This window comes from Amphibalanus amphitrite, unplaced genomic scaffold (genome assembly GCF_019059575.1).
Source record: "Amphibalanus amphitrite isolate SeventyFive unplaced genomic scaffold, NRLGWU_Aamphi_draft 000617F_arrow, whole genome shotgun sequence".
Classification (NCBI taxonomy): domain Eukaryota; kingdom Metazoa; phylum Arthropoda; class Thecostraca; order Balanomorpha; family Balanidae; genus Amphibalanus; species Amphibalanus amphitrite.
In genome coordinates this window covers 345,057-412,829 of record NW_024882111.1, presented here as the reverse complement: position 1 = coordinate 412,829, position 67,773 = coordinate 345,057, and the positions used below count along the sequence as shown (strand labels likewise).

At 49.2% G+C, this 67,773-nt stretch overlaps 5 protein-coding genes and 1 non-coding gene across 19 annotated transcripts; 3 read left to right on the top strand and 3 right to left on the bottom strand.

Annotated features, from left to right (window-relative positions):
* Window positions 1–8,847: 8,847 nt before the first annotated feature.
* Window positions 8,848–14,947, top strand: LOC122363361 (proteasome subunit beta type-7-like). Of its 3 annotated transcripts, none has more exons than XM_043332551.1 (4): window positions 8,848–9,119; window positions 12,585–13,080; window positions 13,384–13,535; window positions 14,618–14,947. In XM_043332551.1, the coding sequence occupies exons 1-4, from the start codon at window positions 9,052–9,054 to the stop codon at window positions 14,739–14,741; spliced, it is 840 nt and encodes a 279-aa protein (XP_043188486.1). In that variant the 5' UTR covers window positions 8,848–9,051; the 3' UTR covers window positions 14,742–14,947. The 3 variants fall into 3 exon arrangements, with proteins under 3 accessions (XP_043188486.1, XP_043188485.1, XP_043188487.1); XM_043332550.1 differs by lacking the exon at window positions 8,848–9,119 and adding an exon at window positions 9,272–9,414; XM_043332552.1 differs by lacking the exon at window positions 8,848–9,119 and adding an exon at window positions 9,333–9,539.
* A 415-nt stretch (window positions 14,948–15,362) lies between these two features.
* Window positions 15,363–25,316, bottom strand: LOC122363360 (protein O-mannosyltransferase 1-like). Its single transcript, XM_043332549.1, has 13 exons — window positions 25,041–25,316; window positions 22,819–22,949; window positions 22,465–22,589; window positions 22,033–22,209; window positions 21,525–21,699; window positions 21,004–21,256; window positions 20,450–20,670; window positions 19,998–20,136; window positions 18,902–19,015; window positions 18,052–18,208; window positions 17,356–17,706; window positions 17,018–17,192; window positions 15,363–16,352 (listed from the first exon to the last, which is right to left on the bottom strand). Exons 1-13 carry the CDS (start codon window positions 25,191–25,193, stop codon window positions 16,169–16,171), a joined length of 2,355 nt encoding a protein of 784 aa, XP_043188484.1. The 5' UTR covers window positions 25,194–25,316; the 3' UTR covers window positions 15,363–16,168.
* Trnah-gug lies at window positions 18,387–18,458 on the bottom strand. The gene has a single exon. It is a non-coding gene; the product is annotated as a tRNA-His (tRNA).
* Window positions 25,317–26,697: 1,381 nt separating the features above from the next.
* LOC122363357 (lon protease homolog, mitochondrial-like) lies at window positions 26,698–36,382 on the top strand. 3 transcript variants are annotated; one of them, XM_043332535.1, is made up of 17 exons: window positions 26,698–26,832; window positions 28,759–29,150; window positions 29,394–29,482; window positions 29,741–29,931; window positions 30,254–30,561; window positions 30,762–31,094; window positions 31,393–31,467; window positions 31,705–31,793; window positions 32,086–32,225; window positions 32,554–32,734; window positions 33,040–33,141; window positions 33,339–33,444; window positions 33,712–33,846; window positions 34,374–34,496; window positions 34,674–35,036; window positions 35,388–35,552; window positions 35,773–36,382. In XM_043332535.1, exons 2-17 carry the CDS (start codon window positions 28,767–28,769, stop codon window positions 35,917–35,919), a joined length of 2,931 nt encoding a protein of 976 aa, XP_043188470.1. In that variant the 5' UTR covers window positions 26,698–26,832; window positions 28,759–28,766; the 3' UTR covers window positions 35,920–36,382. The 3 variants fall into 3 exon arrangements, with proteins under 3 accessions (XP_043188470.1, XP_043188471.1, XP_043188469.1); XM_043332536.1 differs by having other exon boundaries at window positions 26,768–26,832; window positions 30,302–30,561; XM_043332534.1 differs by lacking the exon at window positions 26,698–26,832 and adding an exon at window positions 26,874–26,947.
* Window positions 36,383–36,522: 140 nt separating this feature from the next.
* On the bottom strand, window positions 36,523–43,595 carry LOC122363358 (cactin-like). 6 transcript variants are annotated; one of them, XM_043332537.1, is made up of 11 exons: window positions 43,312–43,595; window positions 41,316–41,696; window positions 40,775–41,180; window positions 40,391–40,565; window positions 39,831–40,082; window positions 39,288–39,464; window positions 38,707–38,860; window positions 38,189–38,396; window positions 37,736–37,890; window positions 37,275–37,419; window positions 36,523–37,004 (listed from the first exon to the last, which is right to left on the bottom strand). In XM_043332537.1, exons 2-11 carry the CDS (start codon window positions 41,684–41,686, stop codon window positions 36,816–36,818), a joined length of 2,232 nt encoding a protein of 743 aa, XP_043188472.1. In that variant the 5' UTR covers window positions 41,687–41,696; window positions 43,312–43,595; the 3' UTR covers window positions 36,523–36,815. The 6 variants fall into 6 exon arrangements, with proteins under 6 accessions (XP_043188472.1, XP_043188475.1, XP_043188474.1 ...); XM_043332540.1 differs by having other exon boundaries at window positions 43,212–43,495; XM_043332539.1 differs by lacking the exon at window positions 43,312–43,595 and adding an exon at window positions 43,104–43,168.
* On the top strand, window positions 42,140–62,507 carry LOC122363359 (2-(3-amino-3-carboxypropyl)histidine synthase subunit 1-like). 5 transcript variants are annotated; one of them, XM_043332544.1, is made up of 10 exons: window positions 43,542–43,729; window positions 55,226–55,456; window positions 55,900–56,131; window positions 57,323–57,472; window positions 57,741–57,853; window positions 58,272–58,376; window positions 58,757–58,896; window positions 60,348–60,513; window positions 61,316–61,442; window positions 62,101–62,507. In XM_043332544.1, exons 3-10 carry the CDS (start codon window positions 55,912–55,914, stop codon window positions 62,376–62,378), a joined length of 1,299 nt encoding a protein of 432 aa, XP_043188479.1. In that variant the 5' UTR covers window positions 43,542–43,729; window positions 55,226–55,456; window positions 55,900–55,911; the 3' UTR covers window positions 62,379–62,507. The 5 variants fall into 5 exon arrangements, with proteins under 5 accessions (XP_043188482.1, XP_043188481.1, XP_043188479.1 ...); XM_043332545.1 differs by having other exon boundaries at window positions 55,863–56,131; XM_043332547.1 differs by lacking the exons at window positions 43,542–43,729; window positions 55,226–55,456 and adding an exon at window positions 42,140–42,190.
* Window positions 62,508–67,773: the final 5,266 nt, after the last annotated feature.

The following is a 67,773-nucleotide window of genomic DNA, read 5'->3' as shown; positions in this document are numbered from 1 at the left end:
AGACGCGTGCTGGGAGAAGAATAGTCAAAAGTCAGCCCGTAAGCTCTCTATTCTAGTCAGGCCTCCACACCGGTCTCCACTTTTTAAAGTAAAACTAATGTAAACGCGAATAAGCACACCTTGCATTTCAGGTCCGGTCAGGTAGTAGGCATAGTAAAAATGTGGATGGGTACACTCGCATGGACCCAAGCCAAACTCATTGTTAGAACCGTGCTTTTGTTAATGGCATTGAATAAAACGTTCCTATGAATGTCAAATGTTATGTTATAATGCTATGAATGTTAAATGTTATGTTATTAATGTTTGCTTACACATAAAACTGAAAAGTTCACAAAACTTATTTCTATTTAGGTAGCCAAGCCTTGTTATTGGCCGCAATTTATGCATATCACACAAATTTGCCGTTCGATGCATGAGCTCGTGTTCATTTCGAGCTTCAGTCTCTTTGACGCTCTCCCGAAGTATGAGCTTGGTTAAACTAGTTGAAGTTTGTGGTTAATGGGCATAGTGACAGCCGGCTGTTTCAGCGAGGACTGAGTGAGACAGGTGGCGTTCTGCTACGTTCATAAACTGCAGACGGAACTCCCGTGTCTTATTATTATTTGGGCTTCTAAACAGCTCCTAAATGAACGGAAAGAAATCCGATTTCGTGCAATTAACTCTACTGTGTGTGCCGATTCTGGTTTCGCCTTTGCAACGTTTCAGTACGATTTGACTAAATTAAGAAATTAAGCGACTTTTTATACAAGAATAAATAGCACAAGGATTATTGCTTTTATAGATAACAGAGCCGTCCATTTTAGCAGAAGTATTAGTTTATACAACTAACAGGTCACATTATAGGTAGGTACCCGTATTACCACAGATGGATGATTTTCCAGCAGCAATGGAAGACAGAAGATACTGTATTTACATGCATAGTAGGTACTCTCGAACACGTCATTCAACATTTACGTATTTTTTAGGTTCTACGTAAGCTCTTGGAAGGTTCCACGAGGAACGTACCACAACATAAAAATAGAGCCGACCGAAATGCGTTTTTTTTTTTTGCATATCGTGCTCCTACGCCTGAATCGCTAGCTGACCCCTTCAAACGGTATGCAAGAATGCATTGGATACCTAATTGTGCCTTATTAAACAGCGAATGTTCACAAAACCTTTCAAAAATGTAGGATTGGCTGTTTGCATTTGTTTGTTTAGCGTTGACGTTTCGTTTATTTCGGCACAACAACAATTAATTAACGTTTAAAATGTAGCAAGGGCCATGTGTTTAATTTTTTCCATAGTATTGAATTTGTTAGCATTGGTTCATTTCATATCAAGTTATTTGCTTTTCCATGTAGCCATAGCTTAAAATGTTAAAAGTGACATTAACCCTTTTACAGCGTGCAGAATTCACGGAGTGTTTTGCTTAAAGGACGCACAACCAAAAACCACAGTTCTCTTCACGTGCACAACCAAAACAATTCGCTGATCGAATTAGAGTCTTCCTGTCAAGCTTCTCGACTTTCGACAGGCTACAAGCTGCATGGACAGTGCTTATTGGTCAAATAGTAGCTAGCTCTTGGTATGTTTTTATACCCTTTATCCGGGATACCATGGGGATACTGGCACTGGAAAGAAGATGATACTGTATTACAACTTTATCGCAAAGATGCACTGAGCTGCTCAGATTACGCAATGCCCGATTTGCGCCACAGTCCTGTTGTTCTTATGTAATGAAACGGTTGAGCAAAAAAAAAGAGCCAGCTTCCAGCTGTGGCCTGTGCAGGAAGTCTGTTTTAACTGTCATGTGAATGTGGTGATGTGGTCAGAGCAGTGTTAGTGACAAATGGATCATGGGCATGGAGCGGGAGGCAGATGCACTCGCACCATCTTGTACAATGCACATTCAACGAAACATACATGGAGACCCCACCACGGCTCGTGATCGACCTTTTACGTCTTAGGAGTCTATTGGTTACCGTTATATGTTATATGTTATATGTTACCGTTATATTTATAAAGGCTCTTGCACTGCAGCGTTAAAGGCCTTTCTCAGAATTGATCGCTACAAAATGTAGTTTGTGGCAGTTTTTGTATTATTTGCAAAAAAAAAAAATGTCATTTTTCACAAAGCGAGTAACACTTTCATGAAACTACTTATCGACATATTTCATGTATACGCGTGCTGATTCAGCAAAAATATTGCAAGGCCATTACCATTGAGGCACGGGATGAAGCAACAGTTACTCGATAATCACTGTGGAGAGAAGTTTCTTATGCACTCTAGCCCCGTCAGTGTTGGTGTGCTCACCTTTGAGCCTGGGAGCCGGCGCCGGCGCGGTGGCGACCTCGCCCGCGACCAGCAAGGTCAGCAACATCACTGTCAGCGCTGTGCACTCCATCGCTGCGGCGGCTCAACTGGCGCTGGCGGGCGCCGGTCGCCCACATGTACCCGGCGCCGCCGCCGCCCCCGCCGCCGCCCCCGCCCGCGCGCCGCGGCGTGCCGGCCGTGCGTTACCGCCGACAAGGTGACCGCGCGGCGCGGCGCGCCGACACACAGCTGCCGGGTCACGCCCGAGGTCAGCCGGCGGTCAGCCGGCCGTGCCGCCCCGCGCCGCTGCCGGCGCGACTGGTGCGTACAGCCGCTCACGGCAGCGAGTCGTATTCCAGCACTAAAGACGCTGCTGCAGCTATTCCATGAGCGGGAAATTTGAGCCCCCGCCGGGAAACGGATCTTCAAAGCCGCCTCTGTGTTGGTCGCCCTTTTATGGTGCTCGTGGGTGCGGCAGCCGTCCGGTCAACCGATGGCAGTAAATCACTCCGACGTACCGATACAACACATTTCAATTAGGGAAACAAATAGCGGCAACCGGCGGATTAGCACCCAGTTAATGAGCTCAGACACCCTTAGCGGTATGCTGCATTAGGTGTTTGACAAGTAGGCAATCCATTGCCTGCTGTACCTAGATTGTACAAATCACCAAGGTAATAATCCAAGATATTCGATATCATTCGATTTTCATTCGATCATCATTCGATATCAAGAAGATATTCGTATCGGTCAAATTTTTCGCAATAGGTGGGTATGTGCATATTCTCTGTCAGCATAGTTGAATAAAAGCCAACTGACGAAAGTTCAGTGTCATTAATATCAATCATAAGTGTTGTTGTCATTTTTACGCCTATAGTCACTACGTTTAGTTTACTTTGAAATGAAATGCATTTGTCTCTGGAATTGCATCATGATTTTTGCTTATTAGCAACTCGAGCAATAGCCCTGTTAGTTATATCTGAATAGGGAAAAACCGGTAGACACCACCCACCTGGCAAGACCGTCCACCCAATTATCTCGGTAAATGAGAACCGTCGATAATTCTCATTCTCTCTCATAATTCTCATTCTCACTTATTAAAAAAAAAAGATGATAGACGTAGACATAGACATAGACATATATTCAATCAAATGGAATTAGCGAGTAGCGAGTCGAGAAAGCCACCAATGGACTTGGAAAGACCTGTCAAATCGAATGATATGCTACATGACCTCCTCCGACCAACTTCGTGCCCTGAGGGACTCTGACCTGACCTTGACCCGAGGTCAATACCTTGGGTTAACCTCATCCAAACAAAAACAAAATGCACCACTGGACGCGCCTGAGCATGGAAAATTATTTGATCGTACCAAAATCGCGGTTCTGCGATCATTTTTGGCAAAATTATTTACAAAAACCGAGCCCGTGCGTGCATTGGGTCACTTGACCTGACCTCAGGAGTCAGGAGTCACCGCTTGATCTTATCCCTTAAAGTTGCGTGCCAATCGCTGCGACTTGTAACGGCGCACACGCTCGTTATTTCTGCGATACCGTAAAGTGGGGCTATTTGAAACGGATTTTACAGTTTTTGGCCTGTCCCTTTAAGACGGTTCATATTTCTTATAGCATGTAAATTGCAAAAATGTAGTTCTCCGTAAGCTCTTTCATAAAGGTGCATTTTGGTTCAGCTAGTAATAATGATTAAGGACATTTTTTTAGTTAAAGTCTGTCTCAAATAGCCCCATAGGGTGGGGCTATTTGAGACAGTTTTAGTTACGAAGAAATTGAAGAAAATCGGTCAGGCTAGAGATAATTTTTTAAATGCCATGCGATTGGAAATTAAATTTTGATCATTCTGGCAAAAATTGTTTTGCAAAGACAGTTATATTTCCTTCATATTCAATCTTTTCCTTTTTCGTAGGATGCTTCATTTCGGTAGGTTATAAAATTGCATCACTATATTCTAAGGCTATCATAATATGATGTGACCCTAAACTTTCAAATTTGCAGGATGACCATCAAGGACTATTTTAAAGTTAACAACAGTAAAATTTTGAAAGAAAGTTTTTGTATATAGCCCTGGTGGCGTGAAAACAGACATACTGAAAGTCGGTGGGGCTATTTGAGACAGGCTCGCTACCTAATGAAGCACACCGTAATGAATCAAACGAGCTAAAAGGTTTCCCAAAACATTTAAGTGAATGGTCTGCATAATTCCTTGTTCCATTGCACATCTTCATGCGAAGAAATAACAGAAAAATGTTAAGCGGTTTTGATTTTATGACGATTTTCCTCGATCGCTGCATGCTGTATCAATTGGCCGGTTACCCTACCACATCAAGCCTACTTGCATAGGCTCACCTAACAGTACGTTCATGTGTTAAGTAATCTTCAATGGTGTTTTTTGGTCAACTAAGGTAGACATGTGTTGATTGTCGACGAAGTCAGTGACTGATGAAGCACATTTAAGCACATATCCATCAGAATAACTAGTTTGGTCACCAGCTAAAGGGTCATTATGTTACACTACGAACATGTAAATATTGCTTGCTGCTAAAAGTACCTACCATGAACCCACTGCACGTTTATGATCACGACCGATTCATCGGTGTTGCTCATGTCGAACGTTCGATGCACTTCAAGTAGATGGTGGCAAGTCTTCTCGGGTGCAATCGCATCACCATTATCAGTAGCTATTTGGCATATCGGTTGAGGTTTGACCAGGTGGGCATCATCGGGATTCTGAGACAATGGGTTACGCAATCGGCAGTAACGTTAACAACGTATAATATTTTTATGAAAAATATGTTTAGCCTATAAGTAAAACGGCAGTAACGATAGATACAGTGCCGAAGCTGTTAAAATTTCAACTATGTCAAGCGGCAGGTAGGGGTCCTTTTCGAGCAACTTATATTGTGCGTTTTTCTGTATTTCGTATTTTACACTAAATTTCTTTCAAAACTTTTCGAAATTTTTCAAAAAGTTTATTCAGGTCATTCTCTGTTCAATTCCACATCAGCCTAAGCAAAAATGACGAAAAAATATCAAACGGTTTTCATTTTACAGCGATTTTACTAAACCACTACCTTACTGTCTCAAATAGCCCCACTGTCTCAAATAGCCCCACTTTACGGTACTTAAGCTCAATAGGGACGAAACGGCGAGGGGGTTTGCACCGTCTCCCCCACATCCCTTTCGGCCGGGCATATGTTGAAAACCAATATGTTCGAACCATATTTCTGTTTAGGTCAATGCTGATTTTTCAGCTTTTTTCGGTTGATCGAACATTCGAATAAAATCCAATGATATTGGTACTTTTTGTTCGGACCACTTATCTTTTCAGACAGCAGTTACCGGAAAGAGCTGCAAATGCGCCGCCGACCTAATGCTCTTCCATTCCCTCGTGCATCAACGATAACCAGGTAATACGTGGGGTCGGTGAAAGAGTTTGGAAAGTCCCGAGACTGCCTTCATCACTTTGATTAGACCTTTCCGGATGCTCGGTTTGTATTCAAAATATCCTGACGGCTCAACATAACAAGAAAGTTAACATAATAGCACACAACCACGCAATGCAGGGCCCAGTCTGGACCTAGCTAACAAAACGTGGTTTTTCCAAAATGTGGCGAGTGGCGACAAGATTATCGGTTTATTTGTGAAAAGCTGAACAACATTACAAGATTAGCGGCTTAGTATGCTCGGTGTGTATGTATCTTGAGCTTTATCAGTGGCCGGTAGTGTATTTGAATGGGACTAGTGGCGATAATGCTAATTTCGCTAGATCTAGGTATAAACGAGAACGTACCTACTCCTACTTCCTGCAGCACGGAATGGTGTAGCTTTGGAATCTGATGGATTATCACCTACTGCAATTGTTTGAAGTAAAAAATGCAATTAGAATAGAAATGTCGTAATTCATTGTTAGCCTTTTCATTCATCCCGTTGTAATAAAGGCTTATGACAATTTAAGAAAGATTCAATATAATTATCTGTGTTGGAGCTAGGAATGCTGCGATCAATGTGGTGAAATTATTTATATTACATGGTGTGTCGTTTTGCTGTGCTGAGCGTATTTACTCGTACCTACGTGTGGCATGCATGGGCATACATAGAGAGAGAGAGAGAGAGAGAGAGAGAGAGAGAGAGAGAGAGAGAGAGGGGGGGGGGGGGGAGAGAGAGAGAGAGAGAGGAGAGAGAGAGAGAGGGAGAGAGAGAGAGAGAGAGATAGAGAGAAAGAGAGAGAGAGAGAAAGAGAGAGAAGAGAGAGGGAGGGGGAGGGAGAGAGGGAGGGAGGGAGGGAGGGAGATGTTAATTCTCACAATCGAATCGCCCAAGTGAATTTGTTATTTCTTTTTATCACCGGTCAGTGGTCACGGCTCCGCATCGGCACGGCAATACGAGCGCATCAATCGGCAACTCAGAGTACCTAACTACATGACGGATTAATTCACGTCAGCCCTTAGCTTCAGGATATGAGCTCATTTGGACGCCAGATTATCACTCTGACGTAAAAGGTGAATTGGGGCTGGATCGACTGCAGCCTCATCCCGCCGACCGTGTCACTATCTGGGGCTGCGATCGGCCTATCCGCCGAACAAGGTCAATCCGCGCGCGGTGTGACGCCCGCTTTAGCAGCTCATACGTCACAGGACCTATGCGGACGTGATCAGAAGATCACTGAGGCGCGATCGGCGCCCTTCATTGAAGTCGTACTGACATCACCCGATTCAAACAAGCTGCGGCCGGCGAGAGCCGAGAGGTAACCGCTGATCAGGGTAGTCAGCATGTAGGGAAATTTGGTAACGTTATTTTCTATTAATAGGCTGCTCGAGATCTAGGTACAACATCTATCGCCGTATTTTACACCAAATATAGGATCAAACCCATTCTTTTGTTTCTGTTACTCTCCTATTTTCTATAAAAGTGAATGAATAAATAGTTGCATTTTATAGCTAAATATATAGGAAAAGGCGGGACAAGACGGCCACCGTAACATAATTAACCCTCGCCCCGAGTCGGGATAATCGAAAACTGTCAGAAATTCATAAAGCGAGGTTGTTATGAGGTTTTTCGGGGTGCTGATCACAAACTTCATGCTAGTTTTGATTACAGATGATGTTTTCATGCATTTAGGCCAGGTCGGGTCAAGTCAGGCTAGCTCAGGTCAACCAGAGCTCGTTCTGACGGGGATTTACAGTTAGGTATAGGTGCCAACCACCACTGACAGCTTTGTAACACGTTACGGAGGCACAAAAACTACTTCGTAAATGTTCAAATGGCTGCTAAATTCGAATTCAGGTAAAAAACTAGTTAAGAGTACCTAATGAAGAACACGAAAAAGTGAACAAAGGTCATCAAAGGTCAATGACCTGACCTGACCTTCACGTGACCTTGACACCCACATAATGCATGGGACCAGCATCATTTCACATGTTTGAACGTTTAAGATCACAAAAAGACTGCAACCGCGCGGATAATGTGAGCTGCCTCTGCCGAATCGCGATTCAGGTCAAACATGGTCTCGGGAATTTGGTCACTGGTCAAAGGTCTTTTGGGTCAGGGTCAGTACCTAAATTTTCAGGGTAGGTATGTGTGAAGTTGATGAACTCTATGGTAATGAAAGTTTCGTCGTGATCGGCTGCGTTTTACGCGAGTCATTCGCGAAAAACCGAGGGGGCCAGTCAAACCCCCCTTTCCTAATTCCATTTTTCAACTGCTTAGAAAAAGGTATCATCTTGCGTGAAACTGAGTGAAAACGTTCTTTGGACATTTTATTTTAAAGTTCCAGACGATAATACCTGCTTGGAGCTGATTTGGAAAACGCATTGTACATAGTTATTTTTCTCAAACAATTTCTAAAACCCTTTTTATCCCACCCCATGAGGTAAAACGGCCATGTAAACGGTTCCACCTTTTCTCGGCTGGGTCTACCTAAATGACATGCCCAAGGCTGGCGCCTGGCGGCATTGATATTTGATACGGTCACTCGGTAGTGTCAAGTGCTTCGGAAAGGGTTGTAGGTATACATACGAGGTAGAATAGGAGAATTGTGTTGTTCATACGTGACAAGAGAAGGGCTTTGGTCAAGATTCGTAAAGCAGAAAGCTTTGGTAGCGTCAACTACATAGGCGGCGGAACGGGGAGGGCACCGGGGCACCGTGCCCACCTTTGATTTTGGCATTTTAACATTAGCCCTATGGGCGTTGCATAGAAAGAATGGGATCAAAAGTCGGCAGTGCCCCCCCCCCCCTTGAAGGTGTTCCGTCACTGTTGGTCAACTAATAAGTAATAACTATACGCAAGACAGGCGTTTACCGTTGGGTCGTACCTAAATTGTTTTGTAGGCAACACCAGCCGCTGACGAATGTTACTTTTCGATTTTACATACAAGATATATGTCTTTACAAATATAAAGCCCAAAATTAAATTCTGAGCTGTAAAATCTGTATATTACTGTATTACTCAAACTCAAAAATCAATTCAACGGTGTGTCAAATACATAATCGACATTTTACAATATTTAGTAGCGGCATTCAGCAGCAAAGTAGGCGAATGGTGCTATTTTGCGTCGTATATGTATTCCAAATGACAAACATATTTTTGAGGGGACAGAGTTGTGTTGTATTGCCGGCGATAGTTGGGAATATTTTTGATGTTTTGTTATTCCTGGGTGTGAGAAATAACCGAAGGTCTAGGATATTCGTTGAGTGGCATTGGGTATCATAGCCGATCAAACAAGTTAGACTTAGATCAAAATGTCTGCCGCTACAGCCCTGGCACCTCAGCCTTCGACAACCGGCTTTTCGTTCGACAATTGTCAAAGGTAGGTTTTAAGTTGCATATTTTTTTATTAAATTTCTAGTGTACCCTTGCCCCGATTTTCAAGTCCACTTCGCGACTTATTTGAGTCGTGTGCTGTTGCTTTGTGAACGTCAGTTTGCCCATTCTGATAATAATACCATTCCAATTCATAACTAACATTGCAATAAAATGGCCAAGAATTGTAATTTCTTGGTAATTTTTCAGTGCAAACATCAGTCCATTGTTTTGCAGCTAGCACAGTATACCCTGAGAAAATCCCCTGTCCCGGACTGCAATCGTTGTAGTTGTTTCGTAAGGTAACATGCTTGATTTTGTTGTGACAACAAATCTGAAATCTTTTGAACTTCTTGTGTTTTTTCATTTTATGCCAATGACAGTTTCTTTCAAACTTGGATCCTTCAGCCAATAAAGTTTGTGCAAGGTAAGGTACTATTTGGTAACAAGTAGGTATAATGAAAGTGAATTTATTTATGACCTTATGCAAGCACAGTTCAGCACGGTCATGACCATGACCTGAGCTTTTTCAGGTAGGTCACTAGGCACCTATCTACATTTTCACAATTTGTTACAAATATAACAATCACATTTTTATAGAATTGTGAAGTTGGCAAGTTTCTTTTTAGCCTTAAAACACTTAAAGATACCAGAGGAAAAATAGGTAAATTGCTCTGAAAAGTCTGTCAATGACAGACAGTCAATTACCCCGTATACATGAGTCATTCAGCCTAAACGGAAATATCCGATTAGCCAGGGAATGGAAAAATGTGTTTCGGTGGCCCCGTTTACATGAGCCTTATCGGAAAAATCCGTTCCGGAACGGATAATTCCCTTTACGCCGGCAGCCCGAAAAATACGGATATTTTGCGCATTTTTACATGTCTGGCGCAGCTCCTATCAAGCATTATTTGTGCTTGTTTTAGGCTTAATTTACTTGATTCTTTAAAGTTTTGTATGTAGAATTGGAAATAATCATGGCACAAGCCATTATTTTACTTGTGTGCTGTAAAAGAAGTGTGATTAACTGTCAGAAAGCAAGAAAACAATTGAGGTCTTGGACAACATTGAAGAGCACATCTATATTGAAAGTCTTTTTGGTTTCAGAAAAAGGCTAAGACAGCTCATAATAGTCATAGCTCATCATGATGGACCTCCAGTAAGTTGACAAAATAAAAATGCATGACAGGATGTGCAGGATGGTGCCACACTTCAGAAAACATTGGTATGAAAGTGGGTGGTGCGGGATTGTGTATACATTTTTGGTTGACATTTTGATTTGAAGCACTTGAATATTCCAGCATTTTATTTTCATTTTTTGCTTTTAGCTGCTCAGTTCTTCAAAGACAGGGTTCAGATCAGTACTAGGAGAATTGTGTAGTAGATGTGACCTGTGGGTGCATTGCTTGACTGTCGGTTGCAACACAGTATCCATCATTTCCATGTGTTTTAGTCATAACATAAATTACATCTACTCACCACCAAACTTTAAGACACTATCAGTGCAATTTTCAAAATGCATAGAATAATCCACTCTCAATCACACCAGGTAAGATGTGAAGATGAAATCCGAGTGGTACCTATGTGGTTTGGTAGGTTGGTTGACCTTGTAGATTGGTAGGAAGTAGTTTGGTATAATAGGTTGTAGGCATGTAGGTAGGTGTGTTTGAAGGATGGTAGGTTGAAAGTTAGGTTGGTAGGTAAGGTTAGGTATGATTCTACAAATTCCACAAAACCTGCCAGTTGCCTGCTTCCACCATCCGAAATTAACCAAACTTTCAGAGACCTTCCCACCACTGAAGAATCTACTTCTTTGGAACAATAAGGTGAACATTTAAATATTGGTGGAGGGGGGGGGGGGCAGATGGCAGTGTCACTGAGTAAATTTGGCTGTGTGTCTTGTGTATATCTTGGCATGCAGCCAAGTTACTGTCCCAACGAGCCTGCGTGCCCTGCCGTCTGGTGGCTGTTCGCTGAAGCATAAGTTATCTGAATCACTGCTAGGAAGTTTGAAGTACCAAGGTAGAGAAAATTTTTGGGAGCATGTAGGTACTAAAGCAAAATAAATCAAGCATCATATCCAGTGTACCAAGCACTAAATGGCACTAGCATGCTGTTACAAGTGGCTATAGGGAGCGACTGGCTGGGAAGGCAAGGCTATGTTGGTTGTCCTGGAATTGAACCCTGATTGTTGAATCTAAGAAATAAGGAAATTACCCCTGAACTAGAATGCTTCCCTTTTGAAGCATAGGACGTTCCTCTCAACACTTATGTAGGTGCTTTATGAATCTGCCACAATGGCGCGAAATCAGGGGCAAAAAGTGGATTTCATTGTCATTAGACCTACCATTAAAGATAAATATGTATTTTGATGTGTAAACTAAAAAATTTCATCTTTAAAACATGCATATTCATGTCATTTTCTGCTAGATGTGCAAAAAATCCGTTTAGGCCTGACGTCCTAAACGGATATTTCCCACTAATTCATCGGATATTTCCGTTCCGCGTAATCGTCATTTTTGCGCGCCCAAACCAGTTTACATGAGTCGAAACTTGCGCACTTTTCGCTAAACGGAAATATCCGTTCCAAACGTCATTTTCGCTGACTCATGTAAACGGGGTAACTGTCATTTTGACCAGTTTCAAATTTACTGGTCATTTAATAGAAAGGTTTTTATATTTCTGAACAACTGCCAATTTCTTTTTATTGTAATTTTGGTATGACTGTTGAGAGCATCGGCCTTGGTGAGCATTACAAATACTATTATTGGCTACATTCTTGATCACTTTATGCTCAAATTATTGTATGAAATCAATGCAAGAATAGAAATTCATATGTTTCAACTTGCAGTATCATCAGAATTCAGAATGTTACTCATGATAAAGATTGAAAACCTTCTGATGATGTAGATTGAAATACAGTAATTGCTTTAAGTAGCATGGTTACCTTCTTACCTAATGATCAATTTATTTTTATCCCACTTTAGAACCACTAGCTCATAAGGCTAAGATTTGTTTGAAGCAGGCTGAAGTTGATGGCCATTGGGTGGCAAAATGTGACCTTTCATTATATTCTTTGGTGTAGTCATTTTTACATTGATGAAAAATTATGTAGGTAGGTATTTCTGATTTGCTTCTATAATCCTTGCCAGGTTTTCTAAAGTATTTGCCATCTTTGTCTAACTTAAGTGATGGACAGAAGACAGAAAATGAAAGTAAATAAGAAAACAGTGGTTCTAATGATCTAGTTGTTGTGATGGATGTTAAATGCATTGGCACCAACTGCGCTTGTTAATGGTGAAAGAGAAATATGACCTTATTTCCTTTTTATTGTCGATTGGCCTCCAGGTGATCCCTTTAAAGTCAAATGAACGTGGATGACTTTTGTCATTCGAGCTAAGGCTGAATGAACGATGAACATCATTTTTCGCTGACTCACAAGGCTGACATGTGAGTCCGTCGTTCCCGGCAGAAATGCGGCGCTGGAGTCGTCTGGCATGGCTCTGCCGAAGGCCGTGAAGACGGGCACCACCATCTGCGGCATCGTGTTCAAGGACGGCGTGATCCTGGGTGCCGACACGCGCGCCACCGACGGCAGCACGGTGGCCTCGCTCAACTGTCAGAAGATCCACTACCTGGCGCCCAACATGTACTGCTGCGGCGCCGGCACGGCCGCCGACACCGAGCAGACCACCAAGCTGATCTCCTCCAACCTGGAGCTGCACTCGCTCAACACGGGCCGCCAGGCGCCGCTCAGCACCGCGCTCAAGATGCTGGCGCAGATGCTGTTCAAGTACCAGGGCCACATCTCGGCGGCGCTGGTGCTGGGCGGTGTGGACCGGCTGGGGCCGCACATCTACAGCGTCCACCCGCACGGCTCCGTGGATCGGCTGCCGTACGTCACCATGGGCTCCGGATCGCTGGCCGCCATGGCCGTGTTCGAGTCCCGCTACCGGCCCAACATGGAGGTGAGCGGGGGGAGGCAGGCGCGGGAGGGACCAACGTCAAAGGGTAGTGCTTTCGGGAGGGGCTCGATCAGGAACAGCTGGGTTACAGAGGCATACCATGCCTTAGTGTTTTCAGGCTCTTGTATCTTGTCGCATGACATTAGATGCAAATGTGCGACCACTTGAATTGTACCGCGTGTGTACTCGTAGGAAAGTGATTTTCGGTTATGAATTGTCTCAGGTAGTGATGAGTTATCGTATCCCATAAGCCGACGATTTGCACTTGCTGACCCTAAGTTCGCTCCTGTCCGCAATGTTTCTCAGCTGGAGGAGGGCAAAAAGCTGGTGCGGGACGCGATCGCGGCCGGTATCTTCAATGACCTGGGCTCGGGCACCAACGTGGACCTGTGTGTCATCACCAAGGACGGCGCACAGATGCTCCGGCCGTACGACGTAGCCAATGTCAAAGGAGCCCGGTGAGTCGTCGATCTTGTTAGCTATGCTACTGATGCTGTATACACTAGCCCCACGTGCTTATTGACGGAGTGAGTGGAACGGAAGTCCGACAGGATGACGTGACGAGCGACTGTGTCAGTGTATGGAGTAGTTACATTGCATGGATGAACGGGGAAATAGAACGACGCTGCACGCTCCTGAGAACATGTCTGGTTAATGGTCATCTGATGAGGCAAACTGTATGTTATACCTACCTAGTGAATCGAAGAGGCGAGTACCTATCACACTAAGCAATCTCGCAGCCTGCAGCCGCCATGGTGAACTTATGATACGCAGTGCCCGGCCATAATAGCTCACATTTTACCAAAGTTCAAGTCTCACGTCATTCAGCCCAGAATACATCGTAGTGCATTGTACGCCCTCGGAGCATCCCACTTACAGCCAAAACAGTCTGTGGTCTGTCGGATTATGACGGTGGGTGACATTCACAGTGCCGAGCTTCGGGTCAAATCCGCTGCAGCCCACTTCCTTGTCCCGCGCACTAATGGGCTCTCTCGCTGTCTCAGACATAGCTCAGTGGGTTTTTGGGTGGACCGCTCGCCCCCGCTGTCCCGATTGGGAGACAGCTCTGTGCCTGAGTTATGAAATTCTCTTTTCTGACGCTCCTCTCGGGTTTGTGCGAGGCGGCGGCTTTGGCAAAGGGAGTTGGGAAATTTGTCTAAGATGTACCTTGTGGGTTGGGCTGTTAGCATCCCACACGCGCGGCTCTGGAGGCTTCGGTCTCGAGATGAATTTGGAAAAGGTGCTGGAGGGTAGGAAGGCGGATCATGGACATTCTTGCACAGACCTCGTCATATTAATCAGTATCGTGATTCCGAAAAAAAAACGAGAATATCTCCAAGGATTATCATTCGCTCGGAAATCGTAACACACAGGCGAATGGTTCTTCAAACCTACGTTTGAGTCGATGAATGACTAAATTACCCACTTAGTGTGTCAACAGCAGGCAAAATGTTTATATTTACCTAGCCAAAATACAAGACTCATGCCTTTTGCTGCGGCTCCAGTCCCCGTTCTGACTCTGTCCGCCGGCCTTCCACAGCCAGGAGCGGTACCGCTTCAAGCGCGGCACCACGGCCGTCCTCAAGACCCGGCTGCGCAAGTTCGACGTCCAGGAGGAGGAGGTGGTCAGTATGGACACCTCGGAGGCCAGCGGATCCGCCTGAGGTGCGTGCCGCTGCCGCCGGAGGAGGTCCCCGTCCGCCGCCGGGGCCGCCTCCGCTGCCGCGCCCGCTCGCCGGGGGGGGGGGGGGTGACTGTCTCACTGCTAGCCGGGGACTCGCAGCGGCCGGGACTGGCACCCGGCTGTGTCGCCATCTGCTACTTTGAACTGTTCTGTGTCACGACAAATAATAACGTGGTGATGATTCTGGTTGGCGTTTTGTTAAGGGTAAATATTTTGATGTTTCGGTGCTGGTACATTAGCACGATTCCTCCCGTTTTGTTTCCTTAGATCTAAGTGACAGTTTTTGTTAAAGGGGGAACAGAACATCAAACAATGAACTAAATAATTTGATGGTTGTTTCAATTAGAATTTAAAGCCGTCTTTGAAGCGCCGTTTTTCGTCCTTAGCGAAGTTTTGTAGAGGAAACTGCTTCTTCTGTGTTCTCCTGACCCAATAGATCCCCATCTGAAGTGTGCTCACTGGTCAGATTACGAATACGCCCCGAGTCGGTGTTGGATGTTCACTCACCCCACCGGGCACGTCAGTGCTGCGGTTGCGTACGCTTTGCTCTGTCACACTGTCGTTCTATGTGATCTTATTCACGAGCAGAACACTCCCAATATTCAAGTGTGATGTATTTCACAACATTTTGGCACCATTCAGAACAAGAACACTGGGTATGCCCGTAGCAGACTGACGACATGAACATGTGGCCTACATTGGCTTAAGCCGCTGGTGTTGCCGGCGCTCTCGTAGTCAAGTTTTCTTGGCTTCTCGTGCATACTTCACTTCGAATAACATAGCGCTATATGATGCTAAAAGGGAGTGGAGGGCTGCCCACGTTTTTCCCTGGTGTAGGTCTGTGATTTTCAAACGGAACGGGATATGAACTTAATATTGAGGTCCAATCTCGGCATCTAAATCCACGCGTAACGGCACAGCCGCACCCCATACCCGGAATCCACGTGCTAACACCTCCGTGAGCTGTTTAAAGATAAATTTCCCAGCTGTTCAAAACCAGAACTGCCTGTAAGACTTCTGACGTGCTGTCCTAGATTGCCGGAAGCGTTGACTGGAGAGCCATCGCATCCGTGACGAAAATGCACACACGCTGCCGACTTAGAGAGGTGTTATACCTCGGCAGTGCGGCTGCACCCATAGGAAAGTACGCCGACGTAGTGTACCCAACCCGCAAGTCATCACAATGCCACAAACACGTCTAATGGGATTTACATGTGTGATTCCAGCTATTATTAGAAGGGGTTTCTCCGTTCCTCCCTGGAAGTCGAATGGCTGGAATATCGAAAGTCACTCATCGGCAGAGCGATGGTTATTTGTAACTCATGTAAGTCATCTATGCATTTAATGAACGACTCCATTCTGTTGCAATAACCTTCACCCACATCGGGCACAGCTTTGTGCAGCAGATCACTGTTTGTGGACGATGAAGTCCCAGGAGTCCCTCCAGGTCATGTCCTTGATCTGCTGCGGCGTCAGCGGCGTGGTGCCGTACGACACGGAGCTGAACACGACGAAGGTGTAGCCGCAGGCGGCCACCCAGAGCAGCACAGCCAGCGCGAGCAGCAGGCGCAGCGGCCGCCAGCCCAGGTGGCTAAAACAGGGCGGGGGGTGGGGGGGGGGGCATGTCAGCGGACTCGCAGCGAGAGTATGGGTCAGGGGATGATTGGTGTTATAAAAGATTGGGGAGGCTGGCGGTGGTGGTATCGTCTATCGATGAGCAAACATGACGTTTGCGTGACGGGCAAACGCTAAACGAATCCACTGTGCTCTGCTTTGTTACCAGCACAAAAATGCGTCTTTTTTGCCGCCACCACTCAGTTACATGGGCTCTTTTTGTCGCATACTTTGACACCTAACACATACCGTAAAGTGGGGCTATTTGAGACAGTGGAGCTATTTGAGACAGTATTTAAAATCGCTATAAAATGAAAACCGTTTGATTTTTATGCGATATTTTTGCTCAGGAAGGTGTGGAATTGAGCGGTAAATCGACTGAGCAAAAATTAAGCATAAATTTCAAACGTTTTTTATTTTATAACAATTTTAAATACTGTCTCAGATAGCCCCACTGTCTCAAATAGCCCCACCTTACGGTACCTAGATGAAACTCGGTGTTTCGTGTTTCATCCAGAGTTCGTTTCAACTCATCGGTCTCCGACCGTCCATCTAAACCACGGTCAATGATACATCGCAGGCACTATGATACTGTCCACCATCCACTACAGCACCAGCACTATCCACCCCCGCCTTCCCTACCTGGCGACGAAGTTGAGGTGGTCGACAGTGCAGGCGGCCAACATCACGGCAAACACGTAGGCGGGCAGGTAGTGGTGCAAGAAGAACGTGTGGTCGATGACGAAGTAGGGCAAGTAGTGGCACGCGAACCCGCCCAGCACTGTGCGGCACACGGTGCACATCTTGCTCCACTCGGCTGTCAAAAAGACACAAGACGTGGGTTAGTACGAATGCGCTGTACATGACTTCATTCATTCATTGATACATCCAGCGTTTTAATCTCATCACTAGCGCCAATCCTGTTCCCCCGTCAGCCTGCGTCTCCGCCCAGCCACCGCATCCCGCCCCTCTCCTCTCACCGTCGGGTATGTCGAAGCAGGCGCGTTTCCTGCGCAGCAGGTAGAGCGTGGCCAGCGCCGAGTAGACGAGCAGCGCCGCCGAGGAGGCCGCCCACACAGCCGCGTTGCCCACCAGGTGTACCTGAGCGTTACTGTCCGGGCTGATCCAGTAGGCCACGCCGCGCCGCAGGGACAGCCACTCGAGCGGGTCCGTAGCGTACGTGTGGCCGTGCACCGTCTCCTGACTGTTGAACAGCATCTTGAGCTGCAGCTCGGCGAACTTGCGCCAGAAGCTGAGCTGCATCTCGGTCATGGGGATCAGATCGCTGCTGACCACCTCGAGCTGACGTTCGTCGTCAGAGTTGGACTCCACTGGCGGCGACACGGGGCGAGAATAGGGTGTGAAAATGGGAGACGGGTGATCTACTTGGAGACTAACTTTGGGTAGGCATATTGCGTAAGTAGGTCCGAAAGTTGTTTGTTATACGGGCTACGCTACGCTGTTAAGTGCTATCGATAAGTTGGTTTCTTTTGCTAGGTTATACAACAGCCCTCTGTGATCAAGCTTTCCCAGATCATCAGATGGGATCCTGTATCGGTCAGCTCGTCCGTATCACTGGACACATCCGCTAGCCCTCGCTCCTACCCGTCCACCCTCTGCGTCACCCCGCCGCCTACTCACTGGTGAGTTAGCGGTTCGCCCCTCCGTCCACTCACTGGTGAGGTAGCGGTGCTCCTCGACGTTCCACACGGTGTGCTCCTGGTCGGCCAGCGCGTCCCCGACCACCTCCTGCTGGCCGTTACCCCACTCGGGCAGCCGGCGGCCGGAGAACTTCAGTGCCATGTTCAGGTTACCCTGGTTAATGAACCGTACCTGCGGGGAAGGGGGAGCCGTGACTTGTATCACAAGGAAGCTGCTTCACTAGCTTCTCGGCAAGTTTTTATATTCATGTGGTAAATAACTTGTGACTACGACTTGACCCTGCACGATCGTCGACCTTCGCTCGACCAGTCGCCATCCTTACCACATCTCGGGTTCCTAAAAGTGTGCCTGCCGTGACCCGGATTCGAACCGGGGTTATCGCGGCCACAACGCGAGGTCCTAACCACTAGACTATCACGGCTTGTGGTGGCAGCGCGTTTGGTCTGCTCGGGGAGGGGGCGCGGGTATCATGGCCGTAACTGTCGTGATTCTAAATCGCATTCTTATTGAAAACTTAACCCCAGTCCCCATTGGGATAAATGCACGGGTTGAACTTTGTGCGGAGCTGGGAGGGCCAGGGCGCAGCAAATCCGCCGCCGCCTTAGCGGTGACCTTGACCTCCGCGGTCTGTTAAGGCTCCAAAGCCAAGCCGGCGTCGAATTTGGAGAGCTCGGGCCCTCCCAACTCGGCACAAAGTTCCAGCTAAGGATAAGCTTTTAATCGAGAGAAGAGCAAAATTCGGACGAAAATCATTGTTTTTTTTTAACTTACAGCCACCTGTTATTGAACTAACCCTAACTCGACCAGTTGCCAGCAGCACCGACAAACACATTCTCTCCGAATGGGCCCGACTGACTGTCCTACCTCGGATGTGATGGCGTGCCAGGCGCCGTCGGTGTCCTTTTTGTTGACGATCATCACCTTCCAGAGGTCCTGTTTAGGTATTGACGTGTTGGTGCCGGTATAGCAGCTCACCTCCTGAGGGCGCGGGTCACAGTGGGTCAGAGGAGAACGGATGAGTTGGCGGCACTGCAGGTGAGGTAGTCTAGCCACTGCGGAGTCATGTAGGGGCGCACTGGAGGGAGGGGTTGCGTCAGATCAGTTCGGGTCAGGTCAGATGTGAGAAACGTGTCAATGACACTGATTTTATGAGTGTTATGTTATGAGTGTATGTGTATGTTATGTTATGTTATATGTGTTATGAGTTAGCGGACAGCCCAACTCCCTCCTGAAGAACCCCTGGTCGATCGAGGGTAAAACAATGGCAATGGTTGATAAGGATATGTTTCTGTGCAGTCTCGGTGATATTGATACATGCTGCAATGCGGCCTCCGCGGCGTGCTACCTTTACGCCCTGGGATGCAGTCTTTGGGCTGTCCCTGTATGCCACAGTGCAGTTTACACACTCCACAGCATGCTACTCTATGTTGTAAGGGACAGTCTCTGTGCTACTTCTATATGCCGCATTGCAGTCACGCTGGCCTTCTGCTTCAATGTCATTTTTACGTGCGGCAGTGCAATATTCATGGCGTGTTACCTTCATGCTTTGTGTTGTAGTCTCTGGGTTATAATCTTATGCTTGAATGCAGTCTCCATGACGTGCTACATTATATTCTGAGAAGAAGTGCCTGGGCTAATTTTACATGCAGCAGTGTTAGTCTGTGCTACCTTTATATGCTGCAGCACACTCTTTGCTTAATCTTATATGCCGCAATGCAGTCTCCGTGGTTATTTTTATATACTGCAATGCAGTCTCCATGGTTATCTGTATATGCCGTAATGCAGTCCCCATGGTTATCTTTGAGTGCCGCCAATGCAGTCTCCGTGGTTATCTTCTAATGCCGCAATGCAGTCTCCGTGGCTATCGCTCTTTCCCACATTGCAGTCTCTATTACGTGTGCTTTGTTCTGGAATGCAGTCTCCTCCCTTCCTCCCCTCTCCTTCCTCCCCCTCCCCGTACCTCGTAGTCGGCGGACTCTGACATGGGCGGCCGGTAGCCGTCGCTGGTGATGAGGTGGTTACCGGTGATACCGTGCACCAGCTGTACCACGTCACCATCGCGGAACGGCCGGAACGGCGGCACCAGCCGCGTGTGACTCCTGCCGGCACCGGTCGCACGGTCACTTGGAGGTCACAAAATGATTACATAGAGGTTAAGTTAGCTGTTGGGTTTTCAAAGGGACTTGGTAAAATGGATTTATGGCTCCGGAGCCTGTAGATCACTGCGTTATTGAAATTGTTAATTGACGGAATTCCTTTTCCCTGGGAAGGTATGATAGTGGAGAAAATGTAAAAGATAGCACTATTCTTTTTCTGCTAGGCTAGACACGTCACGGTAATTTCAAAGACCCATTTCAAACATCACCTCCGTCCACGAGTGTCAACCCACACCACCGACCCCTCGGTTCGTACTTGGCCGGGTCCTTGACGATCCACCAGTTGTTGGCGTCCTTGCCGGAGTAGCAGGAGACCTGCTGCTGGCGGCTCGAGTTGCGCTCGATGTCAAACTCGTCTGGGTACGGTTTGCCGTGTGAGTGGAGCCAGCAGGGCCGGCCGACGGCGTGCCGCAGCGTCACCTGCGAGCCGTGGCCCACCGCCACCGGCTGGTTCTTGATCAGCGTGGCCAGACCGTCCTGCAGAGGGGACAGAAGGGAGTGTCGGTGTGGGGAACGTGAGAGGGTAGCTGTAGGGTAGGGGTGCATAATATCAAGATCTATGTAGATACCTCTGTTCCAAGAGATCGCTGCTACAAGGTGTGGTGGAACCGGACCAACAATTTTAGAATGAAACTTAACTTTTCTGAAAAAAAAAATCACTCCTGGTTGTTCCCTAAATTAGCCTGAACTCTCGGCTGTACTCGTATGACCAGGCTGTCGTTATGTCTAGCTGTCTGTCTAGGCTGTACTTTCCGCACTCCACTCCCCGCCCTTCTCAATGACGGCCGAAGGACCCCGATCCGTACATACCTCGAGACTGGCCTGGAAGGCGCTGGACATAACACGGTCGTAGCCTCCACCAGCGCGCTGCAGCACGGCCAGGTGGCAGTAGAAGCTGCCCAGGTAGACGGCCGCCGGCACGGCCACCGCCAGCGCGCTGCGCGTCACCAGCTGCGCCGCCAGCTGACCACCGCTGACGTCCGGCCTCGGTACCAGCGTCCAGAAGTCGTGCGCCACCAGCCCCCAGCCGAGCACCAGCGACAGGAACCCGGCGTACCGCACACTGGGGACGGCGGGGGGGGGGGGGCGTTACTGGCGGTCACCGTGTCTGAACCACAGGGCCACGGCGCCCACAGTGAACGGTTCGTCTATCAGTTTTGTGGGTTAGGGCAAATCTTTGGTGCTATGGCATGGGTAACTCAACTGTTATCCAGTCAAGCCGCTGGAAATACTTCTCTCGTTGGAAGTGAGTGAAGAGCTAAGCTGCCGTGTGTACGAGGCTGGCTCACATTCAGAGCCGAGATGGATGAGAGTGAGGATATCTCGCTCACCTGACTGCGGCTCCGAGGAAGGCGAACCCGGCCACCAGCCAGCCGAGCCAGCTGGCAGAGAAGGGCCGTTCCCCGCAGCGGCGGAACCGAGCCAGGCACAGCACGCCCAGCGCCGCAAACAGCATCAGAAACGGCTCCAGGAACATGAACCGCGACTGAGTGAGCAGCGAGTTCTCTGCGGGGAGGGGGTTCAGTGGTCAGTGCGAGTTCTCTGTGGGATAGGGCGCGGCGGTTAGCAGCGAGTTCTCTGTGGGGAGGGACAAAACGTGCTAATTAGAGGCTGGGTGCAGCGACTGGGTCAGCAGAGAGGTCTCAGCAGAGAGCAGAGAGGTGGAGGGGCTCGACGGTCAGCACGGCGAACCTTATCAGAACCGAGTTGCAATTCATGGTGGTCGACAGTGAGCGTTACAGATATGGCAAACCGACGCGGTTCTTCTTCCACCAATCGACAACCGAATCAGTGTAAGTTATTTGTGCTTACAAACGTTAGGACGGTTCGATAGCTTACCGAGCAGGATGAGGACGCCGGCCAGCGTGGCGGCGCCTCTCGACACTCCTAGTTCGAGCAGCAGCCAGTAGGTGACGGGCAGGAGCAGGGCGCCGGCCACCGCCGGAGCCGTCCTCAGCAGCTCAATCGGCACGGTGTCGGGGTACGGGGTGCCGATACGGTCGAACGTAAAGTTGCCTGGGGACACAAGTAAATGGTGTGGTGTCACCATTTGTCAACCAATTAACATGCTAGCCCCTGTGCGAATGCACCTATCTAGTTGTCAGACCAGTGCTTTAGACACAAAAAAGACGTAGGCGTACTTACACACTTGTAGGTATTTAGGTACTACAAGTCATGCATGGTAAATATTTGTTGGAAGGTCAACTTCGGCATGGTTTTTACCTCCTGCGGCGGCAGGTTGCAAGTGGTGCTAGGGCACCGGAAACTTACCATCGAAGCCGGCGAGATACGCGGGAATGGCCAACAGCTGCTTCCCCAGAGGAGGCTGGGAGTCGAAAAAGAACATTTGCTTCATATACAGCGCCACATATTTCCCGTAATGGAGCTCATCGAACCTGCGAAAGTGTAGATGTCTTAGCGTCATCAAACCGTCGGATGAGGTCAAACGGTGACCGCGGCGCGGAGGGATGCTTCTATTGGAGCTGACTTTCCCGGCTGTCTGGGGACCAGCAGCCCGGACGGGGCGACGTGCTGAGAATGAGCTGGTCTTATAAGGGGTAGAAGAAGCACGCATCATTTGAGTCTGTGTGTGACGGTTGATACGAACCGTACGAGCACACTCACACGATGCCTCGCGGCTGGTCGATCTGGTAGAGACGCGTACCCAGTCCAGCCAGCAGCAGCAGCACGGCCACCACGTCCAGCCGGCGGCCGCGGGGGGTCGGTGCTGGACGCTGCTGGTCGCCGGTGGAGCCCTGCAATCACACACGGAGGGCCTCAGTCACAGGCTCGACACTCGACATTCGGTCGGTCACAGAGCCCCACTTAGTCACAGTCACTCGAAACAGACACACGGAACACTATCACTCCACAGATCGTCAGCCGCAGAAGCTGTCACCCGACAGTCACTCGGTACTCAAAGATCCTCAAACACCCCTACGGTGCTTCAGATGCCTAATAATTGGCCTCGAACGTTCCTGCAGACCTCGTCAGAGACCCAGTGGTCACTTCAGAGGCTCAGACACCTTCTATGGACCGGCTAAATAAACGTGTCTCGACAATTGAGGCACAGTCACTACACACTGCCTCAATCCAAGTCTGTCCCGTGCACTTCGTAAATTACTTCCAAAACTTCAAAGGTGACCTGGGGTCAAATTACACCACAGGACACCTACCACAGGATAGGATACAACAAAATTAAATGTTGTAAGCTATGTGAAGTTTCGAGACGCTTTCTTCCCCCGCGTCCCCACCTATAGCGAAGGCAAGTACCAAAAACAGGAAGGAATGTGCCATTGCCATGTTCCGATATCTAACTCTGCGCAATGCATTACCTACTCTTTATTTCACAACGTCTCTCACTACAGAGTCCCTCGATGGCCGTGACGTGACGCTGTTTCCCGTGCCCCGCGGCGGTTTCTGCCGTGTCTGAGTTGCTCTGCAGTGGGCCGGGGCCGGCAGAGGAGAGCGGCGTCCATCCACCCCGCCCGCGGCCCTCCCATCACCGTCCGTCCGACCGTCCCGGTCACTGACCCCGAGCAGAGAGCGGCCACCGGAGAGGAGGCGAGAGGCCCACCCGGCCACAGCCTCCGCGCACAGCCGCTGCGAACGGAAAGGCTGCGGACGGATAGGCCGGAGAAACGGCTAGCAAAGAATGAGTTGAGAGGGATGACTGAAGTTTTAGCGACTGTTGGCTTCAGGCTGGAGCGCACCATACGGGGGCAAACATAAATCGTCATTTTATAGACTACGTTCTTTTCATTATGTTTCTCATCTCCTCGTTTCCGTCGGATTGAACATTGCCAGCGAATCGTCCTACTGGAGCGCTGCTTGCTAAACCACTGTAGAGGGAGTTTCAACCTTCCGTGTCGGTGAATGTTGACCCTGCTCGGCCGAGAGCACTCACCCCGGCTGAGACGGAACGCCTGCGGCTCAGTTACCATGACAACGAGCGGCCCGCCGGCCGGCGTCAGTTCGGCTGACCTTGACCATCGTCCAACCGGGACCTCAACGGGACCTGATCGTTTTGCACCTAGTGGTTGCCCCCTACATTTATCTGATGTGCCCTTTTTATTTTTCAAGATCATCTGAATCGTAATATGGGATCGCTCGAACCGTATTGACTATTGTGCTTTTAAAGCGTTGCAAAAGCTGTGGTTGGCGACGAATAACGGGAATGAGCATTATAAATTAATTGACACTTCGTCTTCATAGGAAAGTGTCGGGGAATAACGTAAATGTGCATTAAAATTGATTAAAGACTGATCGAAAGCTTCACATTTATTTTCAGCACATTTTCATTGTTATTTATGTGATTAGTGTCCCGTATTTAGTGATTGGTAAACGTTGAACGTTTTAACGAGTGAACGTTTTAACGAGTGAACGTTTTAACGAGTGAACCATTGCAATGTCGTCCGTTGGTCACGCTGGTTCTTGTCTTTAATGTCATCGAGCAGCTTTGGACTAACTACTTACTATCCTGTTGTATTATTTATACTAACGTGGTTCTTAGTGTTTGACGGTTATACGGTAGACGTTCATACGATTATACAACTTCTCAATGGTTGTTGAATGTCTCGGTTGCCGATCGACCAAAGATTCACTATAGATGCTGTCGAGTTATGAAGCTCCCATAAGCCTGTCGAGAATCGGAATCCATTGCGATCATTCAACGTCCCAACTAGCCGGTAAGCCGAATAATTTTCGGGAGATCTGCAGTGTTGTCTGAATGGGAACTTTTCATTTCTATTTCCAACAGATAACGTATTCCTGAGCGGCTCGCGCCCAGGGCTGTCAGTTAGCATTGGCTGTCAGAATGTGATCCTCAACTGACCCAGACCACTCACCTGGCTGGCGAGACTCTGGTGTAAGCTTTTCAGCGTGTTCAGGCCGCTGGTGACCAACTCGTCTCCCTGCACTACCTTGCCGGTGACGGCATCCTGCGTCTTCTGCCCGCCTCTGGCTCCTTTCCGCTGCCGCAGCTCCGCCTCCGTCCCCATGGCTTCCCCCACACCGGCCTCAGACTATTGCACGGCCCCGAGAAGTCACACAGACAGACAGACAGGGAGGTGATCGGCTCCCGCCGCGTGCTGCTCGTCGGCCCGTCACCGCTACTCGACTGAGCTGATCGGCCCCGCCGCCGCCACCGCCGCCGTAACGCCCCGAGGCCCCGAGGCGCCGCCGTGTCGGTCGAAGGGTCTGCGGTGGTAGCGGCGCCCGCGACGGACCGCCAGAGCTACTCAAAGGTGCGGAATGTCATCGGAAGAGCTTGGCCAGGTTGTTTAAGGAACGGTTCGTTTTGTCGCAATTGTGGTAGGTATTTGTGTACTTTTCGTCTCCACACATGTAAGCAAGCCGTACCTAAACCTTTGTGATTCACGGCAAGTAGCCCATTTAACGACAGCGCTAATAATCTTGCGTTTATCAGTATCACACCATAGCGTTGGTACCCGAGCCTGAAGAAAGAAGTAGGTAGGATTTTCGCCATTAGTTTGTGTTGACGAGAACGGCGTGCACGTACCCAATCAGAGTCCGATAGGCGTTATCACAAGTGTATTCGCGGCCATTGGGGCGACGTAAGAAAAGAAGAAACCAACTGGCCCCAAGAATTTTAAATTATCAGTTAGCATGCACCTTTTCTTTGATGTGTAGAGAACTTACCATTATTTGTTACAGAAAATTACATTTAAAATCTTCCATTTATGCTTTTTTCATCGTTTGCACAATATGTTCTTTTACTAAGCTAGAAACACTAATTAGAAATAGTTCCCGCATCATCAAGAACAATAGGGAAGGCTTGAAGTGAATAAAATAATTTAAACGGTTTTGTAATCTAATTGAGGGCACTTCTAAAATTGCCTGTAGAAATATTGAAGGCAAAAGTTCAACTTTTTCACAAGACGGATGTCTATAAACCTATTTAACTTGTGACAACTCAGCCGGTATTTCGTCGCCTACAGCCCAGCTTTCCCTAGTGACCGATAGAGGCGCTGCTATCGATGTCCGCCCGTGCCGCCTAACGCCAATTGTAGGATCATGCAGATGCAACGGAGACATTAAAATATATAAAGATCTTTTAGGCATACATATGGTATACCTAAAATATCTGTTGTACCGGTCACCTTTGGTGCTCACGGTGTCACGATTTGCAGGTATTCAGTCATGTCAATCGAAAGTTACGGTTGGTGACTCCGACGTGACTGACAGCACTGAGCAGTGAGCAGTGCATAATAGTGGATCATAAATGTCCAATTCCATGCTATGATATAGGGCGGCAACTAAAAAAAATAATTGTACTAAAAAACTTTCTACGACTTGCTACCATATTTTCATATACGGCGCATCTGTTACGTACGCAGCGCAGCTTTGCAGGGCAGGAAATCTGTTCAAAAAGAGAATTTTCTAGATGATGCTAGGCCAACTATGGTGCGTTTCCATAGCAACCAGCGGCTCTTTGCTGCGAATTTTCCAGGTTGCCAGGAGATTCACGTTTGCTGCTCATTTGCAGCCTTGCGAAGGTCTCGGGAAGAACAGGACAAGAAAAGGACTGGATTGTTTCGTTTTTTAATATTTCATTCTCAACAGCGTAAAGATTAATTTTCAACGAGGGGTCATTGCGGAAGTTCCTCCACGTTGTAGGTATGTGCCTGTCTGTCGAGGGTTGAGTAGTATTTTTACTTTTATATCACGCTGCAGGACGGGCAAGGCCGCGCACAGACTATACAGCCTTGTAATACATAGATGCTTGGTTGAGGTGATTATCCCAATCCAGGAGCAGACCAGTTACCTAACAATGCTGTGTCAATGGCTTTGCGACTTACTTCAGTATCTTTTTTTTAATTTAACTTTTGAACCATAAAAGTGGAAGGGATCACGCTGTCACAGAGTCCCTGCCAAGCAGAGTGTGGCGCTGGCCCTGCCCTCCACCCTCCACTCGAACACCTTCAGCCATGGCAGTGTTCAGAGTCTAGTTAAAGATATGCACACTGCAGCACATGACTGGTCCCCCTGACTTTGGTTGGCTATTGCCTGACACCAAATGCTACCATACTCATCAGGAGTCATGAACATTGAGTGCCTGTCTAGCCGACTTTTGAAACGGTGGCACATGCTCTCACCGCACAGATTGTAATGCTCTGCCTACTGACTGAGCTATGAACTGGCTGTAATTGGGCAGAGTTATAATAGGGAAAATGAGATGAGAATGAAAAGATAAATAGATTAAAATACAGTTAGCTTAGCACTGCAGAACGTAACTCCTTTTTTGTCTTATTTTGAATAGGTACGCAAGGATTTTGAAATAATACATAATTTTTAATATGAAAAAGCATGTCTATGACAGTGTGAGATTTGGCTGGCCAACAATTGCACTTAATTTTAAGAAGATAAACAATATGACCTCTGAACTTGTAGTTGAATATTTTTCTTCCAAATCTCCAAATTTTTCTTCCAAGTCTTAAAGTATTCTAGCTCAATGAGAATGGTTTCCTACAGGCCAAGTGGCCTTTAAAATTCGGATCAAATTAAGTTAAGGTAAATGTTGTTCTTAGTGGTGAAATATTTCTTCTGATTGTCATTTCTCAGTTTAACTTAAGGCTGTAAAAAGTGAAACCATTGTATTCAGAAGCTTAATCCTTACCTGATACGCATTTTTGTTGAAATGTCAGCTGACAACTTCAAAATTTGGCATTTTTATCCAACCTTGATTGGGTTTTCACCATAGCCGGCAGGAGTTGGCCTCAAATTACTCAGGCAATCTTGTAATATATCTTTATTGTCAAATCTGTACCCAGTTGCATGCCATTTGCATTTTTTTTTTTATCCAGTGGGCAGTGGTTTTTTATCTAACTTTAACCTTAAAAGCAACTGTATGTATGCACCATAAGAGAATAGCCCATAGCTACACTAATCTTCTGACAATCTTTTCATAAAATGTTCATGAAAATTACTTCATTTAATTTTCCAATACCATGGGCAATGCATTTTGTACAGCTCTAAATGTGAACATTGCTTAAGTTTACACCTTTGAGCTGACTGACCTGTCTTGTGACCTTGAAACTTCAGTTTAATTTTGGGAATGTTTCAGATGCATCTAGCTTAGACCTTTTAAATGTTGCTTCATGCATGTTTCTACATTATTCTAAGTTTTTGAGACATTAGCTGTGGCATTCCCTCTCACACCCCTTAGCAGTTGTTTTTAAAACTTCTGGCTGTCTCCTCCTTCTACAGTTTCTGACTGCTCATCCTCCTTACCAATCAGTGCTTACACACTACACAGTACACACTACACACTAACTACACAGCCCAGGCTGGCCTGTCTCCCTCCCATCACCCAACGTCTCTGTTACCCCTCCTGCCCCACTCCTGCCATCCACCCGGCCTCCCATAGCCCTGTGGTATCAAAAATTCAACCCTTAAATACCTCCAGGACTGCCGCATCTTCCCTCCCCTTCCACGGCTGCTGGCCGCTTCCTAACCCCCAAACCCGGACCATACGTCCTGCTAAGTGTTCCAGAGTAGTGAACCTACCAGTCCCTGACCAGTGACCACCCTGTTCCCCTGCAGACCCCAGGATGGCCACCAAGCTCCTGCAGGCGTGCGTGCGCTGCTCGCGGCTGCACGCGCGCCGCCAGCTGTGTCGGCCGGCGGCGGCTGCTCTGTACCTGCCGCCGGGCGGACCGGCCGCCGGCGGTCTGCTGCCCACCGGCCGGCGCCTGCCCGCCGCCCCCGCCCCCGCCCCCGCCGCGGCGGTGACGCCCGCGCGCCGCTGGATGAGCTCCGAGCCGCCCCCAGAGGAGGGTGACGGAGACGCGCCGCCGGCGTCGGCCGAGCCGCCCGTGTCGCCGTCCTTCCACCAACTGCCGGCGGCCGTCACCGTGCCAGAGGTGTGGCCCAACCTGCCCGTCATCGCCATCAACCGCAACCCCGTCTTCCCCAGGTTCATCAAAATCGTCGAGGTGAGAGGACATTGACGGAGCGATTAGCTGAGGTGGCGTTGCTAAGTTAACATTACCATGAGAAGCCGATCTTGGTTGTATGACCGCCTCACCTCACCTCAGTGGAGTTTTTTTTTTCATTCCAGCAGTAACTCATTGTTCCATCATGGCTTTGCCAACATTTAACTATCCAGTGGGTGAATGTGGAATGAAGGTCAATGTCATGAATGTTATTTCCATCATGTGGATTCTCTTTTTCCTTAGGTGACCAATAGATCGCTGATGGATTTGATCAGAAGGAAGGTCAAGCTGAACCAACCATATGCTGGAATATTTCTCAAGAAGGTTGAAAAGTAAGTGGTTTCAGCTGCTACCTTTTAGCTGAATGCATCCTTGATTTCATGGCATTACAGCACATAGCCCTACATTGACCGAATTTCGCTTTCACGGTATGATGTTTAGTGCTGTTTAAACGTATGATATTTTGTGCTGACTGACGAAGTGACTGACTGCCTATGTCTGGACGCTGAAGCGGTGCTCAGCAGCAGCAGTGTGCGATCCCCGCTCCCGGCGCCTCCGTCCCCATCTGACCGGTCACCGTCCCGCCGCAGTGATGACGAGGTGGTGTCCCGTCTCTCGGAAATCCACCCGGTGGGCACGTTCGTGCAGATCCACGAGCTGCAGGACCTGGGCGACAAGCTGCGCATGATCGTGATGGCGCACCGGCGGATCCGTGCCGTGCGCCCGCTGCCTGAGGACGCTGACTCGGGACTGGACACGGCGCCGCCCGTCAGCGATAATGGTTAGAGCACAGAGCGGGGTGTAAGGGAGAGGGAGGTGGTAGGGGTTTGACAGTCAGGGGAGAGGAGATGGCACCTTGGCGGTTGCCATTTTAGTGCCTATATTTGGTACGTGATTGATAGGCTTGGAATAGATGTGAATGTGTTTTCTCGGCATGTTGTGAATGTCAAGCTGATCACTGGATGATCTTGCGAATTCATTAAATTGTCAATAATTTTCTGGACTTCGTACCGGCGGAACCCTGCACATCCGTGTGTCGACCAGTGGGCTCCCGCCCCGCCCACCTGCCCCAACCGGCGCCTGGCCGCCCCGTCTAACCGCAGTGCTGAAGCTGAACTTTCCTGCGTTCCGCGCCTCCGTCACCTCGCCAGTGGAGTCCGGTGAGCCGCCGCTGAGCGGACTCCAGCGGCGCCGGCGGCGGCGGCGCACACAGGACTCTCCTGCTCCTGCGGCGCCCGCCCAGGGGGAGCAGGAGGTGGAGCAGGCCACCGACTCCCTGGACCGACAGGCGGCGGAGCAGGAGACGGCGGAGCAGGAGCAGGAGCCGCCGCAGCAGCAGTCCGGGGACCTGCTCATGGTCCGCGTGGAGAACGTCACCCACGAGAAGTTCGAGCACACTGAGGAGGTCAAGGTCAGTTGTTATAGAGGACAGTGAGGACCCTTTTTGTCACTTATTCGTTCAGTCATGCCATTGACGTATTTATCATGTTCTTCCACTTCTACAAGCATCCACAAAAGCTAAGTGTCCGGGTGAAATGTTGAACGCTCGTTCGACTGGGTAGCGACCCGAACTCGGCTGACCGATACCTTCTGTCACTCTGTCGTCCCCAGGCGCTCACTCAAGAGATCGTGAAGACGGTGCGCGACATTATCGCTCTGAACCCGCTGTACCGGGAGAGCGTACAACAGATGGTGGCGCAGGGCCAGCGCGTGGTCGACAACCCCGTGTACCTGAGCGACCTGGGCGCGGCGCTGACGGCCAGCGAGCCGGACGAGGTGCAACAGGTGCTGGAGGAGACCAACATCCCCAAGCGTCTGCGGCTGGCGCTGGCCATGCTGAAGAAGGAGTTTGAGCTGAGCAAGCTGCAGCAGAAGATCGGCAGGGAGGTCGAGGAGAAGGTGAAGACCCAGCACCGCAAGTTCATGCTCAACGAACAGCTCAAGGTGAGGACTATGATCAGCTGCTGGTGTGGTTTGTTAATTAATATATAAACATAAGCGCTAGATCCGGAGGTAGGATAATAAAGTGAAGGAATGTCAAGACTGTCATTAATCTTGGTGTTAATTCGGCTTTACTTTGGTTTCACACAATTCATGATGGAACGGTGCGAGTTGTGGGTTGTGACATCCGTAAATATCGGTAGAGTTAGACTCGCCGCCGTTGTAATTGTAAGCCATGTCGCGTGGGTGTCGTATTATAATATTCTGACGTTGAGTACACCTTGTCTGTCGGCGCTGGCAGGTCATCAAGAAGGAGCTGGGCCTGGAGAAGGACGACAAACAGGCTATCGAGGAAAAGTTCAGAGAGAGGATCAAGGTATGGCGGCCCCAGTGCTTTTCGCTTCGCGTTTCTTTTTTTATTTTTGTGTGATAATGTGTGGTTAAATTTTTAAGCACCGCTTGCAATATAACACGTTTGTTGAAGTATCAGTTAGGCTGCCGCATTCCTTGTCCATTTGTTTAGCCTATGCTTTGTATCGAATCGACCTTACTGCCCTGTTGCATATGCTAGATTTCGGTGTTCAGCTAAATTACCCATCTGCGCCGTTTTCAGGGCAAACAAGTTCCCAAAGATGTGATGGAGGTAATTGAAGAGGAGATAGGCAAACTGGGATTCCTGGAGAATCACTCTATGGAGTTCAAGTAAGTTATCCCCCTTAAATGCGTCTGAGTCCCAGTCGGTTGAATAAATTTGTCGGAAAGATGTGAAAATGGTGTGTTCTTTTCGCGGCTCCTCCGAAGCAGACCAAGGCGATATCTTTAGTTAGACCTGCTACTGTATTCGTATCACCCATACCTAAATCATCCACAGTTTGTCTAAATGTGCGTCGATCAGTAGTCATTCAGATATTCTGCTGGCCGTCCAGTTCCTCGCCTCAGTTGCGTGGCGTATCAGCGTTCCCTGTGCCCGCTCACCCCTCCCCTCCGTCGGCAGCGTCACTCGCAACTACCTGGACTGGCTGACGGGCCTGCCGTTCGGAGCGCACAGCGAGGAGCGACTCGACCTCGACGTGGCCTCGGAGATCCTCGACGAGGACCATTACGGCATGGAGGACGTCAAAAAGCGCATCCTCGGTCAGTGGGGGGCCCACAGGTGGTCGTAGGTAGAGGTCATGCTATTTGTAAAGAACTTCTCTGGAACAAAAAAGGAATGCTATGGTGCTTCGTAATTGTCGCCCCCTCGTCAAGTCCGACTTTTCTTTCTCTTTCCATGAAAAGGCTACTTCCATCGCACTACGGCCCTGCAGTAATGTTTTTGCAATATTGAATGAAACCTGTCCGAGTTCAAAAATAAAAATGCTGAATATTTTATTTGGAACTATCTCCATCAAATAACTCGATGCATAAACTGCTCAAAGTTCCAATTTCCCACCCCAATAGACTCTTCGTGTTGCTATTTCAGAGTTTATCGCCGTGAGTAAGCTGAAGGGTGGCACCCACGGCAAGATCCTGTGCTTCCATGGGCCGCCGGGAGTGGGCAAGACGAGCATCGCGCGCTCGATCGCCCGCGCACTGAACCGAGAGTACTTCCGGTTCAGCGTGGGCGGCATGTATGATGTGGCCGAGATCAAAGGGCACCGAAGGTGAGCCGCCGGTAACTGAATCGCCTGAGTGATGCCGCGGACTTCTGCTGCTATATCCTCAGCTGCTTATTAAATGGCATCCTGATTGAATTGCTTACTCCATTTAGTGTAAGCTATATGTAACGTGTTGCTATGCTTTCCATAAGCATTTGATTACGGACATGTCTATCGCCGTTAATTTTGCGGTGGCTATATTGGTGGTTCATCTGGTGTGGTTATATATTGGTGTGGTGGTTCGTCGGCTCGTCGCCCACCGTGCTGAATGGACGGCCAACATTCCGTGCTAATATCGTCTGCTACCCCAGGACCTACGTCGGAGCCATGCCAGGCAAGATGATCCAATGTCTGAAGAAGGTGAAAACGGAAAACCCGCTGGTTCTGATCGATGAGGTGGACAAAATTGGAAAGTAAGTGAACAATCATCGTTTTGATAATGCGCCATTGATAACACTGTGCGTTGATAACCGCTGCATTGCATTAAAAATGTACATCGAGGAATATTCTTTTCACATGTATGTTTGTGTGGCATTCGCGACATTACCCAGTATCCAGTTATGTAGGTACCGCTTTGAGTGCTGTACTTAGGATGTTGTCTGTGTCCCAGGGGCTACCAGGGCGACCCGACCTCGGCGCTGTTGGAGCTGCTGGATCCCGAGCAGAACGCCAACTTCCTCGACCACTATCTGGACGTTCCGGTCGACCTCTCCAAGGTCAGTCGAGGGCGGGGTCTGCCGATGCTGATCGATGTCACCATCGTGTATTCTTTTACTTGGCAACCACTGTCACTATGTGCGTCATGATTCGGTCTTGCGTTTTACAAAATTGTTTGCTATTTTGTCTCGAATCGTAGTGTAGCGGCATTTGACGGCCTGTATCTGTGTCCAGGTGCTGTTTATCTGCACTTATATGTTGGACACCATGTCTAACCCTCCGTGAGCCTTGGACTGTCCTAAATGACTCCGTCTATCTGTCGCCAGGTGCTGTTTATCTGCACTGCTAACGTGCTGGACACGATCCCGGACCCACTGCGGGACCGGATGGAGATGATCGAGGTGTCCGGCTACGTGGCCGAGGAGAAACTCAACATCGCCAGACAGTACATCATACCGCAGGTGGGCACTGGCAGTCACAAATGCTCTGCTCCGTCCCTGCGAATTCTTCAGTGTGTCCTCTGCCCCGTGCGCACTGCAGCTCGCCTGTCGTGTTTATTTTCTGCTGTCCAAGTGTCCTCAGTCTAGTGCCTCTTGTGTGCTGTCCACTGTCTGTTGTCAAGTCTTCGTCCAGTGTCTTACATCCAGTGCCAACCGTCCTGTACCCGCTGTTATTTGTCCACTTCCAGGTGTCTGGTGTATTCCATCTGCCCATCCCCGATAGGACGCTACCGTCGCTAATCAAAATGATGTTGAGCTTGATTCTATGGTGCCAATATCACATAAATGTTTCATGAAATGCTCGTCAGTGATAGTGTGAAACGTACATGTATTTACGGTAGACGTTACGATTAGCTTCTGGTCTGTCTGTCATTGGCGATTTATGTACGTCAAATTTTGCACAAGGCGGTAGGTAGTCTTTGCGTATCGCTTCTCCGTTTAGTTCGTCGCCAGCGTTTCTGATGTTTCTTTATTCCATCACCATCCAGGCCCGCACGGACACAGGCGTGAAGGAGGAGTCGGTGACGATCACAGACGGCGCGCTGGGCACCCTAATCCGGTCCTACTGCCGGGAGTCGGGCGTCAGGAACCTCCAGAAACAAATCGAAAAGGTACGGCGCAACTTCTGCTTGGGGCTAGGTGGGTTTGGTGGAATAACAATGCATTATTTTTCACTATTGAATTATATTACATACTTTGTTTTAGCAGCTTTGATAATTAATGATCCTTAATCATTCACTGAAGAGGTATATCAGTGACAGTGATGTGACCGTTCTCCCCTATTCCAGATAATGCGTAAGTCGGCGTTCAAGCTGGTGAAGGAGGACGCCGAGACTTTGACAGTCGACACCACCAGTCTGACCGAGTACGTCGGCAAGCCCATCTTCACCAGCGACCGCATGTACCAGCAGACGCCGCCGGGCGTGGTGTGTGGTCTCGCCTGGACGGCCATGGGTGGATCCACACTGTACATCGAGTCCTCGGCGGTCGGCGAGTCGAAACGCGGCGCGTTTGAGGCCACGGGACGGCTGGGAGATGTGATGAAGGAGAGTATCCAGATCGCGCACAGCTACTGCAAGAAGCTGCTGAGCTCGCTGGAGCCGGGCAACACGTTCCTGGACACCAACCGGGTCCACTTGCACATTCCCGAGGTGAGCTGGCGGCAGGAGATTGACATTCACGGTTCTGGGGAGGTCGGTCGGAGAGCGCACTGGTTAGCTCAGAGGAATAGCAGCTGCTCGGAGCTTGGTGTTTTTCAATGGACAGGACACTTACACTTCTATAAGTTGGCGGTTTTTTAATCGTGTGCGGTTGGAATAGTGTTGTTATTGTTTTGACAATATTTGAATGTGTATTGCCGGGCGATGACGTTGGATGTGGCTTGTGTCATCAACCGCTTTTATCTCTCTGGATTTTATTTGTCTAGTGTAGTTGATTACCTGCGCTGCTGCAATGACTTTGTTCGTGCCCCCTCTGACGGCCGTGCTGCGTCTGCTGCCCAGGGCGCCACCCCTAAGGACGGCCCCAGCGCCGGCTGCACGCTGGTAACGGCGCTGCTCTCCCTGGCGCGCGACCAGCCCGTCCGACAGGACCTGGCCATGACCGGCGAGCTCTCCCTGACCGGCAAAATACTGCCCGTCGGCGGCATCAAGGAGAAAGTCATCGCCGTGAGTGACCGGCAAATATGGGCGTCTCTGGATCACCCGCTTTTGCAGTTACCGGGAGATTCATACTAAAACCGTGGCTACCCTAACACTTTAGTAATTAGATGCAGAAGTGTGTGCTTTTGATCGGTAAACATCAGCTTGTCACCATTTGTCTTCGACTTGCTCCTAGCGTCCCGTGTGGTAATATGTTCTGATCGCGTTTGTGCCGTCTGCTCCACAGGCGAAGCGGGCAGACATCAAGATCATCTGTTTGCCGGAGGAAAACCGAAAGGACTTCGACGACCTGCCTCACTTCATCCGGGAGGGCATCGAGGTGCACTTCGTGAGCCACTACACGGATATTCTGCCGATCGCCTTCCCCAGCTAGGCGGCCGTCGGGCCGAGGAACGTTTTGCCGCGTCGTGGAGCGTTGTGTTCAGACAGCGAATAGTCGCCTATGGACAGCATATGAGCTGTTCGAACCGCAGTGTCCGAGGAGCCGGACAGGCGAGTACCTATTATAACCGACCCCGCGGCTGCAGCCACGCGCTCACCGCGGCGGTCGGCCCGGTCGGCGCCGAGGCCCGGGAGTGGTCCGTTTTGTACGCGTCAGCGCGCCTACCGCTTGTATAGGGTCGCGTTACGGCCCGTGCTGCAGTCAGGGAGGGGAGCGGCGGCGTGGGTCCGCCGTTGGAGCGATCACGATTCATTTCTCATCGCGCTGTGATCTGAGCCGTTACAGACGTCGGAGGCCGGCCGAAATGTGCAGCTGTCTGCCGGTCTGTGTTGCTACTTGCTATGTCTGTTGAAAATGACCAATGTGTAGCTGCTATACACGTCCGAATGGATTACCGTAGGAGTTTATATCTGATCTCTTAGTCGCGTTTTATGCTAAGAACCCTGACACCGGAATGCTCCTAAATTGGTGTTATGAGTGAGTGGTGGAGACTTGGAATCCAACGATGACTGTCCGTTTCACGCCGACACGCTATTCATATTCATCGCATCATATTCAGTCAACAGTATGGACACCTGTACAATGAACGTTGCCACACTATACAAGCACGAAACAACGACCCACGCGTGGTATCGGCACTTCGCTTAGTACCGATGAACGCCAAACATGCATACAGTGATGCCGGTACCTACATGACAATAGAAAATCCAATCGAGAATCGGTACAGCCAGCGCTGACGAAAGTTCCAACCCTCCGAGGACCCGCCCTCCGCCAGTCGAGAACGACCGACTCCACAATTTCGCGCAGAGTCCCACAGACGTCTCTGCTCAGCGCCGGTAGCGGTAGCGCTTGAAGTGGAACCACAGCTGGAAGATGTTGTTGTGGAACTGGCAGCGGAAGCCGCGCCGGTACGAGTACTCCCACTCTCGACTGACGATCTTGAAGGCGATGTCCTCGTAGGGCGGCCCCACGTGGAAGCGTAGGATCGAAAAGTCCTTGTTGTCCGGACATACAGTCTGTAACAGGAGCAAAGCAAGGGAGTAATCACTCAGTCCTTTAGTGTCTAAGAGTACCGAAGCGTTCGCAACGGGAGATCAAGTACATGGCAACCCAAATACCGCTGGGAAGTGATTAGTGCAAGACATCCATTCGTAAAAAGAATGGATTGCATTAAAAAGAAGAACAGGCGAAAGCGAAAAGAATAAAGAAAAACAAATGATATTTCACTGTCACTGAAGAAAATACGAAACAGCGCGATTCAGTCAAAGAAGATTATGTCCACTAACCAGAGTGTATTCGGGCGTCTTGGTCTTGTCGATGAGGTCCGGGTAGAAGATGTTGAACTTGTAGCCCTGCACGATCTTAGGCGGCGGGTTGTCCATGTCGTAATGAGTCTGGTTGTACTTGTTCCACTCGAAGCCGGTATGTACCCTGCGAGAGTGATGAACGTCAGCTATTGTAACTTTGCATCGCATGATTTTGTAGCAACACCACCCAAATCGCAGATTCGCGACAATGGCAATGGTATGCTATTGAAGAAAGAAAAAACAGGCAACAAGTCAAATTGTTCAGCGCAAATATTACAGCTTTAAATGGGTGTTCATCACTGTACGTGTATAATGCGCCACCAATGAGCTTGATGTTGCATCCCCATTAAAAGCGGATGTATTATGACAGCCATAAATAGGGACGAGTTATGCACATTTCCGCCAGCGAGGCACATTCCCACCACGGCCGTTCCACGGACCTGTTGAAGTAGCGCGGCTTCCTGGGCCGGTACTTGTCCGACCACAGGTGAGTCTGCTGGCCCAGGTCCGTCTCCACAGAGAAGCGCGCCTCGTCCGAGCCCATGCCCTTCTTGGCCTCCTGCTGGAGGGCCTTCTCCTCGGCAGTGGCCGCCGACTGCCGGAGTGGAGACACAGGGGTTAGACAGACAGACACAGGCTTAGACAGGGAGCCGAGGGTTGGACGGAGGGAGATGGGTAAAAGGAGACAGAGGGGAACTGGTGTTGGGGAGCAGGACGTAGCAGCAGTATGTGTTGTTTCTAGTTACCCTTGCAGCCCCAAACGAGCCCGGCGTGTTCAGCTATCCATAGAGCAACCCTTCAGTTCCAACTCACCACCGTCTCAGCCCAAAGCCCCGACTGCCCTCCCCGTGCTCACTCCCTCTCCCGCCTTCCCAAAGCCCTCTGCCACTGACCTCCACCTCTTTGCCGTGGTTCTGGACCACGCCTCGCGCGTACTGCAGCCTCTGCTCGTCCTCGTTCGGGTCGGCCACCAGGGTGCCCGGCTCGAGCTGATCGGGCTGCAGCAGCGCCGGACTGTACCGGCCGCTGACGTACTCCCGTAGACACGCCGTCACGAGGTCGTCCTCGGCCTCCTCGATACCGCCAGAGACCGCCGACGGCCTGGGAGGGTCAGATGGGTCAGACAGATCACCTACAAGCCACCAGATTGCCATATTCAGTGCCTGCGATATTGCAGACACCATAAATGGTTTGAATGTCAGAACTAACAACCGTTCAATGTTTTAGACAACATTTGAACTCAAAAAATTGTTGGAAGAATATATCGGGTCATGAGAATACGACTTCCTAGTTGGTATAAACGACGAAGTTGCATTTCACAGATTAAGCGCTACACAAGAACAACCCCTACGTAAATCTTCGATGGGCCCCCGCTCGGCGGGCTTCCATGGATAGCTCGGTGGTCCCGTACCGTTTGAAGGCGTCGGCCACCTCCCCGTCGGAGCCGTCGGCGGCCGCGTCCCGATCAGCCGACTGTCCGACGCCCTGGGTCTCCTTCAGAAGGCGCAGCTTCTCCCGCAGGTGGGCCTGGTGCCGGTCCCGCAGCCGCGCACGCGCCAGGTGGGCTGAGGGACGGAGGGAGAGTGTCGAGCGTCACGGAGGGCGTCAGCTCACGGCTGGCTCACAGCTCAACGGGAGCCCACAACTCACGGAGGGTTCAGAGCTCATGGAAGGCTCACATGGAGGGCAAAGTTCGATACAAGAAAGACATACCGGGCGACAAAAATATATGTTCGAGAGAAAGCGTACCGTGCCGTACAGCGACGGCAGCGCGCGGCAAACACAGCCGAGCCTCACCGTCCACGTGGTCCTCTGGGGTCTGCGGGGTCATCTTGAGCGCAAATGTGTGCTGACCGGCCCCAACGCGCCGGGCCGGCCGCCGCCGGCCGGCTCGGCAGTTCGCGGCGAAACGACGACGACGGCGCGGCTGTGTGAACAGTAATTGCTACTGTACGTACCTTTGAGCTGTGTGAGCAGCGATTCCGGCCTCACCTTTGAGCTGTGTGAGCAGCGACTCCCAGTAGCCGACGTCCACTCCCTCCAAGGTGTTCTTCAGCTTGGTCTCGATCTGGGTCTGCAGCGCCGCCAGCTGCTCGGCCGTCTTACCGCGAAACACGTCCGTCACGTCGTGTACGACAGAGTCGTGGATACCGTCACGGCGGCCCACCGCTGTAACAGGGGTGTAACGTCATCAACCACAGAGTCGTGGATGCCGTCACGGCGGCCTACAGCTGTAACGTGACAGGGGTGTGACGTCAATACGTCTTTGCGTCACATAAATACACCCGATAAAGCTACAAAACAGATTTGATAGATAGAGACATCTTTCCATCAACGCCCAACATGCAGTTCAATGGGACCCATAAATTTCTTCAAACCAGCGAGCAATGTTCCAAGCAACTATATGATAATCTATCGGCTGCAAAATACGCAGCCTGTAAATTACTAAGTGGGCTACTTAATCCTTCTGAGTTTCACGAAGCTCCCACCACCTCACTATCTGACCCATCTCTGGGAGCCAGACGTGTCACCCACCTGCCTCCTGGCGAGCCTGCTGGTCCAGCTTCTTCAGCTTGAGCAGCTCGTCCTCGACGATGACGGTGACGTCGCTCCAGAAGTCCTTGTTCTCGCCGCGCTCCAGCTCGCCGTACACCCGGATGTCCTCCTGCAGATCCTCCAGGTCGGCGATCGACAGACCCACCAGGTAGGTGTACGGCTCGTGCACCTCCACGGCGTCCAGCTCCTCCGCCGGACTGATGTACTTGGCCAGAAGGTCGATCGGCTTCGCTGCAGCACGCAAAGAGAAGGTCCCGTAAGATTTCGTTGAAAACTACTGGATAAAACAGCACTCAACTGTGAAAGCGTTCCACCAGATCATTGATGTTATTCAGGCTGACATGACACAAGGACATTGCAACCCAACAAAACGTTACAGCTGCCCATGACAGTTGACACTCGCTCTAAAAATACACATCTTAGGATTCAAAACGCCCATTCCACGGTTACCTAACCTAAGACAACGCGGTCAACCTCGTCCCTCCTGCGAACACACCAAGTCTGTTCTACAAACTCAAGTCGTCCTTTTGCAAACCTACCTCGTCCCTCCTGGATGCGGATTTTGGAGCGCAGGCTGCACTGTCGCAGGTGGAACTGGTCCTCCTGTTTCTCCCACTCTCGGAACTGCTCCGCCTCCTGCTTGCTCTGCATGAGGGCCATCTCCTGCTCGCGCTCGGCCCGCTCTCGCTCTCGCTCCAGACGGCGAGCCTTCACCTGCGGGCGGACAGAGCCGGCGGAGGGTCAGCGCCGGGCGGGCACAGATCGAGTGGTTGAAATCACACTGATATAACGTAAGACGGCTTCGAGAAATTTCATGCTTGACTCAGCTGTGAGCGATTGATCACATGCCACAATCAATGATCCCGAACCTCATAGCATTGAATGTATTACCTTCTGAGAAGGTAACTTTCTCTGACCCTTACCTTTTCCAGCTCCCGTTTGTTCTCCTCCATCTTCTTCCTGTTCATCTTCTCGAGCTCGTCGTTGTCGACGTCGGCCAGCCCCTCCTTCTCCAGCTTCTTGCCCCACCTGAACGTCTCGAGCAGGTTGCTGTCGCCGAACGGGTTGTCCTCGTTGGTGTAGTGCAGGTACTCCTGGTCCCAGCCCATGCGCTCCTTGCGCCGCCTCTCCTTCTCGGCCCGCTTCTGCAGGCGCCGCTGCCGCTTCTGGGCCGGCGTCTCGGCCGCCTTCATCGCCTCCTTCTGGGCGCGCCGCTCGGCCTTTTTGCGCGCGCGCTCCTCCTCCAGGCGGGCGAGCAGAGCGCCAGGACTGGCCGACCGGCTGGACGCGGAGCTGGAGCTGCTGCTGCTGCTGCTGCTCGAGGAGGACCTGCCAGAGAGTGAGTGTTAGGGATTCGGTACCTTGCAGGACATCAAAGCACTAAATGTTGTAAGCATTCAAACAGGGCATGTTCAAACAAGGCTAAAAAAGGAAGCAAGCGTCGCATTTTGTTCACATGCCTACCTTTTTCTCGACTTCTTGCTCTTTTTCTCCTTCTTCCTGTCATGCCGTTTGGTTTTGTCTGGTAATGGCGAGCGCCGCCGGTCGGGCGAGCGGCCCCTGCCGCCACCCCGCGCCCGGCCCGCTCCCCTGTCGGCGCGCGAGCCGTCCCTGTCCCGAGACCGGCGCGCGGGAGAGTCTCGGCGGTGGCGGCGGGGACTGGTGGAGCCCGATCGTCGCGCCCGACGCCGGTCGTCCGAACGGCGCGCCGGACTGGTCGACGTCGAGCGGCGAGCACGTGACTTATGCTTGGAGCGGCTAGTGGCGGGCGAATGGGAGTCACGTGATCGCCCCCGCCGTCGGTGGGAAGACCTCGAGTCAGGAGAGCGACCCATGCCTGCTGAGCTGAAACAAAAGAATATTCTGTGAAAGCTGTTAAATATAGGAACAAAGAGGTTAAGGTGGATCCAAAAACCAAAAAACCATTTTATGAGCTTTAAATACCAAATTAGTGCCATGGAATCTAAAACTACTCAGCTTCAGCCTCATGAGTTTCAAATGTCAAAGTTGGAATTAAAGGGACCCTCCCACCTTAACATTAGTTTTGAGTTGAGATAGCCAAATTGGTGGCCATGGCCTGAAAATACCGGTTTGGGCACTCACAACATCGAAAAATGCTTTAATTCGGAGATATGGAATTTCAAACTTGCAGTTTTCGGATTCTAAGGGGCTAGCGCATTGGAATGCCCCCTTAGAATTTGTGACGTCAGCGGAGATCTAACGATTTTTTTAATCTTTTACTAAAACGTTTGGTAGCACGCGGTGGTATATGCTGCTTTGCGCGCAACAAATGCCGCACTTTCAAATAAAGTCGCCAGGAACAGCGGAGATCCCAAAAAGTAAGCAAAAGTAACAGTCTAATATCTTGAAAACCGGTGAATATTTTTCGATGAAATTTGGTAGATATTCGTTTTCACTCTTTCTGAACCGAGCGACATCACTTTCATGCCAATTCATTAACTTTTTTGAAGGTGGGAGGGTCCCTTTAAAGCCTTCCAAGTTTGTTGGTCTTTTGGGCCTTGGGGTAATACCAAATTTTCAACCTTGAAACCTAACACTATCAAAAACTTTACCCTGGGCCATGGGGTACCTAAGGAATTGAGGTTTGAATTTTGATTAACAGTTACTAGTGTCTCAGCAACCAGCAACCTTCATATTAAGTCTCCTGAGGGCTGTTCACGGGCCCTGTGTGCGGTCGGGACTGTACACAGGCTCCAAGCTCTGCCCACTGCGTCCCTGCGTCAGCCTTCCGTCACCGCACACAGCTACCGCTGTGGCCGGTCGGGACTGGCCACAGCAGACCGTCCACCACACGCAGCCGTGATGTCAGACCCGCCTACCCAATCCCATCCCCTACCCCCACGCCTGCTGCACACACCACACACACCACACTCAGCAGTTTGCGGTGCCCGTGAACACCCCTCTGCTTCATGACAATTGCTGTCTGGACTCCTTTCCTCATCACATATGCCATACCAAACTGGTCAAAATCCAGCCATTTCTTTGGGACCTCCACAGATCCAGGATGCTTGCTGCTTTGATTGAGGACAAAGCTTGGCACGAGCTTGTGAAAATTTATAGCAATACTCATCTGTTAATGTTTGTGTTAGGTAGCGATGCCTGTTCGTCAATTTATTTGGCATTGTGCACCACTGCAACTTGGTACCCCAAAAGAATATTCAACAAGCATAAGTGTCTATAATCATATCTAACAGTCTGTTCTGAAACTCAAATACTGTTATTTTTCCTTACACAGCCTTAGTTAACCTAGTCCAAACTTAAGTTCATTTGTTTACAACTAATTTGCCTAGTTTTGGTCTGGATTAAATTTTTTAACAAAATACAAGGTAAATGATTTACCTGCAACACCCGCAACTGCAACAAAAAAGCAGGAAATCCCACAAATTCAACAAACGTTCCGTTTGACTCAAATCGTTTGACTCAAACGACTCAAACTCACAAGTATAGGTATCTTGCTCACAAGTGGAAAGCGAGTTGCTGAAATTTTGTTCGATCTGAATGTCTGTAATAGCTGCTGAAGCAAGTTGCCAAGCAACAAGTGGGAAAAATGCGATTTTGATCGCAGTTGCTAGGCGATTTGCTAATTATCACACTGAAATTGTTTGAGCTGAACACTGACGACAATTGAGAATTGATTACTTGGCTTGTTGGATAAATCGAATAGCGTTCGCAGTTACGGGAGCGGAAGGACGTGTGATCGGAAAGCTCTTGATTGTGATCGGCGAGGCCGGGAAGAAGGAAGAGGACTTTTTAAGTCCAATTTGTTTTTGTTTATTCAATTCTTTTGGAGAAGCATCCATTTTTCTTTTTCTTCCATTTCGTTTTGATTAATTGTCGGGTGGAAGCTCGGCCACGTGGTGAGTCACAATCGCCTCAATGAGTGATTGGGATCCATTGCGGAAGTGTAGGCTGGTGTGTAAATGATGGGGACACCCAGAGCTACAAAGAGGTCTAGAGTAGATAACATGAGAGAGACCTTTTGGGGTGATGAGGACTCGGGGTTATACCTGAGTGTCACCCTGAAGTCAGGGAGTCCGATCAAGGGTAAAGGCTGGCCTTGGGTTCAGACTTGCATTAGGGGCATCTTAGGAGGACAAGACCGAGTATCAAAGGCGACATTTCAGAATGATGGGAGTCTGTTGCTGAAAACAAAAAATGAAAGGCAATCTGACAGACTGCTGAAAGCGACAATGTTCGGAAGTGAGGAGTGCAGTGTTCAGAAAGCAGAGAAACTTAACACGAGCAAAGGCACTATCTATGCCTTTGACCTGACTGAACTTACTGAACAGGAGGTAGTGGGATGGCTCCAGGAGTTTGGAGTGGTTGGAGCGAAACGGGTGACAAGGAGGGTGGGAACTCACAGGGAAAACACCCCTCTGCTCATCTTGACATTTGACAAGCCAACGTGCCCAACACAACTACATTTTGATTATGCATAGGCGTAGGAACGTTTTCGAAAGTGGGGGGGCCAGGGTCCCAGAGGTCCAAAACCTAACCTACCCCCAAAATCTGATTTCTCCTCGGATTTCGGCCACTTTGTTTTCGCAAACATGCTCAGAGGTAAAAAAAAATCGAGACAAAAAAAAAGAAAAAAAAAATGGTTGAAATTTCAGGGAGTCTCCCGTCCATAAACTCAAACTGATGGACGCGTTCCCCTGTCCTCCGCAGCCGTTGGCACCCATGCAAATTCCAGAGGCATCCAGCAACTTTTTCATTACGAGCAAGCGTGAAACGTGCAAAGCGAGTCTTTTCAATATACCTATAAAAATCAGCATGAACGGCCCAGCTAGGCTCAGCCAGGCCTATAACGTTTTTAAGAGGTTTTATATCAGCGACCACTGCAACTGGGCTGATTGACTATCACTTATCAGAGGCCGGTGTCAGGTGTGGGACTTTTAGACGGTCTGGGCCTTCAGAGGCCAGTTTAAACCTCCACGGCCCGGTCCTATAGGTTTTCTACATAAGCGCTTCGCCGTTTCGCCCCAGGTGGAGCTAGCGCGTCGCGGTAAAACGAGCGTGTGCGCCGTTACGAGACGCAGAGATTGATACCCGATTTTATGGTCCTAGGTCAACCGGTGACCTCTGACACCGTTCCGTGCTTCTATCCTCAGGATACTGAAATCCTTCTCCTCCACACCGCAACCCCCTCCGGGCTGGACAGGCAACTTTATCTCATGCGGGCTGCTCCCTTGGAGCGGCACCGCTGCTCCCGAGGGAGCGCACCCCGTAGCCGGGTGCAGTGAGTGCCTTGGGGCTGGGTGGCCTGTCCTCTGGACGGGCTCAGCCCCGGCGACTCACTAGGGTGCCTGCCCAGACCAATGTCTCCCCCTATATCCTATCATCCTTCCGGCTCTGAAATGGTCTCATTGGACCGAAAGGGCCTAACCCAACAAAACAAACAAAAACCGGTGACCTCTGAGGTCAGGTCAAGTGCCTCAAGGCACGGTTCCGTTTTTGGTGAATAACTTCGCAAAAAATGGCCGCAAAGCCGCGATTTTGCCAGCATCGTGTTCGCCTCTCTCAGGCGCGTCGAATGATATACTTTTTGTTTGGGTGAGGTAAACTTAGGGTGTTGACCTCGGGTCACGGTCAGGTCGGCGTCCCCAGGTCACGAAATTGGTCGAAGGAGGTCATGTCGCATATCATTCGATTCGGCAGGTCTCCTTGAGTCCATAGGTGGCTTTCCCGACTCGCTAGCTCAATTTGATCGGTACCTAGTTATTGACGAAAAACTAATAAGACCCTTATAACTTCATAAATGACGTCGCGCAAGGTCAACATTGCAAAAGTGACGCATCGAACCTTGCAAGGAGTGCATGAAATCACGATTCGGTGTGCTTGAGATAGTTGGAGATCGATCGTTCCCGGCGCCAGAAAAAGTTTTCAGTTTATCCCCATTGACTTATACCTAATGGTGAGGTCACGAAAATGACCTGACCTCATATGAACTTTAGGAAAAACCCGAGATATACACTATACAAGTTGAGAGACTCCTATTGGATACTAGGTCCTCCAAGGTTCATTTCCCTGTGAAATCTCCTCTGGCAGTGAGGGCGTTGCGAAGTTGCGACATCTGAAGACCGTGCAGAGGTTCACTTATGACCACATGGGTCAGTGACCTGATCTGACCCGAAAATGCGGTTGGTGTCAAAAGATCCCGTTTGATTCAAAGGTCAGGTATGCCAAGCTTCAGCTCTCTATCGCCGGCGTGTTCGGAGCTATCGCGAAAAAAAAACTATGGAGGGGCGGCACCCGCCCCCCCCCCCCCGGCCGGCGAGGGTTAAGGCCCTCAGAGACCAGTACAGGGCCTGCATAGGGCAGGATGAGACCTTAAGATGCCGACTTGGGCCATCAGAGGCTAATGTGGGTCCTTACAGGCCAGTATGGGCCCTCAGAGGTCAGTGTGGGACCCTAAAATGCCGGCATGGGCCGGTGTTGGACCCCAGAGGCCAGCAGAAGACCCTCAAAAACCAAGATGGGCCTCAGAGGCCAGCATCGGGTCTTCAGAATCCAGTGCAAGGCCCTCAGAGACTAATGCTTGTCCTTACAGGCCAGCATGGGCCCTTAGAGGTCAGTGTGGGGCCGTAACAGACCGGCATGGGCGGGACTTGGAACCTAGAGACCAGCGGAGGGCCCTCATAGGCCAAGGTGGGCCCTCAGAGGCCGATGCGGACCCTTGGAGACCGGCATCGGAACTCCGGAATCCAGTGCGGGGCCCTTAGAGGTCAATGTGGGACCCTAAAATACCGGCATGGGCCGGTGTTGGAACCCAGAGACCAGCAGAAGGCCCTCAAAAACCAAGATGGGCCTCAGAGGCCGGCATCAGGTCTTCAGAATCCCGTGCAAGGCCTCATAGGCTAATGTGGGTCCTTACAGGTCAGCATGGGCCCTCAGAGTTCAGTGTGGGGCCCTAAAAGACCGGCATGGGCCGGCGTTGGACCCCTCAGGCCAAGGTGGACCCTCAGAGGCCGATGCGGACCCTTAGAGGCCGGCATCGGGTCTTCAGAATTCAGTGCGGGGCCCTCAAAGGCACCTAAAGGCTAGTCTTGGGACCCCAGAGACAGAAATGAGGCCACCAGAGGCCGGTGTGAGGCCCTCAGACGCCGGCTGGACCCTTGAGGCCGGTTTAGGGGCCCTCAAATGAGGTCAATGTGGGTTCTCAGCGGTCAATGTGGTCGCTTGACCGCCACTGAAGGGCCCTCCGAGATCAGTGTAGGACCCTCAAAGACTGGTTTGGGAGCTGTTAATAGCTAGCGTGGGATTCTTGAGTCTCGTGACAATCGAATAAGGGCCCATACGCCCATGGGGGCCCATTGGTTGTTTGGGGGGGCCAAATGATATGATGGCCCCCTGATTAGCCTTTGGAGGGGGAAGGGCATGGCCCTGATCCCCTCTGCGACCGCCACTGCACTGAAAGTGGAAGGGGGAGGGGCAGAAACAGACATTGCTGGCCCCCAGCCTGTTTGAACCGAGGCTGAGGCACGGTCACCCTGGCCCCCAGCTAGAACGCCTTTGACGAACTATGCCGACCCCAAGCAGATAAGGTCAAGCGTTGGTCGTTTGTATACGCATTCTCCTGCACCGTGCTAGTATTGTCTTAGTATTGCCTATACCTTTTTAGTGCTCGCTGTCCAGGGGCGTCGCCGACGGGGGGGTCGGGGGGTCGTGACCCCCCCCACTCTTGAAAACTGGGGGTGTCGACCCCCCCCACTTTTTGCGATGCTGAGTATGCTTTTTTAGCTTTTATGTCAGTGAAGCAGGCGTCAGCAACACCAACAAATACATCAGACTCAAAATCGCTTCAAGAGCTCCCTAAAGCCAATTAGCCAATTACCTAAAGGTCAATTAGCTGTGGGCGGGGAACACCAGCACAACAATGTTTTTAAGTAGCCCCCATCCTAGTACCTTTTTATCCCTCAAAGGATTGGACGCGCCAAAACTGCCCCGAGCGTTCGTCTGATCGTTTTAAAAAAATGGTCGCAGTCGATTCGTCGGATCAGTACCTACTAACTACAAAACTACAAACTAGCCTCAGCCCCATGGCTACCGTCACAAACTAGCTGTACAGTGCACATGTAGGGGAAAGGGAGTCAGATGGAATTCCGTCTCGGGCTTTCGCAAAGAAGTCGCGCAAAAAGGAGCCGATTGCAACAAAACTTCCGGTGCGCTCGAGTTAATCACCTACTTAAAATAAATCGATATCCCTGATTCAAATAAAGATGACCTTAGTTCACTTTTTCATAACGTGCTTTTAATTGATAGGGTAGTTTTTGGAGCTGATTTTGAACTTAGCGCCCATCTGAACATTTAAGAAGTAGTTGTGTTGCTTATTCATATAACATGCTAGGAAGCAATCGGTGGTGGTCATCCACTATTAGGTACTGGTCGATCTGACCTGACCTGATCTACCCCAAATGCATGGAGTCATCATCTTCGTTCAAAACTAAGATAACATTCGTAATCAGAACCTCGAAAAACCATCACAACTTACATTCGTTAAGTTCTAGCAGGTCCCGAGTTTCTCTACTTATTGGCGATGACCTGAGTCCTGAGATGACCCGAAAACTTGTAAATGGGTATCATCGGCTTTCTCTCGTCACGGGCAGCATGCTCTTTTTTCCGCAAACCTGTAGATCGATCAGGGGTCGAAAGCATGCCTCAGCGTTAGTTAAGTATGCGTTATACGTTAGCGACTGGGAAACCAGCAATAGAAGGGCTACAGTGAAGCAGAAAACTATTCGATAGCTCTTTTAACGCTCTTTCGCTAGCTTCGCGTTAGATTTCATCTCAGGTCTATGTTTGGCCCATAAGAAGGCAAACAGCTAACTGGACAGATTCTGCCGAAACATCTGCTTTGCAATAACTTTCGAAACCGTGAATTCGTATGGTATGTACATATGTTGTCTTGTCACCACCGTCTTGATCTCTTTGAGACGCGTCACATGAGTTAAAATTTGACCATTCAGAATTAACGTTAAAACGACCTCAGGTCAACGTTATGTCCTGATCGATAAAGGACCTCCTGCTGCATATGAATGGATCCGTGTTGTTGAGCTGAACAGTGAACACCTTCCAGGTGCTGTCATCGCTCTACCGCGTCTTCGTCAAAAGTTGTAGAAAAAAATGCTGGTGGCCATCGATGGACATTTCCACTAATGACCTTTCGAGTCATCACTCGCCATAAGTTGCACCCTGTCCCTGGCAATGATGAGCTGATTTGTCATGGCTCCAAAGATATTTTGCGTTTCTGACGAACTTTTTCAAAGCAGGAGGCATTCGTGCTTTTTCTAATTTCTCAGGGTGAAGACTTCCATTTCGCGTCTAGCTAGACGCGTCTTAAGTCTTAGACGCGTCTAGCTGGACGGCGGCTGCATCTATCTGGCGACAGCTTACTTTAGACGCGTCTTGCTTGGAAGTCTCCGTCCAACAGTTAGACGCCAAGTTAGACGCCAACTTGGACGTCTGCTCAGTTAGATGCCAGTTGGACGCCAGTGGAAGTCTCCACCCATTTTCTAATGATGAGGTCACGTATTTGACCTGCCTTCAGATCATAGATGTAAATCCTCAGTTAGAATCATGAATTGCTGACACGTATAACCCCATACATTAGGTACCTATACAGTGTACCAAATTTCGAAGTTATGGGAGAAAAGCTACAAGAATGGCGAGAGGGGAAAGTTTTTATAGAGGTATACCGTATAACTGAACTTGACATGGCGACCTGACCTTAAGTGACCAGTGATAATTTTTACGCAAGTGATGTAGGTAGGTATACCTACCTAATAGGTTATACCAAATTTGGCGGCGCTGCGCGCCGATTTGTTACACACGCACACACACACATACGCACGCACAAAACTGGGAAGTGTGAAAAAAACACCCCTACCCATCGGGTGAAGACTAGAAACCCGACCCCCCCACTCAAAAATCCGTGGCGACGCCCCTGTCGCTGTCCCGCGCCTCGTATTCAACAAAATGCTGTCACCAGGACTCACAGTCTTGTCTCTGATATGGTTTCCTTCATTGAGTGAAGGAAATTGCGGTCAATAACGCTGTAGAAACAAAAAGGAATCCTCATTAAAGGGCAAGCTGAATAGTTGTCAAGTTACCGGGTGGTAGGTTAGGTACAGACAGACACTTAAGTCAGCAAAAAGTGGGGGGGCCAGTTAACATTGCTGGCCCCCCCACCTCCGAAAGTGGGGGGGCCATGGCCCCCCCGGCCCCCCCTGTTCCTACGCCTATGTGATTATGTGTCCTATGAGGTGCGGAGGTACATTCCTAACCCTCTGCTCTGCAATCAGTGTGGCAAATATGGTCATGTTCAGGCCAAGTGCAAAAGTGTTGCCTTATGTCTGAAGTGTGGGGGTGAGAAACATGAAGGGGACTGCTCCCCCAAATGCATTAACTGTACTTCTGATGACAGACATCCTTGTTACTCCCACGACTGCCCAGTCTGGAGAAAGGAAAAGGAGGTGTGTGAAATCAAAGTAACACAGGATATTTCATACGCTCATGCTCGGAGGGAGTATGAGAAAAAGCACCAAAGACCCACAACACCGGCATATTCCACTATACTTCAGACATCACCGACCACACAGCAACAGAACCACCTGGATACTTCTCTGAGGGAGCGGGTTGATGTACTGGAAACAAAGGTGGATAAGATGCTGTCCCTTCTCAACAAACTGGTGAGTCAGGCAGGGGTTAACACCTCTGATGAGACACTCCAGATCCCAAACCGAGAACCTGAACTGAGAGACTGTGTCCCAACCCCTGCACAACTACCACGTGAGGTGGGAGACAGCATGGCTGAGGACAATCCTACTCCAGGTAGTGGAAATGGGAGTTGTCAAAATGCCCAGGTCGATGTAGAGACTGACACCTCTGATGACATGGAGGATGGGGAAAGCCAAGAGATTGGCAAAAAGGGAGTACACTGGACCAAAGTGGACCGTCATAGTAGAGATAGGAATAGAGGTGGAGGAAAAGGCAAACATCCAACATCCCAAATGCATCCATCGTCTCAAGAAGAGACTAGAGGAAAACAGGAACCCCTCACTGAACAGAGGACGAAGAAACGAATGCCCAGTCTCACTAGGATGGGCACCCCACCCACTTAGTAGAAGGCCAGGCAGTAGAAAGGCTGTATATAGTGCAGAGCATCAACAAGTTTTTAGTGTTGAATTGTGTCTTGGTTGACAGTGCACATTGCACTGAATGTTGCATACATCACACAGATAGTGTGCACAATGCATATATGTTCCCATTGTGGAAGCTTTGGTTTGAAGTGGTATGTATTTATTTGATGATAAGTTACACCTTTAGTTTTTTCAATGGGTCTTAGCATCCTACAATGGAATGCACGAGGGCTCATTGGCAAATGGGCCGAGGCAAAACCCATGTTCATGCATGGTAACTTCAGCCTCATATGTATTCAAGAGACTCATTTCATGATGAATGACAGGTATACTTTCCGATTACCTGGATTTTCTGCGTATCATGAATACTCACGTCAAGGAGGACGGGGTGGAGGAGTGTCTATATATGTGTCTAACAACTTGTCACACTTCCAGGTACAGGTACACACTACATTACAGGCAGTGGTATGTTCGATAAGGGTCCAAAACAGACGAATTGCGATCTGTTCATTGTATCTTCCACCGAATGAGACCTTCTCTTTTACTGAGATGGACCAGTTGATCAAAGAGCTTCCTAAGCCCTTTGTCATTTGCACGGATGCCAACAGCAAACATATGATGTGGGGTAGCCAAATAAATGACACTCGAGGCAATATCTGGATGGATGTGATTAACTTGAATACCTTGTGCGTGTTGAACGATGGTCAACCAACTAGAATTGACGATTTTACAGGCCACGAGTCATTTATTGACTTAACTGTCACAACAAGCGACATTGCTCCCCTGATGGAATGGAATACTGACAAGGACCTCCATTCAAGTGACCATTTCCCCATACACATTAGAATGGGTTCTGATACAGGAACACCACCACCAAATGTTCCACCTTTATTTTCAGGTTGGAATATTAAGCGAGCAGATTGGACTGAGTTTCAGAGGCACTTTTCTTTTAAGTTTGATAGCAGAAATGGTGTTGAGAATTGTGACAACATGGTGGCAGCGATGCTGGAAACGGCCACCCAATTTATTCCCACCCGAAACTGTAACACTAGATACAAATGTCCATGGTGGAATGACCAATGCCGAAATGCCATTAGGGAGAGAAGGCGTGCTCAGAATCGAATGAGGAGAGACCCACACTCTGAGTTTCTGCGAATTGAATATCGTCGAGCCAAAGCAAAGGCTCATCGCACAATCCGTGAGGCAAAGGTAACTTCATGGAGGGAGCTCATATCGATGTTTAACCACCGAACACCAATGAATAAGCTATGGGAGACGCTTCGGAAATTTAACTACAAAGGTCGCATATCCCGACAATACCCGGTACTGTTTGAAAATGATGCAACAATCGATGATCCTCTTGAGGTGGCTAACACGTTTGGACGTTTCTTTGCTGGTCTGAGTGGACGTTCTATGTACTCTGATGTATTTTTACAACGAGAACGGACACTTGTTGATTCCATGCCGGACTTTGGGAGTGAGAACACAGAAGACTATAATAAAGAGTTTTCGTTCCGTGAACTGACTAATGCAATATCTAGATCAGGTTCTACTTCAGTTGGGCCGGATAAAGTGCACTATGAATTTTTCAAGCACATGGATGAAGGGCAATTGCGAGAACTGTTGGCACTTTTCAACTTTTTGTGGCTAAATAATGTTTTCCCACAAACATGGAAACATTCGTATGTTGTTCCTATATTGAAGCCGGGCAAGGACTGTAACAAAGTCAAATCATATCGACCTATTCAGTTAACTTCTGTTTTGTGCAAACTGATGGAAAGAATGATCGGGAAGAGACTGAGCTGGTATCTAGAGAGGTTTTGCCTGCTATCTAGGTTCCAGTGTGCCTTTCGGGAGAACAGGAGCACAATGGACCACTTGCTACGACTGGAGTCCCAGATTCGAGATGGATTCCTCCATCATAGCACTACAATTGGAATTTTTCTCGATTTAAAATCGGCATACAACATGGTGTCTCCTACTATGCTCATGCATCGTCTTTTTGATATGGGTTTTCGAGGACACTTGATGTGCTTTGTCCAATCGTACCTAAGTCGACGAACGTTTCAGGTTCGATGTGGTGTGCTATCGGACACATTCTCTCAAGAATACGGACTTGTGCAGGGTGGGGTGTTATCGCCAATGCTTTTTAACATTGCTATTAACTCGATGTTTAATGATATCCCTCGCGGTGTCTCCTATGCCATCTATGCTGATGATTGCACGATTTGGACACAGGGTAGACGCCTACCTGAACTGTTTCACACATGTCAACAGGCTCTGCACAAAGTTGGTGAATGGGCGCTTAACAATGGATTTTCATTCTCAGCAGAAAAATCCACAGCGGTCATGTTCAGACGTGGATTAAGACATGTTGACCTGGGGTCTTACCCCACCCTTGTGATCAACAATGCAACCATTCCTTTTGCTGAACAGGTTAGATACCTGGGAGTTTTGCTAGACAGCAAACTAAACCTTAGAGCGCATGTAGAGTATACGAAAGCGAGGGCACAGAAACGAATCGCTCTTCTCAAATGTGTATCAGGCAAATCCTTTGGCGCTGATCGAGTGATTCTCCTTCGAATGTATAAAGCTCTAATTCGTCCTATTCTCGATTATGCTGCAGTGCTACTAGATGGGCCGGGCAGTCGCATTATTGATTCACTTGAGTACGTACAGAACACAGCACTACGTATTGCGACTGGAGCACTGCGAACCAGCCCTGTACGATCATTGCAGGTTGAAACCAACGTGGTTCCTCTTAGCCTCAGGAGGCAAGACCTATCCCTAAGATATTATCTCAAGGTACAGGGAGACATTCGACATCCATGTCGCAAAGTGGTTGATATGGAGAGCAACCAACACGTGTATGAAGGATTATCGGAACATTATATGAGAAGGATCTCTGGATTTCCTTTTTCACATAGGTTGTCCACCATGTGCAGGGTACTTGGTCTCCGATTACCACGAAACACGGTGAACCCACGTGGACTAATACCCCCCTGGCTCTTACCTGACGTTACCACGATGATGTTACTCAATGGCACGAGACACATGACAGAAACGGACATACATTTAGCGTTCCAAGATGTGCTTGCACAATATCCAGGTTTCCGGAGATTCTACACTGACGGTTCTAAGATTGATGGATCGACTGGTTGCGCTTTTACAGTGAATAATGCTTTCTTTTCCCACAAACTGGAGCCATGGATGTCTGTGTTTACTGCGGAGTTGGTGGCCATACGCGAAGCGCTTCGTTACATTTCGGATCATCGGGTTGACAAAGCAATGATCTGCTCGGACTCGCAATCCGCGATACGTGCTATAGCGTCTCACAATCGAGAACATTGCATTGTCATAGAGATTTCTGAGATTCTTTACCAGCTCTCACGTGATCGACGCCAATGTATCTTTCTGTGGATACCAGGACACAGTGGTGTAGCAGGCAATGTAAGAGCCGATCATTGGGCCAGAATGTCTCACCAGAAACCGAATGTCACACATGTTAATGCAGGGTACAGAGAGTTTCTGCCCATGGTACGCAAGAGTACCAAAGATAAGTTCGCTGAGATATGGCACGATTACCGCCCGACGCTCCTTAAAGAGGTTAAGCCAAATGTCGGCCAATGGATGTCGAGTTCTCGCAGTAATCGTAGAGAAGAAATCATACTGACGAGGATGCGATTAGGCCACACTCTTCTTACTCACAGACACATTCTTGATCGCGAACCTCCACCGATATGTGACCGTTGCCGATGTGCACTTGACGTTCCGCACATCTTGCTGCATTGTCGGAAATTCTGTGCCGAAAGACGGAACCTGGAAATAGAATGTCTCATATCCAATGTCCAGATGAATGTAGGATCTCTACTGGGAAATGAATTTCCCTTGATCACTGATGCTGTGTTTGCATATCTTACTGAATGCGGTGTTGCTCAGAGATTGTGAGACGATGTGATAAGCACTGTGATTTTGTGATGTCCAACACTGCTGTGACTTATTGGTGAACTAATTAGAGTGCGTGTTATCGATGCTCTGTATTGATTGTGTCTGTAGTTTAGTTAGACAATAGTCAGTTTTCACTCCCAAGTAGTTGTTCTAGAATCTACCGTATCCAGACCACCTCTTTGGTCTATGTAGCCTAGCTGAAACCCTAGTAGTGTAACCAGGATGCCACAACTACGGCCGAAAACTAACCGTTTCTGCCTCCGGCAGAGACCTTCATGTCTACATCCTCCCAAAGCAAGTCCACACCACGGCTATACCTATCCTAAATCCGTAACCCTGCTTAGTCACCCTGCTTAGTTCCCTTTACTCATTAAGAAGAAAAGAAGAAGAAAGACTGCCATCAAAAGAAGTTGGACGCAAGAGCCAAGCTGCTACGCGCCCTAACCCACAACAACAACAACAACAACAACTTGTTGGATAAATCGCAGGCTTTTATAGGTATTTATTTACGCTGTGTAAAATACTTTTTAGTGGGTCTTGCATATTCTATTCGCTTCTTTCTTCCTGTTTGAGATAAATAAAGTTGCTGTTTTTGTCAAGATCGTATGGTTAACTACAGAATATGCAATTTGTAGTTGTGGTAAAAACCACGTGGTATTTAATACACTGATAAAGATATGATATTTGTGCTAAACATTCAAAAATGGAAAAGTCAAAGTGTTTTTCCACCTTCTCACTGCTGGATCCAGACTTACTTGTGGCTTTATTGGTTTATAATAGCCTTGGATTTATCCATTAGCATTTCAATTTCATTGACATTGATATTAATTGATGTTTCCCGAGTTACGACCCAAGTCAAATATAACTCATGTCAATGCATACTCATTGGTATGTCCATTTGTAGATACATTTTATATGAATACTTGCATGTTTGGCTGAAGCTGTCCTCAGAAATGGCAGAAGGTGCTGTGGTGGTGAGTGCTCAGAAGAACAGGAAGGTCATTACTGGAGGCATCCGAACAGCCAATAAAATACCAGAGAGCATTCTGAATGATGCAGAGCTGAATGATGCAATCAAAGTCCTGCCTCAAAACTATAATTTTGAAATCCATAAAACAGTATGGAAGATCAAGCAGCTGGATGCGAAATGTGTGGCTCTGCAATTTCCAGAGGGTAAGCTTATCAGTCAAACTTACTTATTTGCACAAACTTGTTTCTGTGATGGTGATGTCAAAATCTACTGTTCCATCAATGGTAGGTAATTTCCTTTCTTAGGAGATGAATATCACATTATGCAAGATTGAACTTGATGCACATTCTCACTGAAAGACCTGTTAATATTATTTATTTCCATGGCTCATCTACCTGTCTGTCAGTGTTCTTTGACTGACTGGCAGGTCTGTAGGTGTTCTCTCCTCTCTCTCTCTCTCTCTCTCTCTCTCTCTCTCTCTCTCTCTCTCTCTCTCTCTCTCTCTCTCTCTCTCTCTCTCTCTCTCTCTCTCTCTCTCCTCTCTCCTCTCTCTCTCTCTCCTCTCTCTCTCTCTCTCTCTCTCTCTCTCTCTCTCTCTCTCTCTCCCCCTCTCCCTCTCCCTCTCCCTCTCCCTCTCCCTCTCCCTCTCCCTCTCCCTCTCCCTCTCCCTCTCCCTCTCCCTCTCCCTCTCCCTCTCCCTCTCCCTCTCCCTCTCCCTCTCCCTCTCCCTCTCCCTCTCCCTCTCCCTCTCCCTCTCCCTCTCCCTCTCCCTCTCCCTCTCCCTCTCCCTCTCCCTCTCCCTCTCCCTCTCCCTCTCCCTCCCTCCCTCCCTCCCTCTGGCTTCTCTCTCTCTCTCTCTCTCTCTCTCTCTCTCTCTCTCTCTCTCTCTCTCTCTCTCTCTCTCTCTCTCTCTCTCTCTCTCTCTCTCTCTCTCTCTCTCTCTCTCTCTCTCTCTCTCTCTCCTTCTCTCTCTCTCTCTCTCTCTCTCTCTCTCTCTCTCTCTCTCTCTCTCTCTCTCTCTCTCTCTCTCTCTCTCTCTCTCTCTCACACACTCTCACTCTGTCCCTCTCCCACTCCCCCCTCTGACAGACCTGCTGTGTAATTCTCCCACCTGTTGGTGCTCTGGCTGGTGTTGGTGTTCTCTGACTGACTGACTGACTAACTGAAAAGGCTGTTGGTGTTTTCTGACAGGCCTATAAGTGTTCACTCTTGTTGAGAGACCTGTTGGTATTCTCTGACATACAGAACTGTTGGTGTTCTAACTGATTGATGCTCTCTGATCTGACGCAGAGGCCTGCTGGTGTTCTGCAAGACCCATTGGTGTTCTGGCCGGCCTTTTGTTGTTCTCTGATCTGACGCACAGGCCTGCTGGTGTTCTCTGATCTGATGTACAGGCCTGCTGGTGTTCTCTCTGACGATCGCCGACATTCTGGAGCGGTTCACTGGCGCCGAGACGCTGGTCATGGGTGACGTCACGTACGGGGCGTGCTGCGTGGACGACTTCAGCGCCCGGGCGCTGGGAGCCGACCTGATGGTCCACTACGGTGGGTGCAGTGCTGATGGATGGGCTGTGAGGTCCGTGAGGTCAAAGAAGCTTATGACATGAGACCTGCGGTCTGCCTCGGGAAGTCGTTTGTGACATTTCCATTGTTCATATATCCGGCCCGAAAATGTTCCGCCCATGCTAACCAGTGGTGTGCAAAGTAAGCCCGTGATACGTAGCAGCACGAACACAAATTTGGCTAGATTTTTAATGTGTAGCACAAGAATGTGAGTTTTCACCTCGGTTTTGACAAAATGTCTCGTTTTCAGGACATAGCTGTTTGATTCCGGTCGACCAAACATCAATCAAGATGTTGTACGTTTTCGTCGACATCAAGATCGATGCCGTTCATTTCATTGAGACGCTGAAATACAATTTCAAGGTATTTTTATCCTGGCTTTCCATTCTCGCACAGTGTCAGTCATTGTTCCCGACGCAACTGCTCGGTTCTATTTCGGTTTCGGTTTGATTGAATATTGAAGTTCGGTATCGTCCCGGTCCGGCATTATGATCATTATGCGCCCACAGCTATACCTGTGTTTGTGGTGAACGGGCTATGGCGCTATATTTGTCTTCAAATATCTGCTAGGTTCTACTGTGATGCATCTTATGATTCCCCGGTTGTCGTCGTCTGACCCATCGTTTCCGGCTGTATGTCAGGCCGATAGCCGCCTAAGCTGACTCGTTATTCCCCGGCGTATGAGCACCAATGTCTTCTGACCTGATTCGTCTTACTTTTCTCACTTTATGTCGCGCCGATCGCCGTCTGACCTGACTCTTTGTTCCCGGCTGTGTGACAGGCCGACCGCCGTCTGGCTCTGGTCAGCACCGTTCAGTTTGTGGCCACCCTGCAGTCGGTGGCTGCCGAGCTGCGGACGGACGGCTACCAGGTCACCGTGCCGCAGGTCAGTGAGCGAGGGGTCGGGTCACCGTGCTGCAGGTCAGTGAGCGAGGGGACAGGTCACCAAAGTCACATTACCACTGTCAGGTCCCGAGCCTAGGATGTCACATACAGGGCGAGCTGAATCGTCCTGATGCAAGTTGTTTTTGGACGTTCCCAGTCCCACCACTGCTTACTGTCCGTACTTAGCTGCTAGGGATGCACGGTATATCACTATATGAAGATGGGTACATAACTTCATTTTCGGCGAGTCATGATATTCCAGAGTGCTGCTAACAGTAGAATTGCCAACCTGAGCAGCTATTCATGTATTTACGATGCATGGTATAGTGTATACACTGGTCGCTGGTCGGTATCACACCGTGTACCGCGGTGCGCCCTCAGATCCGCCCACTCTCGCCCGGAGAGATCCTGGGCTGCACTTCTCCGCGGCTGCAGGAGATCGACGACCTCGTCTACCTCGGTGACGGCAGGTTCCACCTGGAGAGCGCCATGATCGCCAACCCCAGCGTCACATTCTACAGGTCAGTCATCATTATACAGCACTTTAATTTACCGGTCAGCCAATACTGATCCTCGTCATCGTGCGCTATTGATATTTAGTCCACCGCCTCTGTCGGGTGATTTAGCGGAGCAAATATAATTTGGTGGAAGTTTGAAGTTTACTTCACAAACAATGCATATTTTTGTGAGGCTAGTAACCGGATTGATTAAGAATATGAGAACTCAACAGCAGCTCAAAATAAAAATGTTTTTTTATTCATTGAACATTTTAATGTATTTTTGGAAAGATCTGTCAAATGACTAGCTTGGTGTTGAATCCTTCAGCGTTCTGCACTCAACGCCTCTCTCTCCCCACCTGTGCCCGTTTCTAGGTACGACCCGTGCAGCAATGTGTTTGCCCCTCTCCCTACCCGTCACTACCTCCCTAGTCCCTACCCGTGCCCGTTTCCAGGTACGACCCGTACAGCAAGGTGTTCGTCCCTCTCCCTACCCGTCAATACCTCCCCGCCCGTCCCCGTTTCCAGGTACGACCTGTACAGCAATGTGTTCGCCCCTCTCCCTGTCCGTCAATACCTCCCCGCCCGCCCCCGTTTCCAGGTACGACCCGTACAGCAAGGCGTTCGTCCCTCTCCCTACCCGTCAATACCTCCCCGCCCGTCCCCGTTTCCAGGTACGACCCGTACAGCAAGGTGTTCGTCCCTCTCCCTACCCATCACTACCTCCCTACCCGTGCCCGTTTTCAGGTACGACCCGTACAGCAAGGTGTTCGTCCCTCTCCCTACCCATCACTACCTCCCTACCCGTGCCCGTTTTCAGGTACGACCCGTACAGCAAGGTGTTCGTCCCTCTCCCTACCCATCACTACCTCCCTACCCGCCCCGTTTTCAGGTACGACCCGTACAGCAAGGTGTTCGTCCCTCTCCCTACCCGTCAATACCTCCCCACCCGTCCCCGTTTCCAGGTACGACCCGTACAGCAAGGTGTTCGTCCCTCTCCCTACCCATCACTACCTCCCTACCCGTGCCCGTTTCCAGGTACGACCCGTACAGCAAGGTGTTCGTCCCTCTCCCTACCCGTCAATACCTCCCTACCCGCCCCCGTTTCCAGGTACGACCCGTACAGCAAGGTGTTCGTCCCTCTCCCTACCCGTCACTACCTCCCTACCCGTCCCCGTTTCCAGGTACGACCCGTACAGCAAGGTGTTCGTCCCTCTCCCTACCCATCACTACCTCCCTACCCGCCCCGTTTTCAGGTACGACCCGTACAGCAAGGTGTTCGTCCCTCTCCCTACCCGTCAATACCTCCCCACCCGTCCCCGTTTCCAGGTACGACCCGTACAGCAAGGTGTTCGTCCCTCTCCCTACCCGTCACTACCTCCCTACCCGTCCCCGTTTCCAGGTACGACCCGTACAGCAAGGTGTTCGTCCCTCTCCCTACCCATCACTACCTCCCTACCCGTGCCCGTTTCCAGGTACGACCCGTACAGCAAGGTGTTCAGCCAAGAGTACTACGACCAGCCGCGCATGGTGGCGGCCAGGGAGGCGGCGGTGACACGCGCCGGCTCGGCGGCCACCTTTGGCGTCATTCTGGGCACGCTGGGCCGACAGGGCAGTCCGCGCGTGATGCAGCACCTGCAGGTGGGCGGCGGGAGGGGGAGGGCCGAGGGGAGGGAGGGGAGGGACGTGGCCTCGAGACAGGGCACTTCCTCGAGGACCAATTGAGGAAGTGTCGGCCACACGCTCTGACGGTGCAAGGATTAGGATTGCTGGATGTTATCCAGCAATGTCCGTGTTAGACGGTATTTATTTGCTCAGATGATTATAGCGTAGTGAGCAGGTGTTGATGTGTCAGGTGAAGCTAGTATTCGTTTCCTGATGCGAAGAACGTTGGGGTCTGTATGTTGCCAGTGCTGTTTGATCAATGATCATGCATGGGTGATGTAAATATGTGCAGATGGTGTATTGTTTGGTTGGCCGTGAGACATACCTCTAGTCTTTGTGCTGTGGACATTGAACATCTTGCAAGTTGCTTCGCTGTGGTTCTGCACTGCCATGAGATGCATAAGAGTCGCACTTGTATTAGTTTGATCGCAAATGAAGATCAACGTTATATTTTAATTTACTTGAATGCTTTCATATCTTCTTGATCATTGCATAGCATATTTATGTCTCCATGGTCTGCAATTGATCACTCTACATTTCGAGATGGCCGGCATTGTCTCTACTGCGTCCGTGTATATCACCGTATGACTGCCTGGTCCGTGTATCTACGTTATATTTTGTGACGTATAATACGTTGTGACGTGAACCCATCTCTCCAAAAACACCGCTTTGTCTTCGTTTACCTAATTTCTTTTGTACGATCGTCTAACGTCTGTATGTCGCTCCCGTAGGACCTTCTAACGTGTAACGTCTGTCTGCCTGCCTTCCGTTCTTACAGGACCGTCTGAAGGAGCGCGGCGCCCGCCAGGTGACCGTTCTCCTCTCGGAGGTGTTTCCCGACAAGCTGCGACTGATGCCGCAGGTGGACGCCTGGATGCAGACGTCCTGTCCGCGCCTCTCCATAGGTGGGTCCGCTGGCTGGGGTGCAGTCCTAAGGGACATGCGTTGGACGGGGACGCTACGAAACGTGGATCGTACTGATGTTGTCGAGTCAGAACATTGTTTTATCAGAAGTAGCCATTAGAACGTGCTTTTCGCTGATAATGGGCTTATTTTGCGTGTCTATAATTATCAAAAGCATGCGTTCGCTGTTGTTTGGTTTCCATGACTAGAAATGTTATATCTAGCCCCTTGGGCCTTCCGGTCCGTGTGTGAAGGACCCGCTGTGTTCCCCTGTGACCCTCTGTGTTCCCCTGTGACTCTCTGTGTTCCCCTGTGACCCTCTGTGTTCCCCTGTGACTCTCTGTGTTCCCCTGTGACCCTCTGTGTTCCCCTGTAACCCTCTGTGTTCCCCTGTGACCCTCTGTGTTCCCCTGTGACCCTCTGTGTTCCCCTGTGACCCTCTGTGTTCCCCTGTGACCCTCTGTGTTCCCCTGTGACCCTCTGTGTTCCCATGTGACCCTCTGTGTTCCCCTGTGACCCTCTGTGTTCCCCTGTGACCCGCTGTGTTCCCCTGTGACCCTCTGTGTTCCCCTGTGACCCTCTGTGTTCCCCTGTGACCCTCTGTGTTCCCCTGTGACCCTCTGTGTTCCCCTGTGACCCTCTGTCCCACTCTGCCGACAGACTGGGGCACGGCGTTCGACCGGCCGCTGCTGACTCCCTACGAGGCTAGCGTGGTCCTAAACCAGGTGGCCTGGCGCGGCCTGCAGTACCCCATGGACTTTTACGCGGCCGACAGCCTGGGCCCGTGGACGCCCAACCACCGTCCGCCGCGGCCGGGCGGGACGGCAGAGAGACGGGCCCGGCACCGGCCGGCGGCCCCGGCTGTCACCGACACCGCCCCCGCGCCGGCCGGCTGCACCAACTGCGGCTCGTGTGAGTGTAAAAAGGACGGCCGGTGAGCGCGGAGAAACGGAATGGTGATAGGTGATCAGCTCAGCGGGTATATTGTTGCTGAAAAGGAGCGCTGAAAGTATTTATATTTGTATTTTTGCAGTGCTTTATACTGAAATACAAGACAATAGACTTTATTCCCTTTTTGCTTAGTTTCCAGCTTACTCAAATTATCGTGGGAAGTCGACGTTATCTTGCGATCACCTCGATCATTGCGACTATCTATCTGTTCAAAGTCGTAATTAATCATAGCTGCAGTACCCATCTCATATTTTGTCTTTCTCGTAACTACAGCTTACGCAATACAAAAACATTGGTTCTAGCCTGCAAGGTGCCCAGCCGCGGTCAGGCATATCTTATGACATCGCGTCATTAAAGCACCGGGAATTGTTGACAATGTGTATTCCATACCACACTGCCCGCACACACCTCCAGGTTACGACACTGATTTTCCTGCAGTACCTACACCGCCCGATTAGCTGATGTGTGCTCGAATTACACAATCGAGACAGTCTGCCGCCGCTACCGCCGTACTTGTTATACACACCGGGCGATATTCGGTTCCACCACAGTGTGTAACTTTCTCCGAAACACCCGTACATACATATACCGGCGCCCAAAGAGTCGAATAAGGCCGATCTGTGTATTGTACACCGTACAGCAGAACGATAGTCGAGGCGGCACGGTCACAAAACGCGGAGCGATTTGAACTGTTGGTCGTCACACACGTCATACACATACACGAGTCCAGCACCCCAGCGGGCGTGCTGACACAAAGAGACGGCTCAAAAGATACCAAATCTTTGGTAAGGTTCTATCTACCACAGAGCTACCACGAAGCCGCAAAGGTTGAGCCCCTACTCTACTTAAACTAAAACTGTCGGCGTCGTCCTCCTCATTGTCATCAGTATAATATCGCAGCCATTTGTCTGTGCGTCTGTTTATTGTGTTGCGTCTGTCCCTCAGTAACCATATGCCTCCTCAAACGTAGTTGAAAGGCTGTCAGGCGCATTGTAAATGTCACATTCATAACGTCTAGTGCATCTAGCTACACACCTATTTCTACACATAGACTACGCTACAATTACGAACTGTCGTCTTATCAAAGCATCACCATTCAGTCCATATTGTGGAACATGTGCCGCGTGGCTTCCTTTTGAATTTGGAAACGAAACTACCATTTACCAACATAAATCATGGATGGGTTACCAAAAATAACACATCAAGTTCGTTTTTATAAACGAATGGAAGAGCTTTCTGGGTGGGTCCTCCTCCTTAATTGTGTTCCTCGGAGCTCTACTCTATTTGATAGTAGGATACGGGCCATTTGGCATAACCAACAGTCCGTCAATTGAACCCTGTGCAAAGAATTTGACAATGTCTAGTCGGTGTGCTATTGACGCACTGACGACTGTTTTGTCTCTCCTTGCCCGATGTTTTCGTGCATGTGCTCTAGGTCTGGTTCAGGATCGGGAGGGACACAAAGATTCCCATTCCCGTTTGAGATTTTAAGGTCATCTGTTGTCAAGCGATGACGACTCGCACCCAATGATTTTCCTATTTTTATGTTCTCTCTAATTCAAGATCGATCTTGATGTTCAATAATGACTTTCAGCTCTTGCTGGTCAAAGCTAATAGTTATATTCGAACGTCAGTTATGTCTTTTCGGTGGTCCGTATTATATTGTCATGTGATTTGTATGATGTCTTATAACAGGTCATGGACGCGTTATTTTTAAAAAACAGTGGTCACGGTTTCGTCATTTCCGTCCATGCAAGTCACTGTTGCATCTACAACGGTTATTTCCATGTCATGTTTTGTGGGCTTTGGTCAATTATCGTCTTTCCGCAGTAGTGCTGCGATCAGTCCGCTCTACACACATACAGCAGGCGAGCATACATCAGGGAATCCAAATCGCAAAGCCTCAGATACACTTTTTCAGCATTTCATCGGCTTCGTCTGCACTGGGCAAAGTCCCGCCATTAAAACTACGGTAGTTAAAGGTCCGTAAGTCCACGCAAGTCATCAGAATGTCTATTGTCCATCTTCAATGGTCGAGCGCATTTGGTTTGGATAGCATGCAAGGTGTTCGGGCAAAATTCAATAGTCAAGTGATCTGGCTATGGGTTCATTGCTGTGAAGCTTGCCGAAGCTGCAACTGTAGCAATGTTGGGTCTGTGTCCTCGTAATTTGGCTAACTGCAGTCCAAGTCTGTCAGCGTTAGACGTTGTTTGTCTCCAGAGAGCGCCTGTGCCAGTTTTGGTAGTCGAGGCTCTGTCAGTTGTAGCAATGAGTGCGGGTTGTGAACTTCATCAGATGGTGATAACTGATAATCAGTTGTTGTCGATATACCGTCCTCGTCAAGAACAATTGTCGAGAGTCAGCGAAATCTTCAATGACCACCGCTCGTTACCGTGATCGAGTCTTCGTCAACAGTGGCAAATGTGGTCGAGACGTCTCGTCTGCGTTAGCTTGGGTTTTAAAAGCCTGTCATCGATAGCTGCAGTGGCCAGGAGTCCACCAATTGCAGCCACAGCAGTCGAGAGTCCGTCAGTATTGGGAATCCGTCGTCTCCGTGATGTTACGCCCGGGAGTGGCCGGTACAAACTGTCGGTCGGTATCTGCTGCAGGTTTCGTGAGGTTCGTCAGAATTTGCTACACTGGTCAAGAGTAAATTAGTATTTGCCACGGCACTTGAAAAGTTTTTCTTTTTGTATTTTCTCAGGGATTTAGAACGTCAGCATTTGGTACTGTAGTCAGCAGTGAGCAGACTGTCAGCTTTTGCTACAGTGTGCAAAAGTCTGTCATTTGATTTGCTATGGCAGTCAAAAGTCCGTAAGTACCTATTTGTTAAAAAAAGTCAACAGGCCGACAGCTTAGCTACAGAAGTCAGTAGTCCGTCATTATTTGCTATAACAGTCAATACTTCTGTCAACATTTACTAATCAATAGTCAACAGCCAACAGCCAATAGTCTGTCAGCATTTACTACAGTGGTCAGGAGTCCTTCCAGTGCCTGCAGTGGTAAAAATGTCGGCATTTGCTGCAGAAGTCAATCGTCTGTCAAAGTTAGCTGCAACAGCCAGGATCCGTCAGTATTTACCACAGTGGTCAATAGTCCGTCAGTATTTAGGCTTAAGCAGATAATGATTCGCAGCCTTGCTGTTCTAGCTACTACGCCTTCAGAGTTAGACGGATCATTCTTGAGCTTTACACATAGCCTCGGAAATAATAATTTTGAAGTTACAATGAACATAGCATGTGGCAATATTGATGGTGAGCTTATTCGTGGCTCTTGTATGAATGATGGAACTGTGGACACAATCAAATTCCTGCTCAACAGCACTTGCTCTCATTCGCGTAAAATTCTTAGGCTCATAACAGTCACAAATGAAAGCACCAGGCACACAACTTGAACTAAAGTATAGGTACTATCGATGGTTTTAGAATGTCCAATGATTGGCTCTTGTGAATGTCCTTGCGTGGCCTAGCATTGTTCTGCAGGCATTAATGTATGTACCTACCTGGCCCAATGTATATGTACTGCTACTTGTTATAACTGTCACCTCACCTTGTCACCTCACATTGTGTGTGTGATGCAAATAAATGTGATGATGATGATGATGATTTGCTACACTCTACAGTGGTCAGTAGTCTGTCAGCATTTACTTCAGCAGTCAGTAGTCCATCAACATTGTCTATAGTAGTCAAAAGTCGTGTCAGTATTTGCTGCAGTGGTCGCGAGTCCGCCAGTATTTGTCACAGTAGTAATGAGTCAGTAAGTATTTATTACAGCAGTCCGGAGTATATATGCGTATTTCCTACAGTTGTCAAGAGTCTTTAAGCATTGCCTACAGTAGTTAGAAGTCTATCCACGTTTGCTTCAGTTGTCGATAGTCCGTCAGCATTTCCTACAGTGGTCGAGAGTACCTACGTCAGCATTTGCTGCAGTGTTCGAGAATCGTGAGTCCGTCAGTATTTGGTATAGTAGTCAAGCGTCTGTCAGTATTTCCTACAGCAGTCAAGAGTCTGTCAGTAATGGCTACAGTAGTCAACTGTCCTCAGCATTTTCGACGGTGATCGAAAGTATGCCAGCATTCAATACGGACAGCATTAAATTACTGTTTTTATTGCAGCTGTCATAGTCCGTCAGTATTTACTACAGTAGTCAATAGTCCGACAGTATTTGCTGCAGCTGTCAATAGTCTGTCAGCATTTCCTGCAGTGGTCAAGAGTGCGTCTTCATTTGCTACAGTGCCCAGTGGTCAAAAGTCTGTTTGCCTTTGCTGCAGTATCAAATAATCCGTCAGAATTTGTTACATTAGTCAATAGTTTGTCAAACATTGGCCCCAGTAGTCAATAGTCCGTCAGTGTTTACTGCAGTGGTTGATTATCAGTACTTACTTCAGTAGTCAATAGTCTGTCAGCATTTGCCACAACAGTCATTAGTCCGTCAGTATTTCCTGCATTGGTCGAGAGTCTGTCAGCATTTACTACAGTAGTCAAAAGTCGGTCAGTATTTACTACAGTAGTCAATAGAATGTCAGCATTTGCTACAACAGTTGTTAGTCCGTCAGTATTTCCAGCAGTGGTCGGTATTTGGTCAGTATGAATTTAGTTACTACAGTAGTCAATAGAATGTCAGCATTTGCTACAACAGTTGTTAGTCCGTCAGTATTTCCAGCAGTGGTCGGTATTCTGTCAGTATGTATTTAGGTACTACAGTAGTCAATAGTCAATACCTCGTCAGCATTTGTCGCGGTAGTCAGTAGTCTGTCATCATTTGTTACAGCAGTCTAGAGTCTGTCACCACTGCTAACAGAGGTTGAGAGTCTGTCAGCATTTGCTACAGTAGTCAATGGTCCGCCAGTAGGTATTTGCTACCATAATCCGTCAACATTTGGTGCAGTGGTCAATTTAGTCGGTCAGCTTTTACTGCAGTGGGTCAATAGTCCGTTTATATTTTTTCAATGGTCGATAGTCAACTCAACTCAGCAGTTACAGTAGTCAATAGTCCGTCAGTATTTCCTTCCTACAGTGATCAATATTCCGTCAGCTTTGGCCTCAACGGCGGGAAGTCTGTCATCATTTACTACAGTGGTCGACAATCCGTCAGCATTTAATTTAGTCAATAGTCTGCCATTATTTGCTATAGCAGTGGAGTGTCTGTCATCATTTGCTGGGGTGGTCACTGGTCGAGTCTGTCAACATTTGTGACCATAGTCATTAGTTTGTCAGTATTTGTCATAGTGGTCAGTGTTTGCTTCAGTGGTCTATAGTCCGTCAGTATTTCCTACAGTGGTCAATAGTCCGTCAGCCTTAGCTTCAAAAGGTCGAAAGTCTGTGATCATTTACTAGTGTTCAACAGTCCGTCAGCATTCACTTAAGTTGCCAATAGTCTGTC

What these genes read in the sequence shown, in the direction of transcription:
- LOC122363360 (XM_043332549.1), bottom strand. Translation starts at nt 25,193, where the DNA reads ATGGGGACGGAGGCGGAGCTGCGGCAGCGGAAAGGAGCCAGAGGCGGG. An exon ending in GTATCTCGCCGGCTTCGATG is followed by an intron (nt 22,210 to 22,464) that starts GTAAGTTTCCGG and finishes TTGTGTCCCCAG; the next exon opens with GCAACTTTACGTTCGACCGT. An exon ending in CACCTCAACTTCGTCGCCAG is followed by an intron (nt 16,353 to 17,017) that starts GTAGGGAAGGCG and finishes GCCCTGTTTTAG; the next exon opens with CCACCTGGGCTGGCGGCCGC.
- LOC122363358 (XM_043332537.1), bottom strand. Translation starts at nt 41,686, where the DNA reads ATGGGTCGCTCTCCTGACTCGAGGTCTTCCCACCGACGGCGGGGGCGA. An exon ending in AGCAAGAAGTCGAGAAAAAG is followed by an intron (nt 41,181 to 41,315) that starts GTAGGCATGTGA and finishes ACTCTCTGGCAG; the next exon opens with GTCCTCCTCGAGCAGCAGCA. An exon ending in GTGGCCGACGCCTTCAAACG is followed by an intron (nt 38,397 to 38,706) that starts GTACGGGACCAC and finishes TGACCCTCCCAG; the next exon opens with GCCGTCGGCGGTCTCTGGCG.
- LOC122363361 (XM_043332550.1), top strand. Translation starts at nt 9,287, where the DNA reads ATGGCCAAGAATTGTAATTTCTTGGTAATTTTTCAGTGCAAACATCAG. An exon ending in GCTACCGGCCCAACATGGAG is followed by an intron (nt 13,081 to 13,383) that starts GTGAGCGGGGGG and finishes AATGTTTCTCAG; the next exon opens with CTGGAGGAGGGCAAAAAGCT. An exon ending in GCCAATGTCAAAGGAGCCCG is followed by an intron (nt 13,536 to 14,617) that starts GTGAGTCGTCGA and finishes GGCCTTCCACAG; the next exon opens with CCAGGAGCGGTACCGCTTCA.
- LOC122363359 (XM_043332548.1), top strand. An exon ending in CGCTGAAATACAATTTCAAG is followed by an intron (nt 57,854 to 58,271) that starts GTATTTTTATCC and finishes GCTGTGTGACAG; the next exon opens with GCCGACCGCCGTCTGGCTCT. An exon ending in GCGTGATGCAGCACCTGCAG is followed by an intron (nt 60,514 to 61,315) that starts GTGGGCGGCGGG and finishes CCGTTCTTACAG; the next exon opens with GACCGTCTGAAGGAGCGCGG.
- LOC122363357 (XM_043332535.1), top strand. Translation starts at nt 28,767, where the DNA reads ATGGCCACCAAGCTCCTGCAGGCGTGCGTGCGCTGCTCGCGGCTGCAC. An exon ending in CGTCAAAAAGCGCATCCTCG is followed by an intron (nt 32,226 to 32,553) that starts GTCAGTGGGGGG and finishes TTGCTATTTCAG; the next exon opens with AGTTTATCGCCGTGAGTAAG. An exon ending in TCCACTTGCACATTCCCGAG is followed by an intron (nt 35,037 to 35,387) that starts GTGAGCTGGCGG and finishes TCTGCTGCCCAG; the next exon opens with GGCGCCACCCCTAAGGACGG.